The sequence below is a fragment of the Nycticebus coucang genome, chromosome 9, assembly GCF_027406575.1.
Source record: "Nycticebus coucang isolate mNycCou1 chromosome 9, mNycCou1.pri, whole genome shotgun sequence".
NCBI lineage: Eukaryota > Metazoa > Chordata > Mammalia > Primates > Lorisidae > Nycticebus > Nycticebus coucang.
Window position 1 is genome coordinate 25,391,942 of NC_069788.1, and position 72,089 is coordinate 25,464,030.

Below are 72,089 nucleotides of genomic sequence, written 5' to 3' on the forward strand. Positions count from 1 at the left end.
GTGAAAACGACGGCTTTGGCTGCCTGTCCCGGTCACACTCGGAGACACACTTGTTACCGGCAGAGAAGTGCTTCAATACTGAATCCTTTCAGACCAAACTCTTGGATCTTAGTACCAGCAGTGATGAGAGGGCCAGGCCAAAGAGGCTGGACCAGCTATCAAGCGGGATCAGCTCAGGTCTTACAAAGATGGAGGAGAAAACGTGGTTTACAAAAGCGCCCTGTCCTCTGTGTGTGAGATGTCAGGAGTGGCAACATCTCTGTGCTTGAGGGGATCCATGAGAATGTGTCCCCTGGACAAGCATTCTGGGCCCTGAGACACAGGCGCGGTGTTGTGGGCTGGTGGCATGAGCCTTTACAGCGGGGCTTCTGTCTGCTTTGCCTTGGTTGCAGGTCAGCCCTGTGCCTTCTAGACATCTTTGCAGGAAAGTGTGAGCGTCTCTCAGATGATTCCCTGGCTGGTTCTTCTCCTGGGCTGAGCCCAGACCAGTGTAGAATCATCCACCTGCGGCACCCATCTAGAATTCCCCATCATCAGTCTGCCTGTGTGACTGGCAGGATAGGTCACCTTGGTTGTGGGGGATGGTGGACCTTGGCAGCTGGGAGAGACCTTCTCGGGGATCTGCAGCAGCCTTTGGCCTCTGGGATGCTGGTCAGCAACCAGCCAGTCTGTGCTGTGCTCATCGTAGCCACCAGCATCCGTTTGCTGCAGACATCCAGCTGGTAGATGCTCAAACTGACTAGTACCTCGCAGTGGCACAGTATTCCACACTCAACCTCCCCCCAAAAGTGAAAGTGGGGTTTCTCCCTCCTGAAGGGAAGAAGCTATCAGTGTTGTGGGTGCTCCTGGGTGAGCCCTTTCCTGACATCCACCAGGGCATCTGAGTGCTACAGCCACCCCCAGAACAAGAGAACTTGTGGTCTGCTGCCCTTGACTTTGAAGCAATTCTTCTGCAGCCCCGAAGTCCCACCAGATAAGACCCAGGTAGATCCATTCATCTCCTGGATGCTGCTGCCAGCCATATTTGCAAGGTGGGTTCTGCTGTACTAACTGTGAACTAGCACAGATCCATAGACTTTGACCAGGACACCATCCTGTTTCTATCAGGCAATGGAGGCCACCAGGATGTGAATGCCACTATTTATTCATCATTTAGTTTTTTAAGTACTACCTACTTAAAAAAAAAAAATTCGTACAAAAGTTAAAATGATGGGATAAATTAAAAAAAAAATAAATACATGAGACTATTAGGAAATAGACAAAATGAACCTAAGAGAGATAGTATAAAAGCAGAAATAAAGTTGTTGAAGTGGTTTTGCATATGATCTTGCAGGTGATGCATTGCACAATTTTATCTCCGTTTCCAAGAAGCTAATGCAAAGAGAAAGATAACATCAAGTACCCCAGTCACGATATGTAAAGGAGTCAGACACGCTGGTCAGACAGAAATATATGTAGAAACGAGACCGAATGGCCGCCACAGCATCCTTTATACAAATTACTGCTTTAGACTGAGTTTGTGGTGAACGTCTAGTCGTGGCGTGTGATCTGTGCAGTCACGCAGGGCTCTAAACTTGTTAAAAGCTTTGCTGTCACCATCTTGAAATTACTAGTCATTTTTGAATAACAGGCTCAACATTTTCATTTTGCACCAGTACCCACAAATTGTACAGCCAGTCTTCTCTGTAGTACCAGCGCTGGAGTCTTGGATTGAAGCTCTTTTAAATTGCTGGTTAAGTAAAGTGCAAATGCTTCCATAGCTAGTGAATCTTTAGAGCAGTGGTTCTCAACCTTCCTAATGCCATGATGTGTTTTCATTGTTACAAAGGGATTGCGACCCACAGGTTGAGAACCGCTGCTTTAGAGGAATTTCCATGTTCACAGAAAAGTTGCCAGCTTAAGAAGTACTAATACCTGGATTGAGGGCCTTTACAAACACATATGGAATAGGGTTCAGGGCATGACCACAGAGCCAAAAATAAGAACAGAGAAAATGTGATTGCTGGAAATAAAAAATTGGAGGTAGGGATTGAGAGAAGAATGGTCATTACAACTAAATTGCATAGACATACACCTACTTTATAAAATCTTCAATATTTCTATCAGTCCCTAGCCTGAAAGAACTACTTTCAAACCATGGTCTTTTCTTTCCTAGTAGTTTCCATTACTATTTTTAAACATCTTTGACTCTTCATCTGTCTTACTCACAAATTGTTTTTCCTCCTTCAGCTTCTTAACTTGAGGATTTCCGAGTGCCTATATATTAGCCACCTGCTATTTTCTATTATGGACTCTCTGCCTCAGAGAAGTCATTTCTATCGTTTCACTCAGTCATAATAGAAAGTAATCTCCAATAGGAGAAGACTATCTCCTCCTATTTTTCCACTTATTCCCATCGTGTGATACAGTGCCCTTCTTTATGGTAAACATTAAATAAAATTGCTGAATGAATAAATGAGCAAACATTGTTTCCTCTACGTGCATAAATCTTGAAACTAGGTCTCTGGGCCTGATTTTTCTCGAAAGCTTCAGAAATAGGCTTCCGAACACTTATAGGGCATATTCAAATAAATTTCCAATCATCACCCTCAAGCTTAAAATATTCTCAATTAACTTCTGTGATCCCATCAATGATTTTATAGTCCTCCAAAGAAAACCTGTGTTTCTTTTTTTTATTTCTCGCTCTTCCTTGCTGCTCAGAGGGACTAACAGAAAATCTAGGGGGACAGCTATGAATAAAAGTGTTTAAAATACAATGTAGTAAATACAATTCTTGCAGTAGGTCCAGAGCATTACAAAACTAAACGATTTTCTTTTCTGAAGAAATCAGAGAAAACTTCAGAGCCAATGATGTTTGAGCAAAATGATTTTAGCTGGCAGAAAAGGAAGGAAAGTTACCCTTGTAACCTTCATGACTGAAGTCATAGGGTGTGAAACTATTTAAAACATTCCCAGAATATTGAGGGATCAATAGTTAACCAGAAAGAACAGTAAGTGCATGTGGCAAGAATAGGGGTGTGGGTTGGGCAAAGACAGTACTGAAGATGACACTTCTCTTTTGGATTAAAATGCAATTAATATTCATTGGAAAAGTCTCATTATCTGGCATTGGACTCACAGCAGTCACCTTCCTTGTCTCAGTTGCATTTAAACACAATCATCCCCAAGCCATTGTGTATAACATGTTATGATTAATCTGCTACCAGTGACCCTTTATGGTACACTCCTGAGTAATGTTACGGAGAGGGCAGACGCTGTGGGGCCTTAGCTAATGTCTTGATTCACAGCCCTGTTGCTTAGTAGAAACCTCAGTGCCTGCAGACTTTATCTCCGAAGGTTCTGCTGAACTGATCTGAGGTAGGAAGGACCCCGTGTCAATGAAGCTTTGAAAATCTCTCAGGTGATGCTAATATGCAAACAATGAAAATAACTGAATTAATTCATAGTTCTTTTTTGCCTCCCAAACAACTGAGCATGCACATTCAGCTTTAAAACTTCTATCTTCATGAAGCAAGCTGAACTATTTTCAGCCAATTTCATGAAATATTTTCTTATGCAAAGCTCAAATTGGCCTTTCCGTCTTTTCCCCACAGAACTAGTTCTACCCTGTGACACTTCAAAGAATAAGCCTATCTTTTCCTACATCAAAGCCTGTTAATTACTTGAACATTTGCTAACATGGCCTCATTGAGTATTCATTCACCTCCCCAAGCTAAACTTGTAGAATTATTACAAGAAAGAAGAAAAAGGAAGAAAGGAAAGAAGGAAGGAAGGAAAGAGGAAGGGAAGGAGGGAGAGAAGGGAGAGAGAGAGAAGAAAAAAAGGAAAAAGTAAAGAAAGAGAGAGAGAGAAAGAAAACTCAAATGTTTTGGTATTATCTTAGCCCATCCCTGGTCATTGAGCCTGTCACATTCCATAGCATGAAAAGATTTACATCTCTAAATGCCTTGCATTCCTGAAAGACAAGGTTTACAAACTCAGATAGCTTTGGATCATGCTACAAACCAGAAATTTCCCTTTTTCTTATTATCAAACACAGAAACACCACCTGGCCTATGTCAAAATGACTGAAATGTTATCTGATTGGAATTTTTTACTTTAAATAATTAAGTAAAATATACTATAATAGTAAGTGTAAGATATACGAATTATGCTATATACTATGTTATAAGGACTATAAATACTTCTCTCTTTATTGTTGGGTGCCAGTTATTCTGACAGTTGAATTCTTTTGCAATTTTCCGTATGGTCATAAAAGGAAAAAATATCCTTCAGTCAGCTATCAAAAAATGTCTATGAGCTGCTCCTTTGATAATACCCAGCCTTTCCCACGGACCTTTTGACAACAGGTTTTTAATTTCCTAATTAACATGTTCCCTACTTTAAGTGTGATCTACTCAGTGAAGAATAGAATGTGACTCCCAAATCCCTGGCTCTGGAGTCTCTGTTTATGCAGACTTTGACAGGTCTTTGATATAATCCACTGAAAATGTCAGTGCTGAGAACAGCTCTGCAGACTATGACCACACATCTCTTAACGCTGGTTAACACTGGTTTATACGTCTCTTAACACTGGTTAACACTGGTCTATGAATCATAGTGCAACACATTCTCAATTTTCCAAAAACATTTTTAAAAAGCCTCGGGGCTGTGAGATAGTCAGGTTCATCTAATAGGTTGCAACTTACCTTTTCTCCTTTATTTTACCTAAATCTCCCTAAAATTGACTTCTTCTTAGATCGGTATACTCACTGTCTCTTTAAATCCTGGCAGGGAAATTTCCGCCTCCCCACTAACCTTAGCATTTCCCTTTTCAGGGGATGGAGTCTCCTCCCACTCAGAGAACCCTCTCTGCCTATCTAATCTACTCAAGATTCAAACAAGTCCTGCCTCTTCCATAAAACCGTCCCAGGGTCCTAAAGTCCATCTGTACCTTATACTTCCTTTGTGTACCTGTCCCTCTCATGGTCTCTAGTGGCAGCAGGGATAACAACAACAACAACAATAACTGTTTACTAATGGTTGCGATTTTACTGAGGACTCTGCTGGTCCATTCTTATACAGTTTTATCTCTTGTGTAGATCTTATGTTACCTATGTTTCAGATGAGTAAACTGAGGCTCAAATAGGCTAGGCAACTTGCCCAATATGCCAAAGCTGGTAAGGAGTGAAACTAGGATTCAATTCCCAGTCTGCCTGACTCTGTCTCCAGGTCACCTTATCTCTATGACCTGCTTGGTTCTGAATCCATCTACTTTGATCATTATTTAACTTTTTCTGTGGTTGGTATAGTTTCCTTTTAATTTAGAGCAAATTTGCTTCATCTTATTTGTATATTAAATTTAACTATAGAAGACTCCAGACTATATTAATCCTGAAAGCATCCTAAGGATGCTGTGACATTTGCTACCTAAAGTCTATTTGCACCTATTCCTATTCAACTGGTGTCTCCCTGTCTTGGCACTTAACTACATATGTTCTGATTAAGCGATTGTACCAGGGGAGCTCAGCACCCTTTAGATTCTAAATCGGGTTCTCAACCTCTGGAAACACATCCTGAATATCAACTATTTAAATTACGATTCATAACAGTAGCAAATTACAGTTATGAAGTAGCAATGAAAATAATTTCATGGTTGGGGCTCACCACAACATGAGGAACTGTCTTAAAGGGTCGCAGCATTAGGAAGGTTGAGAACCACTGCTTTAGAAGGTGAGAACTTGACATAGATGCATAATTTGTGTGGCCGCAATTGTCCAGTCTACCTTCTAAGGAGTTATCTGTCCAGGGCTTTCTGAGTGGCCTGGCTCTTCCCTACCGTGGTCTCCAAGCTACCTTATCCTTGCTTACCCGTGGCCAGACTTCACTGTGCCTCCCTCAGTCCTGCCTTCCCCAGTGGTGCTGTTAATTACTGTCCATCCAGGCATAGTTCTTCTGTGTTCTGTTCACTCAGGGATCTGCTCGTTTTTCAAAGGTGTGATTAAGGTGTGTGCTAGTAAGTGCTTTTTCTTCAGGCCCCTCATCTTCACCATGGCAACTTGCATACATTTACTAGTAACCAGTTGGAAACGTGTGCTTAATTCAAAGGGGTGACCTGGATGCTGGCATTTCTGGCACTGTAAAGGTATTCCGACAGCAAGGCTTTTCAAGCAACATGTTCAGTCCTTACCTAGCGTCCTACGGCAATGACTCAGACTCCTAGCTTTTGAAAGTAAGCAGAGAAAGGAAAGAGCCTATCTTAGCAATTATTGAAGAAGTGAATAAAGTGAATAAAGCAGTAGAGAAACTCCAGGGATAGAATTGGCTCAAGTGTTAAAATTCTCTCATGCTAATTATGTATGGGGATCAAAGTTTTCTTCTTTAATCTCTTGCCAAGAAAGACAGGGTAGAAAATAGTGATCTTAATAATAATATAATACATGCATTATCATATATCTAATATGATGATAATAACATATATATGTGTGCCTAGTACTTTTTCTATAGTTTCTAAATTATGTGAAGGTCATACTTTTTCTTTATTTAAAAGATCGCATATATTTTAGGCAAGTATTTACCCACTCTTCCAGCATTTCTGTGAGTACCACATTATTAATTTCATTTTACCAAAGACAGACTTCATCGATTTATTATTCAGCTCTACAGAAAGACCATAGAGAAGAGCAGAATGCAATCATGTAGTCATGATGTTTTCCTTAAAAAAAAAATAAGAGATCAAAATCTATCAGTAAACCAAAGTGAGAATATTGTACTTAAATGAGAATTTATTTCACACATACGAAGGCAATGGAACTTATGAATGTAGTATTGCCAGAAGTTCAGTTGGCTATTACAGTTTACTGTAATGATCCATTGACCTTAACTTTGAAAATGATATCTCCAGAATGTAATTGAAGCATTCTAAGAAGATTTATCTTTATGTCTTCTCAGAATGCAAGTTTACTGTTAGTATTATCCACAATTTTAAGGGAGAGGTCTCAATTTTTCTGGGATTAATAATTTTATTATTTTCATTTATTATATGTATTGAAAAGAAAAAAACAGTCCTTCAAATCCAATTAACCATTGATTAATACATATCAAATTCCTTGTAACAACATAGATTTTAAAACAATGAACTAATTAATGTGAACTATGTATAATATGTATGAGATGAATATTCTTCAGAAATATTCAGCAAAGAAGAAAAATATCTTTAGACTACCTGACTCACAGACATCCTGGCTTGCCTGATTCATTATGGATTATTACTATGAGTCATAAGTACCAAAGCTCAGTTACAGGTATGTGACATCATGGTTATCATATGACTATGTTGGCAGATATAGCTGTATAAAGTCTAATTTCATGATTAACATTTTCCAGGTCAGTGGATATAAGGCTTTCAGCCAAAGTCTAGGGATCTATGAAATATGTTGTTGGTGGTATGAATCTGCCCAGTGTAAGTCATGTAAGGTAATAATTCAGCTGAGGAAACTATGATTTTATTCTTAAAACATAAAAATTATTGCAATCGTGTGGTCTTCCCAGCTCTTGAACTATTTTTGTTTCATGGCAGATGACATTCCAACAAAAGTTATACTCTAATAACTTTCCATTTAGAAAATTCAAATACCTCCAGGGATGCCATTGGAAAAAGAGAGTGTCAACATCTTGCCCACGTTGTATATTCTCCACAAATACTTGTCAGTTGGTTGATTGATTGATATGCTTGGGGACTTGGGGATGCAGTATGTTTTCATTGAGTTGACTACAATAGACTAACAGATGAGTCAATTCCTTTGTTTGTAGTATAAGACTTTGGATTTTCTGCAAAGAACGGATATTTTAAATGATGAGTAAATTATTATTTTAATAATTTTAAATTGTAGCTAATAAAAGTTGCCTTTATATATGTTTCTTTCTTTCTCAATCTCTTTGCTCAATTTTCTGCACCAATGGTGAGAAATGATGATATGAATAACCTGAAACAAGAGATAATTTTTTTTTTTGAGATGAGTCTCATCCTGCCCCCAGGCTAGGGTTCTGTGGCATCAACCTAGCTCACAGCAACCTCAAATTCCTAGGTTCAAGTGATCCTCCTGCTTCAGCCTCCTCTGCCACAACACCTGACTAATTTTTCTATTTTTATTAGAGATGGAGGGGTCTCACTCTTTCTCAGGTGAGTCTCCAACTCCTGAGCTCAAGCAATCCTGCCTCAGTCTCCTAGAGTGCTACAGGTGTGAGCCATTGAACCCAGCCCTAAGAGATAATTTTATAAATGTAAATTTATGTATTAGTGCTTAAGTCTGAAACTGAAGAATGCCAGTCTCATATTCTGCTTCATTGTAAAGATTCAAAGGTAGATCCTATCTTATTTGACTATATCTCCAGGATATAGTTCAATGTCTGACATAAAACATATACTTAAAAATATGCTTTGAGCAGGAAAATATTTTCCCCACAGTTGTGAACATTCGTACTAACAAGGCTCATGGTGGCAGAGGAGGAAAGTAGTCCATTTCAAGTTAATCAGCTATTACGGTCTCTGTGGTTTGCTGCATACTAGAAACTGTCTATGAAGCAGTAGCACTTAGTTACTGTTGTCATTTGTATGTTTGAATATATTACTTTTACTTTTACATTTACAATCAGAGATGACAAAAATATCAACAATCTCCTATGTTCTTAGAGCTTCCCCAGTTCACTTCATTTTATAGGACTAATGTTCTAAGCTGTGTGGCAATTTTCACATGATAGGTTTGGTGAATAACTTTTGTCACTTTTATCCAAAAATGTTTTCCATTTTGGATCATCTATTATATATTCCAACTCTCTGTGAACCTGAATATAACACTAGTTCAGTTCCTAAAGATAAAGAGACTTATTGGCTCTAATAATAAACTCCCATTTCCCTGGAACCATGACAATATTCTTTCTTTCTTTTTTTTTTTTCATGTACTTTTGTCTTTGCAGAAGTATACCGAGGGCTCATAAATTAGTTCTAATTCTGTGTTCAAGATACTGTCAGTAAAAAATAGGGAAAAGGGTAATAAAACAATATGATATATATTAGATTGAAATTTTATGAATAAAGACTTACATCCATTGAGAAATCAAACTGCATATGTGGCTAGATGGTTTACTGTGATGTCATCTTTCAGTCACCTCTAGATTTGTTTCTTAGCATCTTATTCATACATGGAGTAAAAGTCCTTTCCTCCAGCCAGCAGAAGAGGGCCACATCCCCAGATAGTCATACCATTTGGCCAGGGCAAGTGATTTTCTCCTCATTAGCAGCCACATTGTTCAGCTAAAAAAAGTTTTCAAGCTTTTAGATACCATTAATGGATTAGTGGACATTTATATATCACCTCTTCTGAGCAAGTGAAATTATGAAGAAGACCTAAGATAAAGAAAAGAAGAAAGAATAAAAATTTTGAACATATTCTCAAAGAATTTACAATCCAGTGGTTGAAACAAAATTAACAAGCATGGGCTGAATGAAGAGTATGTTTAAAATGGTAGCTAGAACAAAGTGCTAGGTGGTTCTGTTTATATTTGAAAAAATTGCAGCTTAGAGATAATAATATTGATGCCCCAGTTCTTAAACTTAGGTCTGTCCAACTTTAGATCTTTGGCACAGGTCCAGTAAGCTCCACTGTCTAGACATGTAAAGAATTTTATAACGAAATAAGATAGTTATCTGGAAAAGACAAGGAAGGGTGCCACTGTTGTTATTAAATTAGGGGAGATTGCTGCATTCTAATGGGAAAGGAATTTTGCTAATGAAAACAAAAGGAGTAATGAGAAAAAGGGTTATCTAAGAAATGAGAGAGGGATAAAATCAATATTATTGCAAGTGAGGTAGCTTTAGACCAAGAAGTGAAATTTTTCTCTGTCCAGACAGGAAAAGGTAAATATATATATAAATAAGATGGATCGATGTCAGAGAAATTTGGGGATTCACCCCTGATGGATTTTAAAGACATTAGCTGAGAGTAAGAGAGGAGACTTGAGAAGGAAGAAGTTTTAAAAAATAAATAAATAAATGAAAGATCACTCTAATGTGAAATTATCAATGATCTATGGATAATTGCCTAGGGTTGGGAGGAACTCCACTGAAAATTGGCCAGCCATTTCTGCATTTGATCTAATACTGCTAAGGAGGCAGAACAGAAGTGGGTGGAAGAAAGTTGGGATGATTCAGGGCTGGGATTGGCAGGAGAGGCAGAGACGTGAACAGGGAGAATCAGGAAACGGCCGCTTTGAGGGCCACCTCTACACTGCTGTGGCTGGCAGTCCAGGGTGCTCCTTCTTCATCAGCGAGACTAATCAATAGCGGCCATTAGAATTTTCTCTCTGTCTTACCATCAAATGAAAAAGGCTTGTCAGAAAATCTCTTCCCTCCTGAGCAAAGAAAACTCCATGTTATTGGGGGCTCATAGCGCTTCCATTTGAACACCAAGTAGTATGATAGTAATAGCTTTTATATGTGTGTACATATGAGTCACAAGAAAAGTAAAGTGACCTTACAGAACCCTAATGAATTATAGCATACAGAAGAAATCTATCATACATCTTTTTAAGCGAGAATAGACAGTCGGTCCCAACATTGATATGATAACACTGTGTAGCACCTAAACAATGTAGCTTTTCCGGTACTAATTCCGGAGAACAGACAATAACACGAAAAATTTAAGGGTTTGAAATACTGTCTGAATGAGGCACATAGTGAAATGCTATCTTTGACATAAAAGAGGCAAATAAAGATTCAGCAAGTTTGAATTTTCAGAAGCTTTTCTGTGTATATAATGGCATCTTCCTAATAATGTGGGGATTTTTACAAAAGGTTGTTGAGTTAATATGATTACAAGATTCCTATGACATGGGAGCATGTTGCTCAAAACCGAATTAATCTTTTCCAATGACATCTACCCTGAGGGCTTCCAATAACAGTACACTTGTAAATGAATATTCAACCGGTTGTAGGACAGTAGCAAATCTTCTGTACAGAATGCCACTGTAACAGATAAATATCCACAAAAAAGATCTGTATGCTTACCACTAAAGCAGAATATGATCTTTTTAAACTTTTACCCAGTTGGGAAAAGAAGAAGAATTTACTCATTCCTGATATTATTTGTAGTCTATTTGAAGGTTTATTAACTAAGAACAATCATAGTGAATGACTGTCAGATGCATGTGAGAACGTTTGCGTAAAAGAGGTAAATAAAAATTATGACGAGCTTCGCTTCCTGTGTTCAAATTTAGCCTACGTAGTTTTCAGTGGTCTTCCAGAATGTGGCAAATACTCTACCTGAAATAAAATTTACCTGGATTTGATTCTGTTAACTACTAACTAGCCTAAACTTGGGCAAGTTATTTAAGGCTGCTCCTCTTTCATTCCCTCATGGGAGTAGGCACAACAGTATTGCACCACTGATTGTACGTGAACCCTGGGAGAATCAAAAAAGGTAACAGAAGAGCTCAGCCTGAGCCTGTGGTCATTGTCTATTACTGTTATTATCAACTTCAAAAAAAAAAAAAACACAATAAATATTTATTTGATAAGTGACTTGACTTAAATATAGTGATTTCCCATATGGGTAAAATGTTCTACTCATGAACTCTTCAGGCATCCAAAGGCTATAAAAATATTGGAAGTTTGCTACATCAAATATTGCTTGAAATAAATGATCTGAAATAAAGATTTTTAAAGGTGACTTTTATTGCAAAATTGATACAAGATTTGTACCAATCCCCACACAACACACACATTAGGAGGAGAAACAGCCTAAAACCCCCTTTTTGCTGTAAGAGTTACTTAATGATCCAAGCAGTTATTGGATGGGCAGTCAATGTCAGCCAGTTCTTCCCTGGTTCTGACACCATGAAGCCATCACGACTTTGGGCTGAAGGAAAAACAACAGATGGAACATGCACAGATTAGGAAATATGACAAAGAGTCCTGCAGCTAGAGATTAGAGAGCTGGCTGATGTATAGCTAAAAATAAAAATAATAACTTTAGGGCAGCGCCTGTGGCTCAACGGATAGGGTGCTGGCCCCATATGCCAGAGGTGGTGGGTTCAAACCCAGCCTGGGCCAAAAGCTGCAAAAAATAAAAAAATAAAAATAATAACTTTAAGGGAGGGTATAAGAATTCTGTGAAGCTCTATCAAAATAATGCATACTTTGAGAATGATCTCCCTGTCTTGGGATTCTGAATCTTGGTAATAAGGACAAATTTAACCCACGCGAGTTTTGGCTCTTGCGCTGGTTCCAGCGCCCTGGTTATACATACACAATAATTTTTTTCCCCTATAATTAGACTTAAATAATATATGCTATGTCAGACATTTATAGTTACATTAAGTTTATTGGTTTGTACAATTTTTTCACAACCCTATAAAATATTTTTGTAGACTTTCTCATAACCAATTTCACACCTTGGTGAGTAAGAACCTACTTATCTGAAATGATATGTGAATGCTACTAGTTTCATTTTATAATTTGTGTTTTAGGGCCTTATTAATAAAATGTTTTAATGTTTGTATATAAATTAATCAGTGTCTATACAAGTAAATTAAAATAAGTCTTAACAACATAGATTTATTTATTTATTTATTTATTTATTTTTTGAGACAGAGTTTCATTTTGTCACTCTGGTAGAGTGCCATGGCATTATAGCTCTCAGCATCCTCAAAGTCTTGGGCTCACACAATCCACTTACTTGCCTCAGCCTCCTAAGTATCTGGGACTACAGGCTCCTGCCACAATGCTCAGCTATTTTTAGAGATAGAGTCTTGCTCTTGTTTAGGCTGGTCTGGAACTCCTGAGCTTAAGCAATCCGCCCACCTCCAACCTGTCCAAGTGCTAGGACTACAGGCTTGAGCCACACCACCAGGCTACAGAGATTTTAAATGCCTGCTTCCCTCTCTGCTATTTTTCTATGGTATATTCTACCGTGAGGGTGTTTGGTTGTTTGCTTTTTTTTTTTTTTTTTGATTGTTTGTATGGTGAATTCTTCTTTTTAAGCCAGACCCTCTTTCAAAACTGAGACCCACCCCCCCAAAACAACAAAACTTAATTCTTTATTTGAGCTGGAGGTAACAGAGAATAAATTACTAGACAGTATATTTAATTGCTATTTTTAAAAAATGTGTTGCCTCAATACATACAATGAACTACTTAAACATTAAGATTATTCCTATATTGGAGAAAGTATTTGGACTTTTGTATACTAATAGTTTTAAAGTTGAAGACATTTTTAAAAATAGGATTAAATCTAAGGCTTCGTGATGTGGGCTATTCTCACTGGGTATAGGTGATATCTCAGAGTGGTTTTGATTTGCATTTCTCTGATAATCAGGGATGATGAGCATTTTTTCAGATGTTTGTTAGCCATTTGTCTGTCTTCATCAGAGAAGTTTCTGTTGCCCAATGATAGATGGGATTATTTACTCTTTTTTTTATTATTAATTTGAGTTCTCTATAGATTCTAGTTGTCGGCCCTTTGTCAGATTCATACCCTGCAAATATCTTTTCCCATTCTGAAGGTTGTCTTTTTGCTTTACTTGTTGTGAAGCTGTGGTACATTTATACCATGGAATACTATTCAGCCATTAAAAAGATGGAGATTTTATATCTTTTGTATTAACCTGGATTGAATTGGAACACATTCTTCTTAGTAAAGCATCATAAGAATGGAGAAGCAAGAATCCAGTGTACTCAATTCTAATATGAAGGCAATAGATGACCTAATACAAGGTGGGGGTTAGGGGAATGAGGGAGTGGGAGAGGGAAGGAGAGAGTTGGATGGGGGGATCACAGTGTGTGCCACACCTGTTGGGGGGTGGGACCCAATTATAAGAGGGACTTTACCTAACACATGCAATCAGTGTAACCTAATTCTTTGTACTGTCAATGAATCCCAAAGAATAAAAAAAATAACATCCAAGGGATTAAAATGCACCAAAAATTGAATGAACAAATTACAGTAAGTTATTTTGTGGATTCTGAAAAACCAATTCTGAAGTTTATATGGAAAGACAGAATATCTGGAGCAAGCAACACAATATTGAAAGAGAAGAACAAAGTCAGAAGACTAACAGCACCAGACCAAGGCTTATTATAAAGCTACAATAATCAAAACAGTGGGTACTGGTGAAATAATAGGCAAATAGATCCAAGGAATAGGATAGAAACCCTATACATAGACCCACAAAAATACAGTTAACTGATCTTTGACAAAAAAAGCACTGAAATTCAGTAGTGAAAGGAGAATCTTTTTAATAAATGGACCCACTGGCTAACAGCACGTGAAAGAAGGAATCTAAACACACATACTGCACCTTTCTCAAAAATGAACTCAAAATGGATCATAGACCTAAAAGTAAATACAAAACTATGTAACCCCTACACAATAATTTGGAGGATCTGTAGATAACTTTGCATTTAGCAATGACTTTTTTTTTTTTTTTTTATTGTTGGGGATTCATTGAGGGTACAATAAGCCAGTTACACTGATTGCAATTGTTAGGTAAAGTAATGACTTTTTAGACACAACACCAAAAGCATAATCAATGAAAGAAAAAACAATATGACATTATGGAAAAGCAAAACTATGGACACAGTACGAAGATTGGTGGATGCTAGGGTTTGGGTGGAGGGAAAGAGGAAATAATAGATGAAACACCAAGGCGCTCTGGGCAGTGAAATTATTCTGTATAATGCCATAACAGTGAATGCGTGTCATACACTTGTCAAAACCCATGAATAAACAACCCAGAGTAAGCTTTAATATAAACTAGTGATTTTAATTATAAGTAACAACCAATTAATAACTAATCATTATTGGCTCATCAGTTATACCAATTACAGCACTTCAGTACAAACTGTTAGTAGTGTGAGGATCCATGTATGACAGGCTAGCTGGGGGGGTGGGCAGGGAGGTTATATGGAAACTCTGTACTTTCCATTCAATTATTCCGCAAACCTAAAACTGATAGAAAAATAAAATCTATAAATAAATAAATAAATAAATATGAAGATAAAGGAAATTTTTTATCTAAAGTTTCTTAAAATTATGGGTGAAGAACTTAATTTAATCACAATTGCCCCCCTAAAATGAAGAGATAATGAGATAGTAACAATTGGGCCTTTGATATTATCGAAAGTGGAAATAAATCTGAATGATGTTCAAATTACTTGCATTATGTCTTCTGGTAATTCTTAACATGTCTTTTATATTCATCTCATGACATAAACATATGTCATGATTAAAATGAAAAGTAACTATGTACTATCTATTTCTCAGTATATTGAAAATAAAATATTTAGAACATCAAGAATGCATGAAATCAGTCTAAGATAAAAGAAATACCTTGAAAGCATATTTTGATAGTTTACACATCCATAATATAACATATTCAGAGTATGAAATATCTTTTATTTATTGACTATTTATTGACTTTTTCTTAACATATAATACATAATTTTGTTCAATGTTATCTTCATATTATATTAAGTGTAAAATAAACCCAAATTCTGACAGATATTTTTAATTTAGACCATTCTGTCTAGTATTAGTGCATGATAAAAATACCTGTAAATATCAAATAATACTAGTAGTTTGTCCAACAGAATGAAAATCAGCTTCCATTTTAGGAGATCTTTTTTGTATAGTCCATGTTGTTGGACTGTAGGTAGTCCTTGGGTAGTAAATGGAAGAATCTATGAATAAAGCAATTGTGCGAAAATTTTTATATGGAAACTCTTTTTATGGGGATGCTATTTATAACTTTCATTCAGTAATGAAGAAGTCTGTACGTTATACAAAAATGTAATAAAGATGTTGTTCTTCTAAGTAGACAACATTATAAATATCTTCTAAGTAATTATGAATTTATTCAACAAATATATATTGACTACCTAGTCTATTGTACCTTACTAACCCTAAAAATAAAAATTACATACAAGAGTGTTACAATCGAGTCAGGATATTGTCAAGTAAATAAATGAATATAGCGATATAATTGTTAAACTTGAGATTTGTACAAAATACTGATCTGACAAAGGAAATTCCATTTAAGCATAGACTCTACACAGAGCTTTACTCTTTAAAGCTTTTAATCATCCCATTAGCAGATGGATGAAAGGCGTGTGCTAGATAGACTAGGTGTGGGAAGCCTTCCAGGCAGAGGAATTAGTAAGTGTCTACGGCTTGGTGTGATTGAGAATGACATGAAATTCTTATTATTGAAGCTCCCAGTGTGACACATAAAATGCAAGAAGTCGTAGCTAGACTTGTAGGAAGAAAACAGATCTGAGAGAGGTTCTCAATGAGGAAGAAAAGAATGAATTTTAATCCGTATCAGAACTTTTGAAAGAGTAAGCAAAATTACAAATATGTTAAGGTATTGATCCCTTCAGTCCTGAGGTGGGCGGGCGAATTGGGGCTTTTGGAGGAGAGCAGCTAGTTGCCTAAGGCTGTCATTCTCCGCATACTCTCATGTGGCACACAAATATAATTTTCTAAGTGTTTTACGATGTGTAAACATGTAAGGAACTGCTGTGTAAACGTTGAACTGGTGGTGACAGGACTGTTATTCTGAGAGAAAGAGTTCTCTCTCCATTAAAAGACATTTTCCTGTATAATTAATTACTTCGATGACTGCATTATTTATTATACATTGCTTATTTTCTTTAAAAAATATGTGGAAAATATGATAGTTATCTTTTTTTGAGGAGGCCACATTCTCAGAATATTTCTCAGAATCATTGTAAAAAGGCAAAAGGGTAATTTTAAATTAAAAGATTATATAGAATTCTATCTACTAAGTAATAGGTGTTCCCTATTTTTCTCTTTTAAAAAATTATTTCAGTTATTTTTCTCTTTAAAAAATTATTTTTATTTTTAATTATTATAGGTACATAGTTGTATATATTCAGAGGGTACATGCGATGTTTTACTATATGTATATAATGTATATTAGTCCAACCAGAATAATTGGGGTATTCAATATGTCTAGTATTTATCACTCCTTTGTGTTAGGAACATTCCAATTTGACTCTTTTAGTTAATTTAAAGCAAACCACAAATTACTGTTGACTATAGTCATGTTGTTGTGTTGTCAAATATTATTCATTTTACCTATCTATATATTTACACCAATTACCTATCTATATATATCCTCTCTTTCCTGTTCCCCTTCCCAGCCTCTAGTGTCCATAATTTTACTTTCTGTCTCCATGAGTTAAATTGTTTAATATTTAGTTCCCACATATGAGTGAAGACATACAAGTTTGTCTTTCTGTGCTGGGCTTACTTCACTTACCATAATGTCTCCAGTTCCATCTATGGTTTTGTAAATGACAGGATTTCGTTTGCCTTTATGGCTGAATAATACTCTATTATGTGTAGAGTATTAATAATAATACTCTATTACATGTATCTGTAGCACATTTGCTTCATTCATTCAACCACTGAGAGACATTTAGGTTGATTCTAAATAGATTTTCTATCTAGCAGCCTTATCCGTTGCTGAGACGGAAATGTGAAGTCCTTCTTATAATTGTGGCGTTCCTAATGTTTTCTTTAGCTCTATTGGCTTTTGCTCTGTATCATTTGAGTCTCTATTTTTTGATACAGGTTTAGGATTTTACTTGCTAGATGTAAATTAGCCCAACCTCTCTTCCCCTCTCCCACCTACTTGATTCCCATTGAGTTTTACTTCCACAAGTACACCTAGGTGTTATTTGACTAGTTCCACTTTTATAGTGAGTCTATGTGGTGTTTTCCCATTCTTGCAATACTTCACTTAGAATAATGGTCTTTTGGTTCCAAGGTCGTTATAAAAGATATCTCCATTTTAATTTTTGTGGCTGAATAGTACCCCATGGTATGCATACACCACATTGTCTTAATCCACTCATGTATTGATGAGCAGTTGGGTTGTTTCTGCATCTTTGCAATTGTGAATTGTGCTGCTATAAACATTCAAGTGCAAATATCTTTATGATGAAATGACCTTTTTTTCCTATGGGTGGATACCTAGTAGTGGAATTTCTGAATTAAATGGTAGGTCTACGTTTAGTTTTTTGCATCCCCATACTACTTTCCATAGAGGTTGTAGTCATTGATATAGGTTCCATACACCAACAGTGTGTAAGTGTTCCTTTCTCTCCACATGGAACACTCCATGCCAACACTTGTTTCACAATGGCATTAGGTGGTATCTAATTGTGGTTTTAATTTGCATTTCCCTGATGATTAGAGATGTTGAGCATTTTTTTCATATTTTTATTGGCTGTTAGACTATCCTTTGAAAAGTTTCTTCTGTTCATGTACTTTTCCCACTTTTTAGTGGGATTATTTGATTTTTTTCTTGATTTTCTTGAGTTATTTGTAAATTCATATTATCAGTCCTTTGTCAATGTACACCAGGCAAGGATTTTCTCCCATTCTATTCTGTTTACTTTATTAAATTTGTACTGGGATGTGCAGAAACTTTTTAATTTGATCAGATTTTATTTGTTAATTTTTGTTGTTGTAATTGTTTTTGAGGTCTCCTTCATAAATTCTTTCCCTAGGATAGTATCTATAAGAGTTTTTATAACATTCCTTCTAGAATTCTTATAGGTGCATGCCTGAGATTTAAGTCTTTATCCAAGATACTGCCAAAAGACTCCTAGAAATGATAAATATATTCAGCATAGTCTCAAACTACAAAATCAATGTACAAAAATCAGTAGCTCTCCCATATGCCAATAACAGTCAAGCTGAGAATCAAATCAAAGACAATTTGAGGATCAAATCAAATTAAATATCACTAGCAGCAAAGAAAATAAAATGCCTAGAAATATATTAACAAAGAAGTGAAAGACTTCTATAGGGAAAACTATGAAACACTGAAGACTGAAATTGCGGAATATGTACATAGACGGCAAAGGAAAAGCATATACTTGTGGATCGGCAGAATCAACACTGTTCAAATGTCTGTACTACCTAAAGTGATGTGCGGAGTCAAGGCAACCTCCAATTAAAATACTAAGGTCATTTTTTACAGATCTAGAAAAAAAGTTTCTACACTTCTTATGGAACCAGAAAAGACCCTCTAGTAGTTAATACAACCTTACATAACAAAATGGGAAGCATCACCTTACTAGACTTCAAGCTATATTACAAGGCTATGGTAACCAAAACAGCATGGTATTGGTACAAAACACAGACATAGACCTATGGATCAGAATAGAGAATGCATAAAAACATACACTAGGGAATAGAATCTCTATTCAATAAATGCTGCTTGGAAAACAGTACAGCCATAGGACCCTTACCTACAAGTCTCTCTTTTCTCTCTATTGCCTCTCTGTTGTGTAAATGATTGTCTTCAAGTTTATTTATTTATTTATTTATTTATTTTAATCCATACAAAGTATAGGTCATTTATTTTCCTCTAACCCTGGATTCAGTACATAGATGGCTTCTCTTTGCCCTTTGGATTGATAATTTTCTCCAGGTTGCTGATGATGATATGATAGAGCTCAGCATAGAAGGCCCTCAGGCCCAGCACCATGGCCCTAAGCTCCGCATACACTGCCTCATCTCACTCGTGCACCAAGGCTCGGTAATCCATTACATGGGTCTCCTTGGAGGCCTTAGCCACAGCATCCCCACATTCTGAGAAGTACTTGGAAATGGTTGTCTGGAAGCCTTCTACTTTGGTCTTGACTGCATTCACCCTCTCCAGCACCTTCTCCTGGTGCTACCCCAAAATCATTTTCATCCTCAATCTTAGGGATCAGGTGCTGGATCACCAAATGCACTTCTCGTTGAGAGTCCAGACTTCTGGCTTAATCAGGGCAAGCAGGAATAAGACTTTCTCATTCCCAGGGAGAAATCCACATTTAGGGACTTCTTTCTTCTCCTGCTTATCTGTTTCCATCTCATCATCCTTGGGTGGGGGGTCTGGAATGGGGATATCCAGTGGGACCCGGAGGGAGGTCAGGTCAGCCACATTGAGGGAGTCATCTTGCAAGAGCTGGTTCAGGTATATGATTTTCTGTGGCAAGAATCTGTAGAGAAACTCCTCAGCCTCCTGGAAAAGATTTTGCCTGAAGACATCCACCTGCTTGAGGGCCTCCCCCCACTCAGGCGCACTCCACAAGACTTGGCCATGCTGCTCCAGTTGCTAGATGGGTCTCCGGCTAGGCGCCCAGGCTTTCGCTTTTACTCCCCAGCTGTCTTCAAGTTTACAAATTCTATCACCTGTCATTTCTACTCAACTATTGAACTCACCAACCAAATTTAAAAAATTTTTATTATTGTATCTTTCAGTTCTGTTATCCATGTTTGGTTCCTTTTTTAATATTTCTTTACTAAGATTGGAAAATTATTCTTTTGTTCTTATGAGATGTATCGTTAGTAAGTACTTTCTCCCAATCTACAGGTGACTTTTTCACTCTGCTCATTGTTTCCTTTGCTGTGAAGAAGGTTTTTAGTTTGATGCAAACCCATTTGTCTATTTTTGCTTTTGTTGACTGTGCTTTATGGGTCATATTTAAAAAAAAAATCAATGTCCAAATTGATAGAGCTTTTCTCTTATGTTTTCTTCTAACAGTTTTACTGTGTTAGCATTTACATTTAGGTGTTTAGTCCATTTTAAGTTGATTTTTATTCCTGCTGAGATTCCCATTTTGTTCTTCTGCATGTGAACATCCAGTTTTCCCAACACTATTAATTAAAGCATATGTCTTTTCCCCCTTGTGTGTTCTTGGCATTTTTATTGAAAATCATTTGAAAATAAAAACATGGTTTATTTCTGGGCCTTCTGTTTGTTCCATTGATCTACGTGTCTCTTTTCTTTTCTTTCTTTTTTTTTTTTTTACATTTCTTTTTTTTGTTTGTTTTTGTTTGTTTTTTGGCATTTTAATTTTTTTTCTTTTTTTTCTTAAATCATAGCTGTGTACGATACGATACCATATAATCATGGGGCATCATTCACTAGCTTCACAGACCGTTTACCAAGTTTCACATATACTCTTGTAAGATGCACCGCTGGTGTAATCCCACCAATCCCCTTCCCTCTACCCACCTCCCCCCTCCCTCCCCTCCCTTTCTCCCTTTCCCCTATTCTTAGGTTGTAACTGGGTTATAGCTTTCATGTGAAAACCCTAAATTAGTCTCATAGTAGGGCTGAGTACATTGGATACTTTCTCTTCCATTCTTGAGATACTTTACTAAGAAGAATATGTTCCAGCTCCATCCATGTAAACATGAAAGAGGTAAAGTCTCTATCTTTCTTTAAGGCTGCATAATATTCCATGGTGTACATATACCACAATTTATTAATCCATTGTGGATCGATGGGCACCTGGGCTTCTTCCATGACTTAGCAATTATGAATTGGGCTGCAATAAACATTCTGGTACAAATATCTTTGTTATGATGTGATTTTTGGTCTTCTGGGTATATGCCCAGTAGAGGGATTACAGGATTGAATGGCAGATCTATTTTTAGATCTCTAAGTGTTCTCCACATCTCTTTCCAAAAGGAATGTATTAATTTGCATTCCCACCAGCAGTGCAAAAGTGTTCCCTTTTCTCCACATCTGCGCCAACATCTCTGGTCTTGGGATTTTGTGACATAGGCTAGTTTCACTGGAGTTAGATGGTATCTCAAAGTAGTTTTGATTTGCATTTCTCTGATGATTAAAGATGATGAGCATTTTTTCATATGGCTGAAGGCCGCACGCCTGTCTTCTTCAGAGAAATTTCTCTTCAAATCCCTTGCCCAGCCTGCAATGGGATCCCTTGTTCTATTCTTGCTAATGCGATTGAGTTCTCTGTGGATTCTGGTTATTAAATCTTTGTCGGAGACATAACCTGCAAATATCTTCTCCCATTCTGAGGGCTGTTTGCTTGCTTTACTTACTGTGTTTTTGGCTGTGCAGAAGCTTTTTAGTTTGACCAAGTCCCAGTAGTGTATTTTTGAAGCTGCTTCAATTGCTCGGGGGGTCCTCCTCATAAAATACTCGCCCATCCCGATCTCTTCAAGGGTTTTCCCTGCACTCTCCTCTAGTATTTTTATAGTTTCATGTCTTAAGTTTAAATCTTTGATCCAGTGAGAGTCTATCTTAGTTAATGGTGAAAGGTGTGGGTCCAGTTTCAGTCTTCTGCAGGTTGTCAGCCAGTTCATTCTGCACCATTTGTTAAATAGGGAATCTTTTCCCCACTGAATGTTTTTAATTGGCTTGTCAAAGATTAAATAATGGTAAGTAGCTGGATTCATCTCTTGATTCTCTATTCTATTCCAGACATCTACTTCTCTGTTTTTGTGCCAATACCATGCTGTTTTGATCGCTATTGATTTGTAGTATAGTCTGAGGTCTGGTAGCGTAATTCCTCCTGCTTTGTTTTTATTTCTGAGTAATGTCTTGGCTATTCAAGGCTTTTTCTGATTCCATACAAAACGAAGTATTGTTTTTTCCAGATCTTTAAAGTATGACAGTGGAGCTCTAATAGGGATTGCATTGAAATTATATATTGCTTTTGGTAGTATAGACATTTTAACTATGTTGATTCTTCCCAGCCATGAGCATGGTATGTTTTTCCATTTGTTAATATTTTCAGCTATTTTTTTCTTAGAGTTTCATAGTTCTCTTTATAGAGATCTTTCACGTCCTTTGTTAGACAAATTTCCAAATATTTCATCTTCTTTGGCACTACTGTGAATGGGATAGAGTCCTTAACTGTTTTTTCAACTTGACTGTTTTTGGTATATATATATAAAGGCTACCGATTTATGAATGTTGATTTTGTAACCTGAGACGCTGCTGTATTCCTTGATCACTTCTAAGAGTTTTGTAGTAGAGTCCCTAGTGTTTTCCAGATATACTATCATATCATCTGCAAAGAGCGAAAGTTTGATCTCTTCTGACCCTATATGGATACCCTTGATCGCCTTTTCTTCCCTAATTACAGTGGCTAAAACTTCCATTACAATGTTGAAAAGCAATGGAGACAATGGGCAGCCTTGTCTGGTTCCTGATCTGAGTGGAAATTATTCCAATTTAACTCCATTCAATATGATATTGGCTGTGGGTTTGCTGTAGATAGCCTCTATCAGTTTAAAAAATGTCCCTTCTATACCGATTTTCTTAAGTGTTCTGATCATGAAGGGATGCTGGATATTATCAAAAGCTTTTTCTGCGTCGATTGAGACAATCATATGGTCTTTATTTTTTAATTTGTTTATGTGCTGGATTACATTTATAGATTTACGTATATTGAACCAGCCTTGAGATCCTGGGATAAAACCGACTTGGTCATGATGTATAATTTATTTGATGTGTTGCTGGATTCTGTTTGTTAGGATCTTGTTGAATATTTTTGCATCTATATTCATTAGTGATATCGGTCTATAATTTTCTTTTCTTGTTGGGTCTTTCCCTGGTTTGGGGATTAGGGTGATGTTTGCTTCATAGAACATGTTGGGTAGTCTTCCTTCTTTTTCTACCTTTTGGAACAGGTTGAGTAACATAGGTACTAATTCCTCTTTAAGGGTTTGGTAGAATTCAGACGTGAAACCATCTGGTCCCGGGCTTTTCTTTTTAGGGAGGTTTTGTATGGTTGATGCTATTTCCGAACTTGATATGGGCCTGTTCAACATTTCCACTTGATTCTGGCTAAGTCTTGGAAGGTGACGTGCTTCCAAGTATTGGTCAATTTCCTTCAGATTTTCATATTTCTGAGAATAAAGTTTCTTGTAATATTCATTAAGGATTTTTTGGATTTCTGAGGAGTCTGTTGTTATTTCGTCTTTGTTGTTTCTGATTGATGAGATTAGAGATTTTACTCTTTTTTTCCTGATTAGGCTGGCCAAAGGTTTATCTATTTTATTGACCATTTTGAAAAACCAGCTTTTTGATTTATTGATCTGTTTTATTATTCTTTTGTTTTCAATTTCATTTACTTCTGCTCTAATTTTGGTTATTTCTTTTCTTCTACTGGGTTTGGGGTTGGAATGATCTTCCTTTTCCAGTTGCTTGAGATGTCCCATTAAGTTGTTAACTTCCTCTCTTTCCGTTCTCTTGAGGAAGGCTTGCAGTGCTATAAATTCCCCTCTTAGAACTGCCTTTGCGGTGTCCCAGAGGTTCTGATAGTTTGTGTCTTCATAGTCGTTTTGTTCCAAAAAATTGGCGATTTCTTTCTTAATCTCATCTCTGACCCAGCTATCATTCAGCATAAGGTTATTTAACTTCCATGTTTTTGTATGAGTATGCAGATTCCTGTTGTTACTCAGCTCAAGTTTTATTCCATGGTGGTCCGAGAAGATGCATGGAATAATTTCTATTCCTTTAAATTTACTGAGGTTAGACTTGTGACCTAAGATGTGATCGATTTTGGAGTAAGTTCCATGGGCTGATGAGAAGTATGTGTATTCAGTTTTGTGGGGATGAAATGTTGTGTAGATGTCTGCTAAATCCAAATGTTGGATGGTTAGGTTTAAATCTAAGATTTCTTTGCTCAGCTTCTTGTTGGAGTATCGATCCAACACTGCCAAAAGAGTGTTGAAATCTCCGACGATGATGGAGCTGGTGGAGATCAAGTTGCTCATGTCTGTTAAAGTTTCTCTTATAAATTGAGGTGCATTATGGTTGGGTGCATAGATATTAATAATTGAGATCTCATCATAGTGAGTATTACCCTTAACAAATATGTAGTGACCATTCTTGTCCTTCCTTACTTTCGTTGGTTTAAAGCCTATTGTATCTGCAAATAAAATTGCAACACCTGCTTTTTTCTGATTACCATTTGCCTGGAATATGGATGACCATCCTTTCACCCTGAGTCTGTATTTGTCTTTTAGGTTAAGATGTGACTCTTGTATGCAACAGGTATCTGGCCTGAGTTTTTGTATCCAGTCAGGTAACCTATGCCTCTTTAGAGGACAGTTTAAGCCGTTCACATTAATGAAGAATATTGATAAGTCTGGTGAAGTTTTGGGTATCGAGTTTTTCAAAAGTCCAGTGGCCATTTTTAATCCTTTCGCTAGTGTGGAAATTGGAGTTTGATCCAAAGTTTCTGAGTGAGTTTACTTTTGTGGTATAGGATTGGGTTGGTCATTATGGTGGATAGGTCTGAAAATATCCTGAAGAGCTGGTTTGGTTATGGCAAATTTCTTCAACATATGAATGTCATTAAAGTATTTAATTTCTCCATAATAAATGAAACTCAGTTTAGCTGGATAGAAGATCTGAGGTTGAAAGTTATTTTGCTTTAGGAGATTAAAAGTCAGTGACCACCCTCTTCTGGCTTGAAAAGTTTCAGCAGAGAGATCTTCAGTCATTCTAATATTCTTCCCTTTGAAGGTAATGGTTTTCTTTCTCTTGGCAGCTTTGAGGATTTTCTCCTTCATATTAACTTTAGTGAAGTTAATTATGATATGCCTTAGGGATGTCTTATTGGGGTTGAGTAGTGCTGGGGTTCTGAAGCTGTCCGCTATCTGAATTTTAGAATCTTTAGGCATGTCTGGAAAATTCTCTTTCATAATTTCATGCAGAAGGGCCTCTGTGCCCAGCGAGGCCACTTCATCTGTTTCTGGAACTCCAATGATTCGCATATTTGTCTTCTTTGAATTATCCCAGAGCTCTCAGAGAGAATGATCCATTTTTGCTCTCCATTTCTCTTCCTCTTTGAGAGTTTGGGAGCGTTCAAAGGCTTTATCTTCAATGTCAGAAATCCTTTCTTCTGCTTGCTCCATTCTGTTACTGAGGGATTCTACTGTATTTTTCATATCTTGGAGGGCTGCAAATTCTTGCTTCAGTGTGTCTAAGTCTTTGGCGGTTTTGTCTTTAAATTCGTTAAATTCTTGAGTCAACTTTTGAATTTCTCCTCGAATTCCTAATTCCACTTTGTTAATCTTGTCTGCAATCCAAATTCTGAATTCGATTTCTGACATCTCAGCCAGTTGTTTATGAATGGGATCTTCAATTGCATCTGCCATATCTTTCCTTGGGGGGGTTGATCTATTCTGGTTATTCATGTTACCAGAGTTTATCTGCTGATTCCGCCCCATGGTTGTTTTACTCCCTCTGATTTTTTCTTCTGGGGCTTTGTTGAGGGCCCGTACAGTGTTGTGGCCTGAGAGACTGGGGCCCTGTCTGGTGTGGTGGGGCTAAATGGTTCTGCCTTCTTTTCAGCTGGTTTCTGTTCCACCCTAGTGAAACAGATATTTTGGATTGAAGTCTCAGCTGTGGAGAAATATCAGCAATTAATTCACCCCGCCCACCACCGGCAAACAATTGGAAAAGAAAAATCAAACCTTCCTAACACCGTGCACCTAGGGCACCACCTGATTTGTCCTCAGGTGATTGATTCAGTTCAAAAATGTCCAAATCAATTGTCTCAGTCTGCACCTGTCTTGGGTGAAAGAGTTTAAGAGGTCTCTGGGAACTGGATCACAGGGGTCTGGTGACTACTCTGGTGTGGCTTGCTCCAGTGCTGTGTGGAGTCAGGAGAAGCCACCCAGCCTATAAATCAGTCTAGGAAGGTTTCTGCCTCCTTCCCCACCTTGCACCACTTCACATCCAGTCACTGATCGCCCTGCAGTTGGCTGACCCAGTTGCCTGTAGTGAATCGGTACTCCAGGAGTTTGTACCTGCCTGAATCACAAGGAAGTCTGCCAGGCTGCTGCGCTCTGCCTCTCTCCAGCAGGAGGAGGTGAGGCCTGACAACCTCGGGCGCTAGATGAAGGTTGAGGGGTTTTCACTCAGGTCCAGTCTCGCCCCTGATTAATGTTACTGACAGAACAGAACAGAACAACTCTGCATTTCCCCTGCAGAAGAGAAGCTGAATTGAGTTCCAAATCAGCTTGTCTTTGCTCTTGTATTGTCTATAGGCTGACGATCCCCTGAGGGCCAGGTGCATCTTAGGTTTAGTAAAGAGGACCTCTGGGTCAGCCCCGCCCTGGGAGTTTCCCTGGTTTGCAAGTTGGAGTTGCCTCAGGCAAACTCAGAGTCTCTGGTTGCCCAGGTAGACAGTGGGTGTGGCTTCAGAATATTCTGTAGTGAGCCGTATTGCTAGCAAAAGAGGGCTCCTGCCCCATGGCTCAGGCAACCGTTGCTCCCGTGTAGCTCCCCTCCGGCCAACCGTCCTCTCTCTGCTCCCGTCTCCCAGAGTCTGCACCGACCGGCTGCAGCCCAGCACCGTCCACACCCCTCGAGCAATTGCCCAAGAGTCTGGACCCCCAGGGGACAGGCCTACAGACCTTGGAGCGAGAGCAGAGGGGAGCACGGGGAGCACTGGAAGCCTGGGGTTGCGGGCAGAGAACACACACAGCTTTACACAGTTTCATGCCTGGCTGTATTGTCACCAAAAGACGGCTGTCACACTGTGCCTCAGGGAACTGCCACTCCAGTGCAGTCCCCTCTCCACCAACTGACCGGGACTGGCCTCCAGACCCCAGTATGAGTGAAGCGGAGCACTGGGAGCTCAGAATTCCAGGTAGAGACTATATACAGTTTATACAGTTTTATGCCTGGCAGGAGGATGCTGTGGCACCCTAGTAGGGGAGGTAAGTTCAGTTTTTAGAGGGTCTGTCCCGTGGAGTGTAGTGGGAGGAACTTTGAACTCTGCCCGGTTGTTTGTGGGGCACTCTGAGCCGTTCTCATGGGGGAGGGGACTCCCGTCCGCTTGATGATGGATTTTGCACCTTTTGTTTGTATCCTTGTGGTCACAGCTTGCCTCAGCGGGGTTGACGTGCGTTCTACAACCTTCTCTCTTAGTGCAGCTCAAATCCACCAGGTTACTTGCTGAATTTTTGTCTTTTAACTCTCCTTCTGAATGGGAGCCTCTGTGGAAAGCTGGCTTCAGTCAGCCATCTTGTCTCCTCCCCCTATGCGTCTCTTTTCATGTCAGTACTCCAGCTATAAAGTATATTTTCAAATCAGGTAGTTTGCTGAAGATTGTTTTGCCTATTCAGAGTCTTTTGTGGTTTCATATGAATTTTAGTATTCTTAGCTGGGTAATTTTAGTAAAAATATTTTAAAATTGAGGATGCTATGATTTAAAGAGGTTAGGAAACATGACCAAGTGAACCAATGTTGCAAGTATGGTGCCTTGACAAGACTCAATTTAAACTCTTTTATTGACTGCATTATATTAAATTAAAACATTCTTGCTTAAATCTAACTTGTTTTTGATTTAAGAGTCAATTTTAAAAACCAAAATAACAAGTAAATGCTTACTAAAATTTTAATTTCTGTTGTTAAGTGTTCAAAGATGTTTAAACCATTTAAATGTAAACCTTTTAAATATTTACAATAAACTGAAATTATAATGCCCATTTTCCAATAAATCAAAATAAAGACATAGTATACACATGAAAAAAATACATTTTTATGCTTTTATCATAGCTCATGTCTCTGACTCTTGCATAACTAAGTATATTATATGGGAGAAGTAAAAAAGATTATACACATATGCCCAGGCAGAAGTCATATTCAATACCGTTTGCTATATAAAGCATTTGGAAAACCTTGAAATAAGTATACTTAGTACTCAGCTTTACTTAAAGAAGGAAGAGAGTTTTCTTATATACATTTTTCAGTTTTAAAATTGGCTTTTCAAGGGCGGCGCCTGTGGCTCAAACGTGTAGGGCGTTGGCAGGTTCGAACCCAGCCCCAGGCAAAAAAAAAAAAGAGTTGGCTTTTTAATATTGTGGAAGACATAAATCCCGCTGTATTTTTAATGATAATGTTTGAATTTTGCCAAATTACCTTATTTATAGATAGCCTCCATGTTAATAATTTAAAATAAACTGTAGCATAAATTAGGAGCTAAAAATGTTCTGTGTGCTTACACTATTTTTTATAGCATAACAAACATCTTTGAGGATTAACATTGATGCAATTAAGTTAACTGATAAGAGAATTAATTGTATATGGCAGGCAAAAATGTGTGAGATTTAAAGCCAAAAGTTAAATAAAATAAACATAGTGGAAGCAATGCAATTTTATCTTTTATATTAAAATGTCCTTGTTTTGTTTGTTTTTTGAAACAGGGTCTCGCTCTGCTACCCAGGTTACAGTGCAGTGGCATGAGCATAGTTCACTGTAACGTCACACTCCCGGTCTTGAGGAATCCTCCCCGCGCAGCCTCCTGAGTAGCTAGACTACTGGGCATGCTGTCATGCCCAGCTGATTTTTTTTAAATTTTATGGAGACAGATTCTCACTTTGTCACCCAGGCTTGTCTCAACCTCCTGGGTTTAAGTGATCCTCTTGTGTCACCCTCCCAAAGTGCTGGGATTACAGATGTGAGCCACCACACACAGAAAACTTTTTAATTTCTATTAATAGTTAGTTTTCTGGCTCCAAATTGATGGGAGCCAAGATTCATATAAAAGGAATTTAGGGCATCTAATCAGAGGAAGTGTTTAAACTAAAAGGTGAACCAGTGAACAAAGCTTCAAATATTTCTCAGCTTTATTTTATTTATTTGACTTCTTTGATGTCTTCTTGTTTCAGCGTGACTGCTAAATGTATTCTACTAACTTTTTTAAAAGACACAAATCTAAGCATGTTATAGGTAACATACATTGTTATTTTTATAGATACTTATCTCATATTATAATATTTTTGCCCAATGAGAATGGCATCATATACCCATTGTGTGTTAAATATACCAAAAATGGGAATGAATAATTATAAATCATCCTGAAACTCTTTCATTGTCTTCTAGTTGAACAACTTCTTATTTCGTGTGCTTTTTAAAAAACCTGTGACTCCTCAAGTACCGAGTCTCAACTTGTTTCAGCGTCCCAAATGCACTGCAGTTCACACCCTTCCCTGAAGCAGGTTGAGATTACAGACTAGTTTTATACGTGAAAGAAATAATAAGGATCTAATTGTTTTATAATCATGAATTTTGAATAAATGTGCATAGGTTGCTTAGTATCATAACAGGAAAGGCAAACTAAAACCCAAACGTCACACATTTTCTTTTTCAAATGTTTCACGACATATATTAAAGTAATGATGTCTATGGGAGGATCATGCCCTGTTGAACTGTCAATAGCAATATACTATTTGAATTTTGTTTCATGAGCATGAATTCTTCTTGAGCACATTTGTGTTAAGGCACTTCTCTTACTCAGAAACCTTAAGAGCGTGCTTTCTCCTTAAATGCCCAGTGACTAAACTCAGCATTTCAGGATCCTTCGTTTTCAGGCTCATCCACTCCTCCAGCTCTGCCCCTGCCTTTTGGTCGGGTCAATCTCCTTAGACTCTTCATTCCCTGCTCCACACAGATGCATGAACCATAGACAAGCACTGTTATTGTCTGTGGCCAGGCGCTCTCGGTCCTGTTTAACTGGGCGTAAGCAGAGGCCTGTCTTTCACCACGTCCATTCTGAACTTGGTGGGAATCTGTTTGGACCATATTGTCCTCCATTCCTTTCTCCTCTTTCTTGATAAGACATTGGGGGTTTTAAATTGGTGTCTATGAACTTAAAACCATTGAATTCTATGTATTTTATTTTATAAATAAATATGACCTTGTGAATAAAGTTTTAAGAGCTCCTAGAGTACTGTTTCTAATTTTCACAGACAGTTAACCTTATCTCTCCAACTGAATGAGAAGACCCCTGTGGGCAGCACCCCATCTTCTCTCCAGTAAATAAAAGTACCTAGGTAATGAGAATTAAAATAAAATGACTCAGCTTCTACCTCAGAGTCTGTTATGATCCAGTGTTTATTATTCAAGCACAAGGTATGTAGGGGCAAGAATGTATCAGCTGATAAGGAAGAGGAAGGTTATTCACCCAGAGGACAAAAGGAAATAGACTGTGTAAAGTTACCAGGACATAAGTGGATTGCACAGATGATAATTCCACAGGAATGAGGGCATTTGCTTATGTGCACAGGGGTGTGTGTATGTGTGTGATGTGTTGTATCTAGAGTTATCTTTGTTATGTGCAATGAGTAATTGTATAGTTTTGCTTCTCAAAATGTGTTCCTTGACCCCCTGGATGAAGATCATTATTACCCCTTTGACATTGTCAGACATGCACATCCCAGACCTACGGAGTCAGAATCCTCATTTTAACAAGATCCCCACTCCCCAGGTCCTCAACCCGGTGATTCATAAGCACATTAACGTCTGACAAGGTTTGATCTATGTACACAGTGTCATGTATGAAGTACAGGTCATGTGGTAGCCACTGCAGATAAATCTAGAAATGTAAATTGGACCAGAATATAAAAACACATATTTGCTCTACTAAATAATTCAATGAGCTGCAGACCCAGATGAAATGCATAACTTCATACAATTTGATGTAAAATTCCAGGGAGCTTCATAACCCTCCTAGAGCCCAGAAGTAGAATGTAAAATTTGGTTGTTACACAGATTAGTGGCAAGATCATACTTATGTTACAGAAAAATAAATAGCAGCCGTATAAAGAAAGGAAAAAGATTAGAGGTAGAGAGAGTAATTGAAGGCTGCTTCTAGGATCTGGATAAGAGAAGTGTCATTTTCCAATATGTACAGAGTATCTTAATATGCCTAATTCAGGAACAGAACAATCCAACTTTAGGAAAATTCCAATTCCATTCTTTTAGTTATCTTCAAATATAACATATTGTTAAGTATAGTCATTTTGTTGTGCTATGAATTATTGTTCCTCCTACCTATCTGACTATACTTTCACATCATTAACCATCTTTCATCCTCATCTCGTTATCCTTCCCAGCCAGCAACCATTCCACGCTCTATTTCTATGAGATCAGTTGTTTAAATCTTTACAACTTAATGTAAAAGCTTAATATTCAAATGATATTTAAGATTCTGAAGGATGTAGCTAATCTGAAAGTAGACATTGGTATATTTAACTGAGTCCCTTTTCTCCTTCCAAATCTGAATGGAAGACTTGCTCCTTGAGTTCATAGATTTTTGTAATGCTTGGGAAACTTGAAGCTTTCCTGGTCCCAAACGCGTCACAGGGATCTATCCCACTATGAAAGTTTCATAGACCGTTCATTTGTAACTCTGTTCAATGCTGGGTCCCTTCGCTCTGGCAGTGTGAGGAAATTACCTTTGCCGTGGACAATGCAGTGGGCTCTGCTCACTGTCCTGAAGGATGAAACCAAATGATTTTCCATTGTCTCCAGAAAGTTTCTAGCTGCTTCTCCTTCACTTACAAAAAATTTAGGTGACCTCTTTCCATCCTTTCCTGTACAGCCATGCAGTCTGATTTTAAAAGCACTTAAAATTAAAATATAAAGTAACTCCTAAAAGTATCATTTGAAGCAAAATCTGGGCGTAAGGGACACTCCCTCCTCTGGCAATTTTACTGCTTGTGGTGCCGCAGTTGTTTGTATTTCCCACATTCACCTTTCTTTACTTCCAAACACAAATTGAGGAATGATTTTCAGGGTCCACTCCTGTTCTTACAGGCTTGGTCTTCACCACTATTCTTCTTAAGTACTCTAAGTGAATCCAGTTATTTATTTCTGACAACTCGGATAGGTGCAATTGCTATCTCCAGTTAATAGGAGACGCAGCTGCACACAGAGATCCTTGATAACTTCTTCCACAGTGCATGCATAGAAAAAGTGGGAGCCCACATTTCAGTGACAGCAGTATGGCTCCAGAACCCACGTGGTAGACATCACACCAATGTATCTCAGCTCCAGAGCCCACGTCGTAAACATCACACCAATGTATCTCAGCTCCAGAGCCCACGTGGTAGACATCACACCAATGTATCTCAGCTCCAGAGCCCACGTGGTAGACATCACACCAATGTATCTCAGCTCCAGAGCCCACGTGGTAGACATCACACCAATGTATCTCAGCTCCAGAGCCCACGTCGTAAACATCACACCAATGTATCTCAGCTCCAGAGCCCACGTGGTAGACATCACACCAATGTATCTCAGCTCCAGAGCCCACGTGGTAGACATCACACCAATGTATCTCAGCTCCAGAGCCCACGTCGTAAACATCACACCAATGTATCTCAGCTCCAGAGCCCACGTCGTAAACATCACACCAATGTATCTCAGCTCCAGAGCCCACGTCGTAAACATCACACCAATGTATCTCAGCTCCAGAGCCCACGTCGTAAACATCACACCAATGTATCTCAGCTCCAGAGCCCACGTCGTAGACATCACACCAATGTATCTCAGCTCCAGAGCCCACGTTGTGGCCATCACACCAATGTATCTCAGCTCCAGAGCCCACGTAGTGGTCATCACACCAATGTACCTCAGCTCCAGAGCCCACGTAGTGGTCATCACACCAATGTACCTCAGCTCCAGAGCCCACGTTGTGGCCATCACACCAATTGTATCTCAGCAGACATGTTTAAATCTGCACTGGTTATTTTACTATCTTCCCACACCACTCCATCCCAAGCCGGTTCTTATTCTTAGGTAATTTGCTTTCTCTTAATAACATCACTATTCACCTGCTTGTCTAAACCAAAAGGCACAGCACCCTCTTCAATGCCTTCTGCTTTGCAACCCCTTTCATCTCACCTCACCAACCTTTACTCATTGTCATTAATAACAAGATCGAAATTCATGCTAATTGCATTAGCCTTTTCATATAAGAACTCTATCATCCAAGGCAAAGAAAATAGTAAAATATTTTATAGTACATTTTAATTTCCTGTCTTCTTAAGAAATTTCTTCATATAAATAGTGGATAAAAAGACAGAAAAATTAAAAAGCTGCAGACTAGATTGTCCATAGCAATGACAAATGAATAAACAAATGTTAGCCACATACTATTTCCTGGAGTCTTCTTAATGGCTAATAAAATATCTCCCAAGGATTTTGACTTCTTCAGATGATGATACTTTCAAGATTTCAAGGTAAGGCAATCAAAGCTCATTCCATTACTTAGGAATTTATGATGCAAGACAATGTGAAGCACTAAAGATTTATTTTATTGAGCAGAACCAGCAAAGTTTGGTAGATCTTAACATTACAGAATGTACTGAATAGGAGACCATACTGCTTCTTGGAGTCATTGGTTTCTAAATTGCAATGTAGCAGCTAAAAAGCATCTGGAAATGAGAACTACACTGTGAATCTTATTTAAAGTTTTAGGTCACTTTTGCAATGATACATTCTTCATCATCTGTCCGGTTGTCAGCATGTGAAAGGTCCCCAGAGGATAAAGAATATTCCATTGGAAACAGTCTCTTCCAATTTTGTCTTTAAAAAATGATATGGGTCAAAATCGTTCTTATCAGGTCACTGCTAAACAATGTTTCTGATATGTCTGACAGGTTACTCTTTATTACATCAAACCAAATTTTGATCATGCTTTATAAAATGTCTGGTGTGTCTAATACAATGGCTTTCTCTCCGTGGGCACTTAAATGTGGTAATTAATTATGTTCAGGGTTATTTCCAATCATTTTAGTTTGCTTTACATTTTCATTTGAGAAAACTTTTCTCTAGATCTTGAAATTACTCCACAATTTACCAGTATCTACAGCAAGTTATTTAATTTCCTCATCCGTAAAATGGGAAGGTAATAGTCTCTGCATTATAGGGCTAGCCTGAGGATTAAATGAGTTAGTAAGTATTAGGTTTATAACAGTAGTATTATTGGAATATGGAATTAAAGTAAATGTGTTTCTCTGCATAGGATAGAAATGCAAACTTAAGGGCAGTAAGTTAAGTTCTTTACATACTTTCACTCACACATTGTGAGGAAAGTCACTCAAGTTAAACAAGATGCACAACTTCATTCATTCATGGGCCAACCTACATACATGAGCGTCTTCCTGGGCTGAAGAATGCACTCCGCTTTCCTGATGTAGTTTTTCTTTATTTATAGAGATTTTTCCTGCTCTTTGTATATTGCTTTCCACTTGCTCACCTTGTATTTTTACTTATATAATAAATATTAAAATATAAAGGTTTTTCTCTTTCAAGCAACCAAGTTTAACGAAGTTTTTATAATATGAAATTTTAATAGGTAAGCAATCAAACATTTGCGAAGAAAGCTGCCTCCCCCCCCAAATCTGTGTTCTTAAACAAGAGAAGTCATCAGCCTGTCTTCTTATCTCATGTTCTGTCTTTCAATGGTGAAGTGTTCTAGATTCCATCAGTTTAGCTTGTTATTTTGATTTCCATCTGGAACAGAATCAATGCTTACTGAATCCCAGATAGATGACATCATAGAGCTAATTTGTAATTAGTCTGACATAGTTTTTCTCTATGCAATCTTTGCATTTGTGGAGGGCGGGGGGGGGCAGTTTTCATTCGTGCACTAATCCAAATCTCCCTCCCTGCCCCCCCCATGTATTATAAAAAGCAGTAAATTGATCCACATGACTTACTGTAAATTATAAAGCTCTCACCCTGCCCTCATTTTCTTTTTGGAGGGGCCTCATTAGATGAAATCACCACACTGCTGGAACTGCTGGAACTGGATTATTTCTAAAAGCCCAATCTGATTAGGTAGCTTGTATGCTTAAAACCCTTCAATGGTTTCCTGCTGTTAAAGTCACAGCTCCTTTACTTGGCAACTCTGGCTTCCCTGACGTGGTATGTTCCTCTCTGTCCAGCTTCATCCCATTTCTGCCTGTCCAGCCTCATCCCATTTCTGCCTGTCCAGCCTCATCCCATTTCTGCCTCACACATATCCTAGGTCATGGTGATTCCATATTCTGGAATGCATCATGTTTTTTCTTCTTATTCATGGTATGTCTTTTTACCTCCCATGTTTTTCTGGAGAAAAAACATAAATACCGTGCCTGTTGGCCCTGCTAAGTAAGGAAACTTCACTACCTTTCAATTAGAGAATCTGGCCATATTTTTGCTCTAGCTTTTTTATCACTATGTGTTATGAAACACGAATCTCTTTCTGCTGCTAACTACAGGCAGGCTCCTGAAGACTTAAGTTTTTTCTCAGTTATTAAAATTGGTAAATTATTTTTCTTTATAAATTGCTTCCAAAAAAGGAGTTATTTTAAAACATTATAAGAAGGTTAAAAAAAGCACGTATGGGTTTTTGTCATATTTTTAACAGGGCAAAGATAAGGACCACCTTTTTAAGGTAACTTAAGCTGGCCTCTACCTGAGGTCAGATAGGTAACCGCATTTATTGAGTACCTCCAACACTGGAGGCATTTAACTGGATTATTTCTATCACTTCACATGATTAGACAGAGTTTTAAGGAATTTAGAAAATAACAATCAAAGCTTAACTGTAAAATCAAAGAAAAGAGAGTTTTAGTAATTGTTATCGCAAATGAGAAAACTGGTAATGCTATCTCTACACTCACTAGAAATTCAAATAAATAAATTATAGATTAAAAAAACAGATTAACACAGTTGCTCTCCTCTTTAATTTACTTTCTCAAACACAGGCCTAATAGCTGAGGATTGTTGATACGGTAAGAGAATAGCAGCTACATTAGTATATATAGAATATGGAATCCTAGATTATTGTAAATTAAGGTATATGATAGTTGGGCTGTCAGTGAATAAATTCATTTGAATGACACCAACATGGGCGGCGCCTGTGGCTCAGTCGGTAAGGCGCCGGCCCCATATACTGAGGGTGGCGGGTTCAAACCTGGCCCCGGCCAAACTGCAACCAAAAATAGCCGGGCGTTGTGGTGGGCACCTGTAGTCCCAGCTACTCGGGAGGCAGAGGCAAGAGAATCGCTTAAGCCTAGGAGTTGGAGGTTGCTGTGAGCTGTGTGAGGCCACGGCACTCTACCGAAGGCCACAAAGTGAGACTCTGTCTCTACAAAAAGAAAAAAAAAAAAAATGACACTAACATTGTCAAGCCTTTTTGTTACATGACATTATGGATTGTATACTAAAAAATCAGTGATCTGCTTTGGGTTCTGTGTCTTTGTGTGTGAACATAAGGAAGCTATAAGCAGTAAATTCTTGACCATAGTACAAATGCTCTTTGATTTAGGATGGGGTTGCACATGGATAAACCTATAGTAAGTTGAAAATGTAATAAGTTAAAAATGCACGTAATACACTACCTAACTTACTGAACATCACAGCTTCACCTAGCCTATCTTAACCGTGCTCAGAAGACTTACATTAGCCTACAATAGAGTAAAACCACCTGTCAGCACAGCACAGGGTAGATTATCAGTTGTTTCCTTCCATAATAGTGGCTGGCTGGGAGCTGTGGCTTGTTACTATCACCCAGGATGGCAAGAGAGCGTCATACCACTTATTACTAGCCGAGGAAAAATCAAAATTCAAAACTCAGAGTATGATTTCTAGTGAATGCATATCACATTCATACCATTGTGAAGTCAAAAAATAACAAGTCCAATCATTGTAAGATAAGGATGCTTCTGTTTTTTAATCCACATTTAATATCATCAACTAATATCTGAATCCAAAATTTATGCTAATTTCACACACATATTACCTGAATATAATTGTGAATATACTTCCATTTTGAAATGATAATCAGGCATAAGTATTTACATAGTATGTATGTAAATACATACAAATGTATCTTTCAGCACATGTGTATGTGCAAAAAAATCTACCTGGCACCTAGCACAGTGGGAGCCATGCGCACTTCCCCAGTAATTTTGCTCAAAAGATTGGACAACTATATGATGAAAGTATTATGATTTACCAAATCAGAATAATAGATATCTGTGTAAATTACCTGTAATGTAATTATAGAATAAAGTTGTATAGGTTTGTTTTAAGCTCTAAAAGAGAACAGTGTGGTTAAGTTACCACCTTCAAATCAGAATCAAGAAGCCTTTGTAAGGTAGAATACATCTGAAAATCAATGGTCTATATGTAGAAACTGAGGAGATTTTATTTCTCCAGTTGCGACCTGGGTTTTTACTATGCTACATAAAGTGTTTATTTGAATGAACAGTTACATAGGAAGGTATCAGAGTGGCTGTCCTATAAAGTTTTCTTGTTTGTTTAGTGCTAACTACACATAACAGAGGTTTTACTTGATAGAGATTAAGCAACTGTCTACAGTACTGTCCTCAAAGACTAAGTTTCTAGCCCCTATATTACACAATAAGAATATATGAAAATTTTGCAAATAATTTTGTCTCCAGCACTATAACAACTATCATACAATAGTTAATGTGTGATATTAGACCCCAGGAGTGAACTATATCATTAACAAGAAGTAAAAATCTTTTTACCTGAAGAAAAAGAGAAGAAATTCATTTTTGAAATGAATTGAATTCTATATGTGGAACGAAATTTAATTAGGTCTCTTTTTGATACATAAAAATACTTGCATTTCAAGCCTAATTATATGTATGAATAGAAGAATCTTATTTATTTATTTAAGACAGAGTCTCACTCTGTCACCCTGGGTAGAGTGCTGTGGTATCATAGCTCACAGCAACCTCAGTCTCTTGGGCTCAAGTGATCCTCTTACTTCAGCCTCTTGCATAGCTGAGACCATGGGCACCTGCCACAAGGCCCAGCTAGTTTTTCTATTTTAGTAGAGACAAGGTCTCAGTCTTGCTCAGGTTGGTCTTGAACTCAATATTCCTTTCAAGTTCTTCCTTGAACTTGAAAAGAAGATTGCTTGAACTCCTGAGCTCAAGCAATCCACTGGCCTCAGCCTCCCAGAGGGCTAGGACTATGGGGGTGAGGCACTGTACCTGAAACAATTGAAGAATTTTATTTTATTTTTTTTTATTAATTCATTTGTACATGCATCATGAATACATTTATGCCATTATGGGATTCAATGTGTTGATTATTTGTACAAATTGGAGTGCTTACATCCTACTAATCAACATAACCTTCACCTCATTTACCCAATTACAGCATTAAGACATTTGTGTTCTATACCTGATAGATCCAACTTGTACTTGCAATTTGCTCCATAGGTGTGGTCCACCTACTAACCCTTCCTCTATTAACCCACTCCCCTCCCTTCCCCTCTCCCTCCCCTTCCACTTGCATATGAAAAATGAAACACTACTATAGCCTACAATTGAATAATTTTAAATGAATTAACATATGTTACCACAGTTTAGCTGACCTGACTCATATCAAATTAGCTTATTTTTTCCACTCTTGTCACATTCTCTAGCTGTTAGTTATGATGTGATTAAATTGTATACAGGTTTGGAATAGACAATACTCTAATGTAGTTATTATTTTAGATCATATTTCTGCAGACACCAGAAAGAAAGAACTTACCATTTTTATTTGATTGTTCCAAGACTGTTGGAAACAAAGAAAACGTATTTGAACAGGACGGTGTGAGTGATGAAGCTCTGCTGAAACTGAGTTGTTAGCAAATTTTGAATGACTTGTATACCAAGGAAAATTTAAAATTTAAAAAATTTAAAAATCTATTAATAAAAAGTGATAATACTGTAAAATGTTAACATCATGTCTACATTTCTAAAGGAATAAATTACTGATATTTTAAATTTACTTTTATAATATTTTTATATGGGTAAAACAACTTATTTCATAACTTTACTATTCTTGATTATTCTATCCAAAAATCTGTTACTACGTCTTCAGTCAACTTGTGGAATTCATGCCTTTTCATGTGGAATTTCTGTTTCTCCCACCTCTATCTGTCATTAGGATGCCTTCTCTGAAGTTTCAAGATAGATGTAATCTCTTTCCTCCCTAATCTTGCAGGAGTGTATGAGAGACTATCTTTTGACATTGACTTCTTTTTGCACTAGCATTAGAAAATATTATGCTTTTATCAATTCCTCTAATGCAGATTGAGGGTCTGTTTTTATGTCTGCGTGAGTGGATGTTTATAGCTGTTTATTTATACATCACTGAATAAAAAAATTGGCAGCAACTTTCAAAGGAACTTTATACTTGTTAATATAGATGTGATTGAGTTAAAATTGAGTTTCTTAGGGAAAACTGATAAATTACATAATCCATTTCAGAAAGGAAGATACAAGAAGTTCTTTGGGTAAATGAATGTTTATTGCATTTAATTTTAGAGGATGTTTAATATAGAATAGCACATAGAATTTTGCAATGGACAATCACATTTGTTTCATAGCAAATGTAGAAGATCATGGACATCGTTCTGAAGTACAAATACCATGGACTTGGATTTGACTTCTAGTTCTGATACTTCCAAACACCATAACTTTGGGAAAAATACTATTTTATTTGCCTCTATTTCATTAATTATAACATAGGGATGTTAATATTTATACAAAGAGATTAGATTTGAATGAGAAGTTATCAGGCATTGATTACATTGAAGGTTTAATTATATCTTAATACATGCACACATAAATTCTCTTCATATAATGATTTTTAATATCAATAAGGTTACTTCTTTGAAAGTAATTTTATAAGTTTCATATTCTTCTGGGAGTTTGTCATAAATCAACGTGACCACATAAGTACCTGGAAGGTGGATGAAAAATACATTTCTTAAAATATCTTATTAAACATTATTCTCTTAGTAATGTTATGCCAAAATACAGATAGCAATGTAAAAGACTTGTGTTGGTTTCCCAGGGATGCTAGAGTAAAATACCAACATTTATTTTCTGATAATTCTCGAATTATTCACTAATAATCACAGCCCATCCTCAATCACTGTAGCTATGTGCCAAATGCTGTTCTTACGTGTATATTATTTAATTCTCATAACTACCCATCATCCTCATAATAAATACAGGAAAACTGAGGCCTAGAGAGACACAACTACTAAGTGTGAAAGTCAGGAATTGAATTCCAGCAAGCTATTGCCAAGTCTCTGCTTATAACCAGATCATTTTACTCTCTCCTGATGAAAGCATGTGCTATTGGAATCTCCTGGAGGGAAGGATTTCTCTTAACATCCTTGCATTTTGTTCATTCTTATATTAATTAATTATCCATTAATTTATCAACGAATACATTGAGTACATACATAAAACTTCTCTATAGCATCCACCTAAAATATATTCCATGCATTATACATTGATGAATAATGGGCATACAAACATATAAACTTTATTCTGACTTACATAGAACCTTATGATATAATAATTCATCTGGACGTCAGCTTCAAGTATTAATTTTGGTGGCAAAAAAAATCAGGTGGGCACTTACTTTTTTCTGTCAGATGATAGAAACATAGTGATAAACCAAAATTGATACCTGATTTCAGAAAGCTTACAATTCAAAGGGAGACATGAACATTAATCGCAAATCACATTAATGCATGAATAATCTCAAACAGTTAAAATTTCTCTGGAAGAGATAAAAAGAATGAGTTATGAGCGCTTCTAACAAATAAATGTGACCTCTTCTTGTGGTTCAGAAGTGCTTTTTCTGACAATGTGTGTCTCATGTTGCTATCAAATAGCAAAATAGCAAAATAGTAGCAGCTAATTCAAGTTCAGGGAGAAGGTAGAAGTACGGGTTCAACATTTTTGTATATAAGGATAAAGCAATAGACACAAAGCCATGTGACACATTGTGGAAATTTAAAGGAATCTAGGGTGGCTAGAGGGATAGAACATGGCAAAATGAGATTGGAGAATTAGTACATTGTATTCCAAGTATTTTTTTTTTTTATCCTGGGAGTAGTGGGATATTTTTGAAGTGTTTCCATGGAGATGACACGATCATAGTTGTCGTTTTCAAGATCACTTTGATTGTAGTGTGTATCTCAGATTGGGAAAGGGCTGAGTGAATGAGAGACGGTCACAAGGCTGCTACAATTGTCCATAAAATGAGATGTGGCAGGTCTTGGTTATGGGTTAGATATGGGTTTTGTGGGAAAAAGGTATTTCAAAGATGCTTAGGTTCCTGGTTTGTATAACTCCATAGGTACCGGTGCCACTCAGGGAGATAGTAAACTTGGAAGAGGACCAGGTCAGAAAAGTGAATGTCATTCATTTTATTTTGAACACCTTGAATTTGATGTGATTTTGGACTAGATGTGATGTGATGTGATATATGGACTAGATGACTTTTCTAGATTATAGCAGTACAATTGTGGTCATGACCGTGTGACTATATATATGACTATACTAAAAATTTATGTGCACTTATACTGCCTGGGGGAAAAAGTATAGAAAAACAGTGGTAAAGAAGAGGGATTTCAGTCAAAGCTTAAAGAACTCATATATTTAATGGCTGAAATAGAATAATAATTTACATAGGAGACTATTTAGAAAGGAATAGAGAAATCAAGAAAAATAGCTGTTATAGACGTCAAGATGAAAGAATACTTCAAGAAGTAGGAAAATTTCCACTGGGAGAAATACAATACATTGTTCAGGGTAAATAGTCCATGGTAAACAGAGCTCTTCCATCTTTGCTAATACAGGACAAATTTAATTATTCTTGAATGCATCAATGAACATACTTACCCTATGTTCCTCTCAGGCTCTTTTTCTGACTATTAAGCCTCAGACTTGCATTCACCCCTGTCTATTTACATCACTATTTCATAGACATCTAAAACTCAGTACCTTTAACTTAAACTAAACCAGGTTTGTTGCATTTCTAAAGGGACATTCCCTTCTTTAAGAATCCTTATCCCAGCACCAGAACACTTGACATTTTGGCCCCATTAAATAAAACTAATTATGAGAACTAGTTTTGTACAAAAAGTGGCATGAACGCAGGGGGAGGAGAGCTGAAAATCATTGGGAGCATGTGGGAATTCTGGTCTTCTTCCTTTTATAAGCCTGAAACTATACTCATCCTCCATGTTTTACTGGTGCCATTTTTTTCATTTGTTTCCTCCTTGAGATGTCCTGTGGTCATTTTTGCTTTTCACTTCCTTGTATTATTTCCATGATCTCTTACCAGCTACTCTTCTCCCATTCCATCCCTAAATCATTAATGCTCTTTTGATCGCCTACCCAGCCTATAGCATCTGCAGAGCTTGGTAAGAAGCCTTCATACCTCTTAGCAAGTTAGGAAACAGTGAGGTCTGACAGTTTGCCTGTCTGCTCAAGTCAAAGAGTTCATGAGCATCAGGATTTTTATCTCTGTTATTGGATGTTTTAGTCAAATTTTACAGAAATTTTCTTCTGGGCCATCATATTTGAAGTACTATTCCATGGACATTAACAAGCCTGTTAATATTGTTTTTTGAACTAGGTTTCCAAAAATCAAGCTAGGGTTAGAAGTGAACAAAACATTTCATATATATTTTACTCCCTCGACAGTTTCTAAGAAAAATAAGCCCAATAAACCATTAAATAAGAGGAGCAGCAGAGCTTTCATCTTCATCCTGCAGGAGTACTTTATTGCTCTTTCATTATAATTTTTTGTTGATCTAAAAAATTATTTTTAAAGATAGAATAAGATGATTATTTTCATTTTGAATGATGCAAAGAAAACGTAAGAGAGAGGGAAAGGCTGCATAATATTCCATGGTGTACATGTACCACAGTTTGTTAATCCATTCATGGGTCGATGGCCACTTGGGCTGCTTCCATGACTAGGCAATTATGAACTGGGCTGCAATAAATATTCTGGTGCAAATATCTTTGTTGTAAAGTGATTTTTTTTGGTCTAAAAAGTATGGATACTTTACCTCTTTTATGTTTACATGGATGGAGCTGGAACATATTCTTCTTAGCAAAGTATATCAAGAGTGAAAGAAAAAGTATCCCATGTACTCAGTACTATTATGAAACCAATATATAATCACCCACACTTTCATATGAAAAATAGAACACAACTATATTCCAGGATGAAGAAGGGAAGGGGTGGGAGGGAAGCAGGTGGGTGGAGGGAGGATAATTGGTGGGACCTCACCTAGGGTGTATATTGCAAGGGTACATGTCAAACTTATTAAGAGTAGAATATAAATGGCATAGCACAATATTTAAGTACGTGAAGGAAAGGCTATGTTAGTTTGGTGTAAGCATTCCAAATTGTATATAAAATCAGCACATTGTACTACATAAATGCACTAATGTATACAATTATGATTTAATTTAAAAAAAGAGAGAGAGAGAGAGAAAGAGCTAGAATAGATGGCACAGGACTTTGTCCCCTGGCAACCACAAGCTGGCACATGCTTTGAGATGAGGTAGAGCATCACAGATGGAATCTAATTTTTCCACAGCAGCACAGCTCCTAGACTAAGGTCATTGTGGCTCATTTTCAAAGCATAGACTAAAGAGAAAACCCTGTGTTATTTTAAATAGGGACCTTTTTATTCTGATCTCTTGGATCTCGTGATACTTTTGTCAGTTATAACACAACTAACCCCACCCCTATACTAACTCTGAAGCTTCAGGAATCCCTTGGAATTGTGAGTAGGGACAGAATAGAAACAGGGAATGCAAGTTTACCAGTCATCTGTGTTAACAATCGTCACATTATGGATCAGTAGGCATGGCACTTGACTTCATGAATGGCGAATGACACAGAATGACTTCCAAGTTAGAAAACTGTCATTTTAGGTATTTCCCTTTGACCCATAAACTACATCCTTCCATTTCATTTCAAGCCATTCTGATAAGTACACTACACCTACAATGTCACCAAAGCAGGTTGAGTGTATATTCTAAATAGCTGTGGCATTTGCCCCTCTTTTTATATACACATCGATACTAACTTTAGGTTGTCATCATTTTTCACCTGAAATGTTTTGAAAGCCTCATAAATGTTCTCTCTTCATTTTATCTTGTCCTTATATAACCCATTCTTTATCCTGCCTCATGAGATTGATCTTTCCAAAATATAAATTGGATCAATCACTCCTCCTCTTAAACATTTCTAATGGCTCTACAATGATTATTGAATAAAATCCAAACTTTATTTCATGGCCCAGACATTCTTGATGTTGTAAGCCACCTTCTCCAAGGTTACTTTTATTACTTTTATTCTCCTCACCCCACACAAAATTGCTTTTAGTTAGCCCAATATATCATGTGATTTTACATACTTAGAACTCTGCTGTTTCTTCTCTTTGAATATCTCTGCCTTCACCTCTTTCTTGCTAGTTTATCTTGCAAATTTATGCTCATCATTTTAGATAAAACTCAAATATTACATTCTCAGTGAAGCACGTGAGACCAGCATAGTTAGTTGGCTTTTTCCTCCTCTGTGCCACTATGGAAGATTGCACATGTTATTAAACACTATAATCATTTGAATTTGATTCTCGTTTTTCACCCCAGAAGTCACTAAGAAAACCTGGGCACAGGGTCAGTTCTTGATACATTATCTCACCATCACTTTCAACTCAATATGTCCAAATCAGAACTCTCTAACATCCACCAACTGTTCCCCCATCTTCTGTACCTGGGAATGGTCTTATCATTCTTTTTACCATTTAGGATTAAAATATTAGAATGTGTTCTGACCCAGCCTTCTTTTTAACTTGGGGTGCCAACTAAAAATACGCTCACTCTAATAAACAGAATGCAGATCCTTCACAGTTTTTGTCTCATAGGAGAGCCTTCTCATGGTGTCGAAAATCACAGGAGTTTTACTTTCCCCTGATTCAGTTACCAGAGACAACAAATCGTCCTTACCTCAGACAGGGATGAACTGTTTTCTTTTACCACTGTGGTTTAAATATTCATTTAAATTCTCCCCTGATTTCATTTAGGGCAGGTAAAATAGATCAGAATTCATGAAAGACTTAACTAGCCGCTAACTGAAAAAGATAAAGCTGGTAATTAGAAAACACATAAACATAGTATATGATTTTCACAGCACAGAGTTTTGAGGCTTCCCCATAAATTTGCTCATTAGAGTTGTGGTTTTTGCCATATTTAGGTTCAATCTTGAAACAGGTGAATCAGTCTCCAAGGGCACATACTGTGCAGACAACTTGCCTGAGTACCCTGCTCCGCGTTCCAGCCGCCTCTGTGTGCAGGACACGACCTTTCCATCCCCGTCTAAGCGCTGCCATTGATTATCTTGACCGAGAAGACTTCTCTACAGTGCATTTTCCTACACACTCCATTTCTTATCAGAGAGATGCCTGTTTTCCAGGTAACACACATGGTAAACGCACTGTATGTGCGATCCCTCTGCTTTCCACGCAACCCTCCTCTCACATGCCATCATCTAAATGGATCACATGTTCTCACACTACTGCAAGAAAGATGGGGTGTCTCATCTCTCTGTGCTCAGGAGGGAGAAAAGATTCAAGTGTGAGTGCACACTACTCATTTTTCCAGTAAACTGCTTCCATTTAGTATGGTTTAAAATATAGCTTCAGAGACCAGTTATTTTTCTAACTGTGTTTCTATGGAGAGAGCACACTTTCCCTCCAAGCAACGGACTTATTAAATTCCCAAAACTCCATCCCTTTGGGGGAAGACATTGAGTGTACCTTTATTTCCAATAAGATTATAAGTCTTTTAGAGGCAAGGACTTTTATTACACTCTCATTATATATTTAGAAGTCCTTATGAAAATGAGATAGATGCTCAATTATTAATTCATTACATAAATCAATACAATCTGAATAAATAAGTGCCTGACCAAATCTGGATGTGAGAATTTCCAGCTTCTTAAATACATTTCCTTTAAAATGCTCTCTATTTGCAAATAATTATAGACAGACATATCATTTCTAATTATAGAAAGTCATTAGGCAATCTATTAAATTGTCAGTGGACTGAGTAATACTTCCATAGAATTATATATTATTCTTCAAATGAGTTTGATAGTGGGATTCTATCCTTTCAATAATTTTTCTTGTGAGTAGTCAATAATTGATCTCACTGTGAGCATGGTTTTAAATTCACATTTTATGAGTAGACATCACTTGAAGAATCAGTACAGAACCAAACCCAACCATGTTGAAGCCGAAAAAAAAAAAGCAAGAAATCAATAATTCTGATCCCACTTTTATTTGTATTTTGATCATCCTAGATTTTTTGCATTACTTTTGATTCTTTAAAACATTCATTGAAATATAATTTTTCTTGGTAACTGAGATACTTGACATTCCCTTAAATTTTGCACCAGACGTGAGGACCTCACCGCAGTCCCAGCCCTGTGGTCGTGCCTAACTCCCAGCCGGTGGGGAAGTACACTTGATCCTCGTATACTGGAGAAAGAGAAATGAGGAAGAATGTGAACAGTAGTAAATGGCTAGTAAATTCAGTTAGAGTACTAAGTTATGATGTGGAATTGGCTGATTAAGGAAAATGATAGAATAAAATTCAGAGGATCATTTTGTTCTTTATCAAATAATAGAATATTCCTCATCAAATAATGAGAAAATTTAATTTTAAGATATATGGTTTATAGTCCCATCATTAACAAACACATCTTTTTTTCTCCCCTAGAAATCTAGTTGGTTTTCTTACTCCAAAAAGTCTGTATTTGAAAGACATGGAGTCACATGTTTTTTCTGAATCAATTGAGATGTAATATTGGAGTTGTTACTACCTAAAATCTCACTGAGAGGTTTTTTTTTTTTTTTTTAATTTGAGACAGAGCCTCAAGCTGTCACCCTGGGTAGAGACCTGTGGCGTCACAGCTCACAGCAACCTCCAACTCCTGGGCTTGGGCAATTCTCTTGCCTCAGCCTCCCAAGCAGTTGAGACTATAGGCACCGGCCACAACACCCAGCTATATTTTGGTTGTAGTTGTCATTGTTTGGCAGGTCTGGGCTGGATTTGAACCTGCCAGCTCTGGTGTATGTATCTGGTGCATTAGCTGCTTGAGCTACAGGCGCCACCCTGAGAGTTTTTAATGTTAGTAATTCTTGGATTTGACCTCTCAAGTATTTTAAAATGCTTACCTTAACTCAGTTTGTTTAGTGTTTTTAGCATATTTTGTTTAGGTATTCTTAGCTTACCATTTTTTAACTAAAAAAAGTCAATAGCTAATGAGCAGCAAAATGCACTGAATTTTTAAAGTGTCATAGTTTTAAGAAACATGAAATTATATAAATAATGATCATTCAATTTCTTCTAAAATTACATAGTAAAATGCTTCAGAAAAAATCTATTCCATAATATGCATGTAGTTTATTTTTTTTATTTTTATTTTTAATTTCAGTGTGCTTGTTCATGTTTGTTTGAAGTACTCCTTTTTTGTTGATTTTCTTCTTTCTCCTGCAGTGCTGGCTGTTTTTGATGTTGTTGGTAGAGACGGGGTCTTACTCTGGCTGACTGCTGCTCATATGGGTTTTGAACCTCTGAGCTCAGGCAATCCACCCGCCTCGGCCTCCCACAGCGCTGCGACTATAGGCGTGAGCCACCACGCCCGGCCGTAGTTTATTTTTTTTTAAGAAACATTTTGGGTGTGAGTAATAAAACTTTTTTTTTTGACAGTGTTGGTTCTTAGTTGGTTCTTGGTTAGCAACAAATCAACATTAAAAAAAAAAAATTTACCTAATACAGCACTTACACATTTCATTGGTTTTACTAACATGACTATTTTACATAAAACTTTATGGCCTGATCTAGCTTTAATGACAGAAAAGAATAAAAATCCCTTTCAAATAAAAGCCAATTTTATCCCTGCAGAGAGTCCTAATTCTCAGAACACGTTTTTCCATTTTTTTCCTTTGTATCTAACTGTGACTCGTGGGTCTGTATGTTTGCCATATTGCTACCTTTCCTTCAGGAGTAGCTGTTCTCACCAAAGGGCTTGAAAATCTTCATTTCATTCTAGAATTCTTTTATTCTTTGGCTTCCGACTCCAAACTAGAAACACGAATGTTCGACATAACTGTGTGCCCTTTTCCGCTGGCTAGGGGCTGAGAGAGGCGGTATCAAGGGAGATTTAAAAGAAAATTGAGCACTTTGAAATTCCATGTCATGGCGGGCAATAGCCTGAAGTTCAGCCACTCAAGAAACACTCACTCAAAGCAATTTTATTACAACCCAAATGTCTTTTATTTCTTACACAGAACATTTTTTGAGTGATGTTACAAATAGGATTACATCCTGCGACAATTCGGGAGATATGTGAGGCAGCTCTTTATTTTAAATTTATCGGATCCTATGTACATTTATTTTATAAGTAAAAGTTGACATAATTAGTAACTATATAGTCCGAGGACAACATGAAAACCTTTTTATCTGCAATATGTTGTTCTGAAAATCATATTATCTCAGCATAATAAATGCAATATTCTTTATCCTATCTTTTCTAATGGAGTACAAAGACCTTCCATCACAAGATATCCGAAAGCATTTGCTTGACCTGAACGTCCTTGACTGTGGTGTACCAATTTAATGGGATTTTTTTCCTTAATTTATTATATTGACAAGTAATAGGCAAAATATTTTTTATTAATTGGTATAGCCTATTGTCAAAGTAGAAGAATTAAATATTTACTTTTAAATTCAAATGTTATGAATGTGATTTTCATAAAGAAAAACTAAGTTATTATTAAAGGAAATGCTACAACAGTTAGGCCAAAATTTAAAAGTGACTAAGCATGACTTTAATCTTAAGAAGGAGAATAAAATTCTACAATAGTCTTAGTGACTATTTACAGAAAGTTTTTTTTTAATATATGCTTACAGATTTATCCATGAGTATCCAGTAAAAAAATATTTGAGGGCGGCATCTGTGGCTCAGTGAGTAGGGCGCCGGCCCTACATACCAAGGGTGGTGGGTTCGAACCCGGCCCTGGCCAAACTACAACAAAAAAATAGCCGGGCATTGTGGTGGGCGCTGGTAGTCCCAGCTACTCGGGAGGCTGAGGCAAGAGAATTGCCTAAGCCCAGGAGTTGGAGGTTGCTGTGAGCTGTGTAACGCCACGGCACTCTACCCTGGGCGATAAAGTGAGACTCTGTCTCTACGAAAAAAAAAAAACTAAAATAATAAAATAAAATAAAATAATATATATATATATATTTGAGGCCCAGCATATTGGCTTATGCCTGTTATCCTAGCACTCTGGGAGGCTGAGGCAGGAAGATCCCTTGAAGTCAGGAATTCAAGACCACCCTGAACAAGAAGGGAGACTCTTTTTACAAAAATTAGACATTAGCTTGGTGGAAGCTGAGGCAGGACGATAAACAGCCAAGAGGTTGAGATTGCAGTGAGCTATTATGATGCCTTTGTACCCTAGCCCAGGGGCTAGAGTAAGATCTGTTAAAAAAAAAGAAAAATTGCAAACTTAAGATTTTTGTCCTATGAAAGACTCTTTGAAAATTACGTTTCAAGTCATTTTTTAAGTTAAGTTTAGAAAGCACATGATTGAATTACTGTCGAGGGGGAGAGAGAGGAAAAATGAGCAGTTGTTTGCATTGGCATAGATAAAAGAAAATTGTATTGAATTTAATTTATTTTACCTAATTTTTGATCCTACTTTAAAACACACTTTCTGTGAAGTTTTTTTATTCTTGGCACAGCATTAATGTAACACTTGGGCAAAAGGGTTTTACTTAGGTAAAAGTAGAGTTTATGGAAAAGAAAGAATGATGCGAGAGTGTTGCTACAATATCTCGTTCTTGAAACTAAAACTTACTTTTGCTATTTATCTCTTCTTTTCTCCTACCTCTGCCTTTTGAATGTGTTCAGCTACTAGGCGCTAATGATGCCTTATATTTAACTGGTTGTTACAATGTTTTTTACATACATTATTTCCTTTCATCTTTATAACAACCAATGATAGGCATCATTATTTCCATTTTATACATAAAGAAGTGGAAAGCGGTTAATCTTTTTCAAGAACAAAAAAATTAATAAAAGACTCATTTATCTCCCCTTTGGGAGACCCTTGAGCTGAGAGCTAGAACTTGGAGATTCTGGCTTGCATCACACAGCCCCAGACAGAATAGATTTGAAATCTAATAAGGACATTACATCACTTAGGCAACTAACCTCAGTATTTCACAAATTTGGTTATGGAAATAAATTTTCAGACTCCAAAAGTTCTCTAGGGGGATTTTATTTTAGTGACAAAACGAATGAACACTAGTCTCGATTATTTATGTGCTAACCTTACACAGGCACTGCATGACGTTACTGCTGTTGTTTAGGCTGCTAGTTACAACTGCAGTGTTACCAATTGGTCCATTTTAGTGGTCACAGACAAATTAAAGTATAAGTAATATATTACTAAGGGACATCAAGTAGGTCGTACAAAGGGAGGTTTCATAGCAGTGCAAACCTGGAGTAACAGAGGGAGTCCTGAAGCCTTTTCAGACACGTTAAATGCAGACAGAGAAACACTGAAGAACTTGCAGTGGAGCAGCCAGCTCCATATTTAGGTGCTCACAGGGATATACTATCAGAAAACAACATCAACTTTTGCATTCAATCATCAGTATACATTTGAATTTTGCTGGTTAAATTTTTTTTACTTACAAATTTATTTTTATTATGTAACAATACAAGTTTAAACAATTAACGTGTTTATTTTATATATATAAAGGGTATATATACAGAGGGTGCCAAAAACGTATACACATTTTCAGAAAGGAAAACTGTAATAGTCAATATACATATACCAATAACACTTGATATCTCGTGTATTGTATCTTTATCTCTTATAATCGCAGAAGTCAAACAGGACATGAGTATTACAATTTTAATACAGTTTTTTCTTTCTGAAAATGTGCATACATTTTTGGCACCCTGCTTGTATATACAGGGTGAGTAACATAGGTTGAGCTGGGCAGGTTCATGCATAAGCAGATTTTTTTTTTAAACAAACATTCTAGAAAAATTTTGGAGATTTGTCACAATCTGAAAAAAACTCACACAGTGTATACCTTAGAAATAGAAAAAAGAAAATTGCAGTTATGTTACAAATGCATAAAATAAGCATATTAATCAAATAATGTTCTTGGTAAGGATTTTGGTCAACAGTAGGCTATTCATACTTTGAGAGAGTCAAAAGTTGAAGTGTATTTTCAACTGTGAGAGGGGTCTGTAATCCTAATCCTGATGTTGTTCAAGGATCAATTGTATATGAATTTACATATACATGTATACAGGGTGACCATAAAGTTCATGTGCAATTTAAATAATTACATATCGTATATATAGATACATAATAGATGATATGTGCAACAAGAATTGAACAAATATATTCCTTTATTTTCTCTGCATATGGAGAGAATGAATCAGTTAAACGTGTGAGTATTAAGTTATTAACACCAAAATCAATGAAGAAATTGATATCAGAAAGAACACTTGGATGTTAAACAGGAAACATTTTATGTTAATAAAATGAATCAATTTCTGTCAAATGCCATTAAATAAAACATTTCTTAATTTCATTTCCATGTTTATGTAGCAATAAGATAATTATAATCAGGAGTTACTTATTTTTATTTTACATGTATTTTATATATATTTCCTGCTTCATAGACAAGTGTTCTGATATCAACTTTTCCATTTATAGATGATGGGATGTGTATCAAGAGGAACAGAGAGGTTAAGACCATACAGTAAGCTATTAGCAGAGAAATCAAGGTACTTTTGCCCCAATTCTCTGACTCTCAGTTCAGTAATCAATTCCATAAAGCCCTTAGACCTTACATCTATGGAAGCATTGCCAGTGTAGAGGAATTCTAGTATCATGGTGTTCAAAAGTCTCAAATTAGAGCAGAGGTGTTCCGCTATGTGCAACTCAGGAGAGCTTCTCCTAAGCCTTAATAACTTCATCAGGCTAGAGTGTGGGAGGGCAATCAATGAACAGGAATCCAGTCCCCGCTGTTTAATCAGAGCAACTGTACTATATTTGCTTTACATATTGAGTTTATATTAATTCTTGGGATCTCATTTGATTAAAATGTTCTGAAGTTTATTAATGTTTATAAACTACAGCCTTAGGAGAATACATTTGCAGAGATATTTTATGTGAGGTAGAAAATCTTGCCCTATTGGTGACTTCATCATAAAATCTTTGTCATATATTTGAGATATTGAAATTTCAATAGTCTTAGATCTTGTGATGAGCCACAATGAACTAATGAATAAAAAGTAAGGAAAAATTCAGTTTGCATCTATGCATTCCGTGGTGGGAGGAGAGTAACAAAGAGGACTGCTTTGGGTTTTCATTAACTCTTGCACAGATGTACTTCCCTGGGAATCATACTGGACTTTGACTCACCCAATACACTGATAAATATCATTCTTATTAAGTATAGTGGCTTACAGGCAGAATGTCAGCCTCAGAAACTTGTATCTTATTGTTTCTTTGAGGTTCCTAAGACTTTCACGTAAGTAATTCCTAAGTTACCTTGACTGCTGAAGACTCAATTATGTCCCTCCTCAAAATTTATATGTTAAAGCCTTATACTCCAATGTGACTACATTTTGAGACAGGACCTATAATGAGGTAATTAAGGTTAAATGAGGTAAGGGCAGGGCCCTAACCCAATAGGGCTAGGGCCTTTACAAAAGGGGGAAGGGACCGGAGCTTTCCTTCTGGAAATATGATAACACAGAGAGAAGGCATCCCTCCATAAGCCAGGATAAGGTCTCTTACCAGGAACCAAATCAGCCACATCTTTCTCTTGAACTTCCCAGACCCTACAACTGTGAGAAATAAATATCTTTTGTTTAACTCGCCCAGTCTATGATATTTTCTTTCAGTAGCCCAAATAGAGTAGGTCATTAATCAATGACCTCACTGATAGGCCTTAAATAATTTTTATTTAGCTTTGCTTATGTGAGTCAAGTTCTACAATATATGTGATGAGCTAGGTAAAAATTTCAGGTCACATAGAATGCTTTTTACTTTATCAAATTATTTTCTTGTCAGACCAAAAGACATAGATAAATTCAGGCTTACTCAACATAAAAGGGTTCTTAGCTTTCCTATCTCCTTTTAACGACTCTGCACTCCTGACCATCCTGTAAACTTTTGCAAGATTAAATTTTCCTAAAATATTATTTTCATTAGTCATTTCATTTTCTCTAGTAAACCCTTAAGCACAGCATGGATCACATCCAGATTTGTCATTCTGACACTCAAGGTTTGCTCTTAAATGTCCTTGCATAAATAGCTAGCATTTTTTTATGATATTTTTCTCTATATAATTCTTCAATAAAGTTGGTAGAATCATCTTTAAAATAATTATTTATCCTTACAATGTTGATGTGATGATCAAATAAGGTATTGTATATAGAATATTCATTAGGATGTTTGTAATATAAGAAGAATTCAGTGTTTTAATTCATATGACCTCTACACATGTATTACGTTTTACGTTATGATAATAGCAGATATTTCTTGACAATGTAATATATGGTCAAGTTTATTTTCATTTTTGATCCTGAAAGGTCAAAAAAGTAGGTAATTGTGAGATCATCTTGCCCTCCCATTTTATACATCAGGAAACTGAGTGAAGGAAAGGTTATTTAATTTGCCCAAGGCCACAGGAAAGGTACAGCAAAGTAAGAATTTGAGCCCAGAAGTGTGGCCTGGAGGCTGTATGCTTCTTTCTTCTGTGTTTATTTATTCTATATGTCCTTCCATATTTTTTTCAAGAATATTCCTGAATATTCTGCCTTCTTTTTTTATACAACCAAATTTTATATTCATTTTCAAAGTTAGGTCAAAATTCATCTTATTTCACCACATTTTAACACACTGGGTTTCTCTTTTTTGTCCATTTGCCTTCTGCAGCATCTCAACCCTAATGCCTTATACCATTTATGTATGTGTAATACTCTGACAAGTGTATCTTTAAAAATCTCTCAATTTAAACGTAAGCCCCTAGTGGCATGGGCCGTTTCAATGTTTTCACTGAAAACCTTAGTCATTAAAAAAATTCAACTGGAATACATCAAAATGAAGAATTGATATGTATCAAATGGCATTTTATTAAGATAATGGATAAGGATATCCACAGTGTGGAAGAAATATTTGAAAACATAAAATTATAAAAAAGGCTGTGTCTGAAATATGCAAAAATTATTTAAACCAATGAGAAAAAGTAATTAACTTAATAGTAAGTTGGGTAAGAGACTTAAAATAGATACTTCACAAAAGAGGATATATACTGTATTGGTCCCCAAAATATGAAAAACTGATCAACTTCCTTGGTTGCCATGAAATGCAAATTTAACTCCAATGAAGCAGAAATATGTACCCATCAAAATGGCCAAAATTTTAAAAAATTAAATTAAATCTATATTTCTGAGGAAATGGAACAACTAGAACTCTCCATTTCTGCTGGATGAAGTTTTACTTTTAGGGGAGTGTGTGTGTGTGTGTGCGTGCGCGCGTGTATGTATAGGTGTGTGTGTGTAACATCTTCCAATCAAAATAATGCATGCAAACAAATAACAAAAAAATCATATAAAGATATTCTTAGCAGTATTATTCATAAGAGATTCAAATTAAAACCAACCTAAATTTCTGTTAATAGAATAATTAAAAAAAATTGTGGTAGAGTCAAACTACATGCAGGAATGGACACAGGAATGAAAAGAAACAAACTACAACTATATGAAATAAGCAGAATAAATTTTACAAATACAATAAATATATAGTAAATGAAGCCAGACCCAAAAGAATATGTGTGAATGGTTTCACTTATACAAACTAAATTTTAAAGCATGTTACATCAATCTCCTGTATTGAGAGTAAAGATTCTGCTCATTTGGGGGGAGTAAAGTGAATAATTTTGGAATGGGAAACATTGAGGTCTTTGGGGGTACTGGTAGCATATTCTTGACCTGGATGGTATTTATTTGGATGTTTTCTCTGTGAACTGTGTATTTATGCTTTATATGCTTTTATACATGTATATTTCACTTTAAACATCTCAAAACTAGTGCAAAAATAAAATCCAATCCAGCTAATGAAATCTACAACCCTACAATGGTATAATATAATACAAAGAAACTTTATTAAGAAAAGAAGCAAACTAAGTAATTCTTAGAAATATAAATTTATCTGTAAGCATAAATATTGAGAATCCTATCAAAATGGAATAATTTGAGGTTAATAATATAATAATTTAATTATAATTTGGGACTGAAGTTCTAAATCATACCAATCAAAACTTGGAAATTAGTGAAAGGGCATAAATAAAAAATATCCTACATGCAAAATTCCTCCTCCTACATATCATGTGAGTAGGTGAAGTAAGATCAAGGTGACTACTCAATTGTTTAACTTGTTATTATAAACAAAAGGATCTTTCTGGGGAACATGAAGAATACTGTAGCAGAGTTGTATAATTATCCATAATGATCTAATGAGACTCATTGAGATACATGGGAGTACAGATAGACAATTCAGTGAAATCAGGAAAACAATTTATTATCTGAATGAGAAATTTAACAAAGAGATACATGTTATTAAAGAAGACAGGTTTGGGCACGAATTATCCTGAGCTTGGCTCCCCGAAGGGTTTCTGAGAAATTAGTGATCAAGATGCCTGGTAAACCACATGTTTCCAAGAAAAAGTCTCAACAGTTAAAAAGAAATTCAAAAAGGAAAACTGATGATGATGAAGAGTTGTCAGAGGAAAAGGTTAGAAACACAGGAAAAAGAAATAAAAGTCATTCAAACCATCTGTCTTCTGAAGGACAAACAAAGCATACTAATATAAAACAGATAAAGATAGCACCTAACAAAAGGAAAACCTGGCAACCACTTTCAAAGAGTAGCAGAGAGCAGCTGCAAACAATAAGGAATCAGTCATCATAACAATTTGGAGCAATAGTAGTCGAGAAAAAGAAGAAATACAGTATCATCTCAACTTACTGAAAAAAAGATTGCTACAACTCTGTGAAATCCTGAAAGTCCCTCCTGAAAAGCTGAAGGATTTAACTCAGGTGTCAAGTCTACTGGATGTGGAAAGGGCACGGGAGCAAGCTAATAACGAAGGTCTGGCATTATTGCAGGAAGAAATAGAAAAAATGGTAGAGACTGCAGAATTGATGACTGAGGATATTCAGAGCCTAAACAAAAATTGAAATTCTGGAAAGTGAGGCAGAAGAGGAAGAGAAGACACTAAAACAAGTGCTTCAGATGGATAGTAGGAGTGTGCTGTCTCTTCCAGAACTTTCTCAGAAAAGTCTCAAAGCACCCACACTTCAGAAAGAAATTTTGACACTAATTCCAAACCAGAATGCTCTTCTAAAGGACTTGGATGTTCTTCATAATGCCTCCCAGATTAAGAACATGTTAACGCTCTGGGTGGCGCCTGTGGCTCAAGGAGTAGGGTGCCTGTCCCATATGCCGGAGGTGGTGGGTTCAAACCCAGCCCCGGCCAAAAAAAAAAAAGAACATGTTAACGCTCATTGAAGAAGCCTGTAAGAAACTGGATGCCACCTGAACAGTTTTTTCTTGGAGTGTCCTATATTAATGTTTATGATTTGTTTTTTTGTTTTTTTTTGTTTTTTTCAATGTTTATGATTTGTAAAGCTATTAACCTATGATGATATTGCAGAGGCTGAGGCTTCTGTAGGATTTATTATGCCCTGATAGGCACTTTAAAATTAGCCTCTGTAGGTCTATCATTAATATCTAATGTAGTTCTGAAAACTCTTTTTAGCAGTTGTCACATCTAGAAAATTAGCATTTATATTGTTGTATCTGCAATTACTTGCCTAAAGCCATTAAAAAGAATAGTAGGCATGACCTAATAGTTTATAATGGTTAAATGCAACTCATTTATTGGTTAAACGTGGAATTGTGGTGTGTAAATTATGTACAGTACCTAGTATGGAAAAGCATTGGAGTTTGCTAATACTAATTCTGTAGCTGATGGGTTGTATTTTCTGCCTGATTGTTTGGAAGATGGAAAATCCTCACTTTTTTACCTTGCTCCTTAGTCTTTTTGGAAAGTAGTTAAGAATTGCCAGCTATGTTTAACTTAGGAAGTAACATCAATATTTTATTTCTTTGGTAGGTAACTGAATCGATTTATTTTCTACTGTCATGAAAGCATATCTTTACTTAAGAAAATTATTTTCAAAGGAACCATAGCCCATTCATTCCTCCTACAATAAAAAACAACTAAAAGAAAAAAAAAACCCTTTCTTATAAACCTTTCCCAATGTATAATTAGCTTTTATATATATGTGTGTGTGAATAAAATGTCACTTAAATATATAAAAAAAAATAAAGAAGACAACTTGGGGCTGAAGATTTCAATAATCAAAATTAAAAATATAATCGACAGAACAGTAGATCAAACAGAAGAAATAATTTTAAACTTGAAGGCAGGTTTTCCTAAATAGCTTAGTCAGAGGAAAAAACAACAAAGAATGGAAAAGGGTGAAGAAAGTCTCTAAGACATATGAAACCCCATTGAGCAAACACATGTTACATTATGGAGTTCCAGAGGTAGAAGAGATAGGGAAAGGCTAAGAAGACTTACTTAACAAAATAATAGCTAAATATTTTCTGGGTTTTAAGAGAGATGTGAACATCTAGATCCATAAGTACTCTGGAAGACTCCAGTTAGATTCAATCCAAAGAGATACTCTACAAGACATATCAAAATCAAACTGCCAAAAATCAAAGATAAAGAAAGAATTCTAAAAGCAGCAAAGGAAAAGCATGAAAGTATAAACACTGGTATAAGGGAATCCTGGCTATACTATTAGTAGATTTCTCAGCAGAAATCTTATAAGCCAGGAAAGAATGAGATGATATGTTCAAAGTGATGAAAGAAAAACAAAAAAAACTATTCACTAAGAAGTTTATACTAAGCAAAACTACCATTTAAAGGAAATAAAGTCTTTTTCAGACAAACAAAATCTAAGGCAATTCATCACCACTAGACATGCAAGGAATGTTATACTTAGTGCTTTGAAGAAGCACAAGGATAGTAATTAGTACCATGAAATCATATGAAAGTATAAGACTCATTGGCAGAGATCAGTCCAGAAGCATATGCAGAATACTTCATTATTGTAATGGTGATATGTAATATTTCAACTCTCCCTATAAAATTTAAAAGTCAAAATGGTCAAAAATACCCTATCATAGGGTGTTAAGAAATGCAAAATATACAATTGTATAAAATAAGGCAAAAAAGTTATGAATTAAATAACACTGTTAAATTCAAGTAGAAGGCTAAGGGGGGGGGGAGATGGGGGAAGGGAAGGGGTTTGGCAAGGTCTCACTTAACAGGTGTAATGTAGGGGTATATGGCACACCTCTTGGGTAATGGGCTCAATTACAACTTGGACTTTTACCTAACAAACACAAACAATGTAACCTAATCTTTTTGTACCCATATATTAATCTGAATACCAAAAAAAAAAAAAAAAACTACAATTGTTAGGGAGGATAAAAGTTTAGATTTGTATGTGACCAAAGTTAAGTTGTTATCATCTTAAAATAGTCTTCTATAATTATCAGTTTTTAAAATATAAGTCCCAAAGTTACCACAAAGAAAAAAAATGAAAACATATACACAAAAAGAGAAAAGATTAAATCAAGGCCTGTCTCCAGAAAATGATCAAAGGAAAACCACCAGATGGAAAGAAACAAGAGATCTACAAAATAACCTCAAAACAATTGACAGAATTTCAAAAGTTCTTATCTATCAATAATAACTGTGAATGTAAATGAATTAAATTCTCAAATTAAGAGGTATGGAGGCTGGCGCCTGTGGCTCAGTGGGTAGGGCACTGGCCCTATATACTGAAGGTGGCAGGTTCTAACCTGGCTCCTGCCAAACTGCAACAAAATATTAGCCAGCCATGTGGAGGGTGCCTGTAGTTCCAGTTACTCGGGAGGCTGAGGTAAGAGAATTACCTAAGCTCAGAGTTGGAGGTTGCTGTGAGCTATGACGCCACGGCATTCTACCGAGAGTGACAAAGTGAGACTCTGTCTCTTAAAAAAAAAAAAAAAAAAAAGAGCTATGGGATGGCTGAATGGATAAAACAAAAACAGCACAAAAACACAAGAGATTCTTTCTTTTGTGGCATATAACATTCCCACTTCACCTGTGAGGATACACGTAGTCTGAAAATAGGGAGATGAAAAGTAATATTCCATGAAAATGGATAACAAAAGAGAATCGACATAGCCACATTTATGCCAGATAAAGTAGACTTTAAGTCAAAGACTGTGAAAGAGACAAAGGTTGTCATTACATGATGATAAAAGGGTAAATTCAACAAGTGTTTATAATGATGATAAATATATATGCACCCAACAATGGACCACCCAAATACATAAAACAGATATTATTAGATCCAAAGGGGAAAATAGCGTCTAATACATTAATAGTTGTATACACCAACTATTTTGACACCAACTTCATTTTCAGCAATGGACAGATCATCCAGACAAAAGGTCAATAAAAAAATAACAGATTTACACTCTAGATAAAATGGACCAAAAAAACATTTACACAATAGTCTACCCAGTAGTTGCAGAACACACGTTCATCAGCACATGAAACTCTCTCAGGATAGATCACATGTTAGGTCACAATACAAATCTCAAAAATTATGAAAAATTGAAATTGTATAAAGTATCTTATCTGAAAACTAGAAATCAATAACAAGAGGAACTTAAACAACTATATAAATACATGAAAATTAAACAACATACCTCTAAACAGCAAATGGGTCATTAAAAAAATTAGAAAGAATATTTTAAAAATGTCTTGAGACAAAAATGGTAACAGCATACCACAACTTATTGGATACAAGAATAGCAGTTATAAGAGGGGAATTCAAAACAATAAAGGGCTATATAAAAAAGTTAGAAAAATCTTTAATAAGTAACTAAAGGCTGAACATTAATGAGTCATAAAAATAAAACACCCAAAATAACTAACAGGAAAGAAATAACAAAGATCAGAGAATGAATAGATGAAATGTAGACCAAAAAAATACAAAACATGAAGGAAAAGATAAAAATTGACAAATGTTTGGCTAGACTTAGAAAAAAGAGCAGATTCAAATGAACAATGTCAGAAATTAAAGAGGAGATATTAAAACTGATACCACAGAAATACAACAGATCATAACAGACTATTACTAATAACTATGTGGAAAACATAGAAGACATGGATAAACTTCTGGACACATACAACCTAACAAAATCAAGTCAGGTATAAATAGAAACTACGATGATTATCAAAAGTGAGAAATGAGATTGAGTCAGTAATAAAAAGTCCCCATCGAAGAAAATCCCACAATCTGATGGTTTCCTTGCTAAATTCTATAAAACATTGTAAGAAGATCTAATATCAATCCCTTTCAAATTGTGTCAAAAAACTAAATGGAAGTAAATTATTTCAAACTCATTCTATGACACCAGCATCATCCCAATTCTAAAACCAGACAAGGCCACAACAACAACGACAAAACCACTGGCCAATATTCCTGAAGAACATAGAAGTAAACATCCTCTACAAAGTACTGAATCCAATAGCACATTAAACAGGTCACTAGATGATTAAAGCCATGGTTTCAATTATTTTCTGTCTACTGACTCTATGAAAAGGTTTGACTACTTATAAATCCTGCTTAGTTTGCTCTTCTCAATCATAATGTCTTATTTCTTGAGGATGTCAAGTTCACTCTTGCCTCCCTGCTTTTGAACCTGCTGCTCCCTCTTGCTTTTGGCAATTCCTGTGTCTCACTTTCTCACTTTGCTCAGATCCTCTCTAAAATGTCACGCCTCACATATACCTTGATTGCTTAGTTCTCTTACAACATCACCTCCACCACGTCCTTAATCCCTTTGCTTTTCCTTCCAACATGCTTTGTATTTCTTCATGACAGTTTTTCTCTGATTCATATTTAACTATAGATTCATTTGTCTAATATGTAAATCCCACAATGCCAGGAAAATGGTTGCGTATTCACTAATGTTTACCCAGTACATGGCACATAGTAGATGCTCAATAAGTAATTGTTGAATAAATACTTGAAGCACAGTTTAAAAAAAAATGAGAAAAAAGAAAAGAAGCATTCATACCTATACGAGAATCCTAGATCTCTTTCTTCATCCTGAGTTTAATTAGATAAATTCCCAACTTTTATGTTTGGCGTCTGCAACAGTAACTGAGGAATAAATGCAATGACCTTGTGAAAGCACAAAGTAGAAAGCTTAATACAGGGCCGGCACTTAATCATCTTTTTTTTTTCTTCTCACTGAATGTATATTCCACCCTGTCTTCCATTAGCAGTTATTCCAAGAAAGATGAAAATGTTATGGTTCCATAACTAAAGACATCTTAGCTTTGATTAATAATGTACTTAGGGCTCTGCCATCTATACATTTTATTTAATATTCTTCACATGGCTCTTAATGTGGTCAGTCTATGCAACTATGAAAGTGTAAGGAACTCTCTCTGTCTGACATAATCCTTCTTCTCAATTGTCTTGATCCTTCTATATTCAAGCTTTAGACAAGTACTCCGGGATTTATTCTGGCTGCCAACACACGTCTTTAGGTATGTTTTCCTTGTACTTTAAAATTGTTTAGAATTAAACACATATCGTTTTTATCCTTCATTATCTAAAATTCAAGATTTTTTATTGTTTAGTTCTTTTCACTCGTATTTGTCATCTAAAAACTATTTTTTTCTAACTTTGTTGTATCTTTCTAGTGCTGTGAGTGGAGCTGTACCAAGCTTTTCTGACAGAGAAGCATTTGCTTTTACATCATTCATTCTCAAATAAAGGTAGGCTAGAAGTGAGGCTATATCATAAATGGCAGAGGAGGTTTTCCTTTATTTGTATGAATATATCCTCCTCCTCCTTTGCCTCTTCTGCCTTTTACTCTCGAAAGTCCCCAGTTTTTAAATGAGGAATGCTTTTTTTCCTACTGAATTGTCTTCATAGTTCTTGTCTGACAAACATTCATGTATGGCCTTTGCATCCAAGTAGGACATTGGTTTCATTGTCATCAGGTTACTTTCCTCAGATGGCAACAGGGAGCTCAGGGCTTTCATCAAATATATGTGGATTGGATTATGTTTCTCATGCTAAAATGATGTGCTATTTTTCTGCTCACAAACTCATAATACCTTCCCACTGTAGAAGCAGGAATCAGAGACAAGCCTATAGACTATTGTGAAATTAATAGGTCTCCTCTTTGGAGATGCTATAATTTGGTTCTCCCCAAACTATGGTTAAACCATTTCAGTGGCTTTTCATTTTGCTCAAGTTCATATGCAGACTGATAGGCTTACAACAAATTATAAACTCAACTGGCCAGAGTTATGCTCTCTTCCATGTCCCTGTGTGCTCTGACTAAACTGGATTAGTGTTTGTTCAGAAATAACACCATCTCTTCCTCATTTTTTACACCTTCATGTATGTTCCACCAAACATCCGTCCTATTTTTCTTCGTCTTCCCTTTATGAGGTCTTATCTGTTCTTTGAGACCCAATCCAAATTCCACTACCTCTGAAGACTTAAACTTCCTTTAAACTACTTTATTATTTTCTAATTTAATAGTTGTATTCTGTTTTTATGTATCTCTCTGTTCAGTTTTAAGCTTCTTGAGAAAATAGCTGTATAATAGTTACATGGTAGGTATTTGTTGAATGAATAAATAAAACAACACTTAGGGTTAGAATTCATTGTGTCAAAGAAAATAAAAAGAGAAAGAATATAATCAAGAAGTGGCTGGATTATCATTTCTGATTTAGCACTAATATGACATTCTGGCATATGAACACCCTGCTTAAAGCTAGTGGGCACAAGGCAGGGTGCAGAGTTAGCTGGATGGCTAACTATTTTAGGGGAAACCCCTCTCTACATGAACTTCAGGACAGACATTTTTTCTTAAGCACAGTGAATTTAATTATATTCTTTTACTTCCCTGACTGTTCCTTTATTCTCCTTCGATATTATGTTTTTTTTGCAGTATAAGTCCTGCATTAGAAAGAAATTCTGGGCATCTGCAATTTCTCCCACTGCAAAGAATTTATTAAGTAGCCATTCTCAGACACACTTTGGTAACATCACTTGAAGAGCAGCTACAGATTCATATAACCCATTACCCAGCTCTACAGACCTCTCATTTAATTTTTTGTCACCCTTTTGTGGGATAGCCATGGCATTGAACTCTCTTGCCTATAAATAATATATAATAATACATTCTGTGCATTATTTATTGAATGAAATCCAATTGGTTATGACAACCTCAAAGTCTAGAGTTGGAAATATATATTTATTTGTCATCACTTTCATTAAGGTTCTCAGGCTTTTATCTCATCAGTTTTTTCTGAGATTTATTTTTCTGTCTAAAATGAGGAAATTGGCCCTTCCAGTAATTATGGAACTTAGCTTATTTCTGTTTCAGAAACATTATGAGTTATCCATAATGAATCTATGAGGTTAATAAAATTTATTATAAATTGCATTTGACAGAAAACAAAATTACACTCAGAGAGGTTATATGACCATCTAAGGTCATTCAACTAATAAGTTGAGATCCAGGGTCAAATCAGAGGTTTTAATGCATATTTCCAACTTTGAAAATCTCAGATCTCTTCAGCCCTTTAATTTTCCCTCAATGCAATAACATAAAATCCTCTTCAGAAACTTTAGCTAATGAAATGCTACAACCTACAGTTTATTAACAAGATACCGTTCAATGGTTTTCTCACATGGTGGCCTTAGAGGCTATTTTCAATATTATATTCAATTGTCTGGAAGCAAGGAAACAAAACAAGTAAACTATCTTAGAACTGGATTAAAGATTCCAGTAAAGAAGAAGAATGATGCAACTGACTGATCTTGATGTATTTAAGATAAAATTCTAAGCATGCCTTTGCAAATCTTCACTATTAATGCTCATCCAGAAAAAGTACTTACTTACCCTTAAAGGAATGAGCCCACATAATAAGAAACTTCTGGGTCTTACATCCGTCATATAAATACATGTTTAAACAATCTTATAAGTAGGCATTATTTGTTCAGTGTCATGTTATTCTTTCCTGAAGTTACTCTTCACTATGAGAAGCAAGTCGGAATTGTTAACAGACTTACATAAAAATAGCTCACAAATCTTAAAGCTGAGACAGGTTGCAAAACATGTCCTGACTTAGGTCTGGGGGAATCAGTTCGCTGATGTTCTATCAGTAGTTGTCTGGGCAAAATGATGTGGTCCATTGTGTTTGTGTGTTTGAAAGGCAAGTGTCCATAACTGATAAAAATACCTTTTTGACAATCAGGGATATAAGTCTAAAGATTATGTGAATGTCGAAACTTAGGCCTTGCTGAAGGAGATCCCCTATGGATTTGATTTGAGGCACCTCAGTGGGGAAGGGTGATGGAGGCTTAGCCACAGCTATACATGCTGAGTTTGTGTTATTGAAAAAGAACTTTATCATTCAATACATCGATTTAATGTCAGCCACAATCACCCTACTCAGCTTGTGAAAAGAGAGTTTTGATTCAAGAGACGTGAAAAAGATTTTGAAGGAGTTTAATGTGGTTGCTGTTTTCTATTTGTGTGCCAAGTTCAATTTTAAATTCAGAGGGAAAAGGAGAAAGCAAAACTACCGTGGTTTGGTAACCTGCTATGGTTTTATTTACTTATGAAAGAAGTAGTAACAAGACACTTACCCATTCATAGAATTGGGAGTGTTGAGAAGTCTGCCATAAAAATATCTGACAAATGTTAATTCGAGGCAAAGTTACAAAAACAAAAAAAAAGAACTGCCTACAGGAGATAGTATTTTTCTTCAAAAAAATTTTAGAAGAACTGACTCTAACCTCTAACTGACCCTAAAGTTTTGTCCTTTAAAGATATTCAATTCTAGATGTTCATAACATTTCCAAAAAAGTAAGTTTAGTTTCCCCAAATTTATGAAATTACTGATATTAGCGTGATAGCATATTCCACAAATGATGTTCTTTTTTTTTTTTTTAAGGCAGACATTTATAAAGTATTGTTTTGAAAGAATCCTTGGACTTAATTGCAATGCAATTAGCACCTCTGTCTCTCTCATTCCTTTATACCTTCATAAGCAGGCAAGAAAGCCGAGCTGCAGTCCTACACCTCTCCCTATCTTGGCTCCACACTTCAGAAATAATCATCAAAACCACACCTAGATCACCTGTTCAGTCATGTAGAGAAGAACTTGAAAAGGGAAAATAAAATCTTGGCTCTCGTGTTGTGCTCAAGAGTGCAATTTCAAATTTCCACTTGAGTATATGTATTGATAGCTGCGTATGAACTTCAAGCATCCCAGGTCAGGTGGGGGCAGATCTTCCCAAGACTGGATTTAAGTCCTGATCCTTCCTCCTAACAACAAAAGACAAGGGTGTGTGTGTGTGTGTGTGTGTGTGTGTGTGTTTGTGTATGTTTTGCAATAATGCCAAGAAATCCCTGGTAAAGTATGGCAATTCAGATGATGACTACTCTGAGAAATTTATTCACCTTCAGAGATCCTTTCTAATTATAGCCATATTTTCCATACCTTCACACTTAAGTAATGCCTTGTTAAATTTATGAAAATAGCTTTCAATTAATTACCATCAAGTGGGTCCTGTTGAAACATTCTCATTCCTATAAAACACAATGTTCTGACATTCTGGATTTACCTTTGGGGGAGAACTGGGAAAGAGAAAGTACTTTCTCTCTTCCCTTCTGATTTTTTCTCAAGTTTGTGCCAGGAATGATAGCAAATTTTATTCTACTGGTGTCTTCAACCATGTGGACATTAGGGTAAGGAATAAGACAAAAGTCATCATATTAGAGGGGAGTAAAGGTAGCAGTGTGATTTAGTAATAAAACTATGAACATTGGGGTAAATATTGCTCCTTATATGTTGCACTTCAACTTACTACTAGCTCTATGACTTTCAGTAATTTAATCCATTAAGCTTCCATTTTTTTTTCGCCTGAATGATGGAATCAATATAATTACATTTCTGTATTGTTGTGAGAATTAGAAATAATATATATTGAGTGTCTTACAGTTGTCAGATTCAGGACACTCAGTAGATAATAATTACTTTCTACTTTAGCCTCAGATTACTTGTAATAACATACTCAGAGTTTACTTACATTGATGTTTACTGAATGCTTTCTATAAGAAGAAAAATATGAAAAAACATAATTTTTTCTCATTTAATTCTTAACATATTGCCTGAATATTTGATATTGTTATTACAGTCTTATAGATGTAAAATGTTAAGACCTGTTCAGGGTAAGTGACCTGCTCAAGGTCAAATAGCAAAATCGGATAAGAGGAAGTTCAAACTCAAATGTGGCTCTTAATCCTGCATTATCAACGGGACACCCTACAAGATCTTTGTGGTTAAGTGCAACCTAGAATATTTGCTAAATTTTAACTACTTAACATCACAAAAGATATAATAGAACAAAGCTTTCAGTGTATATTTATTGATGGTGATTGTCACTTGTGCTGAGATGAGGATTTACAAAGACAAAACACGTACAGGTGGGAGACGATAGAATAAGAGTCTGGCAGGGTACTCATGCCTACGTTAGAGAACTTTTGCCCTATCTGATGTCCTTCTCTGCTGACCCCCAAAGGCCAAGTTTGTCCTATTTCTACCTTTGCTCCAATCTAGAGTTTTCTTACATTTCATCCCATGCCCCCAGAAAGTCATTTTATTGGTTCTCTTAAGACTTGTATATGTTTGTAAATGTTCCTGCCTCCATATAATTACCAATATCTACCACTTAGCAAGACAGAACAATTATCTGAGCCACTTTTGACCCAAACAGTAGGCAGGGATTGTTGACTTAGAGGCATCACTCCCCAAGACAACTTTGCAACTCAAGACCCAGGCTTATATCTGCCTAGTAAATACTTTTTTTTCTTTTGTTAAGACAGAGTATTATCCTGTTACCCTGGAAGGGTGCGGTGGTATCATCACAGCAACCTTAAATTCTTGAGCTCAAGCAATCCTCCTACATCTGCCTCCCAAGGAACTTGGACTACCAGCACCCACCAGATGCCCAGCTAGTTTCTTCTATTTTTTTTTGGTAGAGATGAGGTCTCACTGTTGCTCAGGCTGGCCTTGAACAGCTGAGCTCAAGCAACTTACCTGCTTTGGCCTCCAAGAGTAGCTAGGACTATAGGTGTGAGCCATTGCTCCCAGCTCTGCTTACTAAGCCTTGAGCACATGAATTTCCACTGAAATTCAGTTTCCTCAAAAACACATCTAATCATTCATATCACCATTTCTATTATCCATATTTAGATTTTTCCATTGTCACTGTCACCATTTCCCTATCTCCAGTGTGGATTTTTTTCTAAGTATAAGAGCAACATTTATCAAGGCACAGCTATGATCTTGTTATGATTCAGAATCCTGGGTCCCCATATAATCGGAATTTCTGAGGGTGACATTCAGGAATCTGAATTTAAGCAAATACATTAGGTAATTTGTATTTATACTGGAGTTCAAGAAACATTTTTTTATAATCACAATTCCTTTGTCTAATGTTAAGTATCACTACTGTCTAGGATCCATCTGCTAGGATCCATCAGCACTGATCCCTTGGATTCTGTATCTGGACTCTCATTGGAGTCAATCCCAAATTAGCTGTGCTCCTCTGTATGATCTCTCATCTAGCTGTTGACCCACTGTCCCTCCTGGGCCAGCCCGGTCTTCTCCCTCCTACTCATTATTCCATGTCGTTAAAGCCTCTGTTAGCCTAAGTTCAAAACTCCCTTGTCATGGCCTTTTTCTCAACCCTCTTCTCTCTTTTATTTTAATTCTCCTGTCTCTTTTGCCATGCTAAAACGTGGGTTCCCTCTGCCTTTTTTGAGCTTATTTTTTAGCTACCAGCAGTCAAGCTTTCATTGGTTTTCCGCTGCCCATCACCAACAGGAATGAAAGATGACATTTCTACATTGTCACAGGAAAACTCACATCCATTTAAGAAATACTGTAATGGAAAACACAACTACAGTGCATTTTACAAGGGTACATGTTAAATTTACTAAGTATAGGGGTGGCGCCTGTGACTCAAAGGAGTAGGGCGCCGGCCCCATATACCAGAGGTGGCAGGTTCAAACCCAGCCCTGGCCAGAAACTGCAAAAAAATAAAAAAGAATAAAAATAAATAAATTTACTAAATGTAGAGTATAAAAGTCTTAACACAATAACTAAGAAAATGAGGTGAAGGCTATGTAAACCAGTTTGATGAATATATTTTAAATGGTATATAAAACCAGCACATTGTACCCCATAATAGCATTAATATACACAGCTATCATTTAATAAAATAAAATTTAAAAATCATAAGCAGAAGATATCGAATAGTGTGGTAAAATGTAATGTGGCTCTTAACACTTATTTGGATCTTGATGTTATCGCCCTTTTGCTGCACAAACTAGCTTGTTTTCCAAAATGCAGGTTATAACTCATTGATGTTTTATGGAATCTTTTCAAATATCAGATACTATCATTGTTGCAAGAGTAAGTATTAATATCTGAGAAATTTTTATGAATATGTGTCTATTTATATGACTGGTCATGATGGACAGTGTTTTAATTTTTGTCATGATGCATAGTTATAAAAAATCAAAGACATTTCTTTACATTTCAAAGAATTAAAATGGTCTTCTACATGCTGTGAGGTCAGAGTGTCTGTTTATGTGAGACCTGTCTCTCCAGGGAATCATCCTTCTCTATTTTCTTTCTCAAGTAAAGCATTTATTCTCTACAAATCAACCAGAACTTTACCTCTCCATCCTGTGGGTGTTTAATCTCACTTAACAGAAATATAAAATGTTGCCACAAACCATATTTAGTTCACTATTTATTCAACTATCTTGGTCTCAATTTTTTCTCTGTAAAAATAGACATCATAATATCAGGGTTTTATAGAGACTAAATGAGGTAACTTACAAAGTGCTGAGAATAAGAGTTTAACAAATAGGAAGTCATTAATAAATGCCGGACATCAATATTATTATCATATTCAATGACATAAACCAGACATAATTTTTAGCATGAATCAATGCACTTGGGAAAAAAGACAGAATTTATTTGGCTCCAAGATCTTGGAGCCTAAAACTGCTGTAAATTTTTCCAAAAATTTTGCAAAGTCCATGTCTTATGAAGCCTTAGGGGGAATTTCAAGGAAAGAAGGTCTCTGTTCAAGATTTTATAAGATTGTTTAAGGCTAATTAGCAATTGAGTTTCAGCCAAAACAGATATGACTTTTCTCTGAGATGTAAGAGCACTCTATTTTAGAAATTGAATATTTGAAGTTATTCTTCTGACAAGCATAGAATGGAAAAAGAGGTGGAAAAAGTAAAAAACACTAAGAAAAAGAGAAAGAATCTAGTTACCTTTAACTGATTTTACTACATTGCTCTAGTGTTGTTTATACACCTGTTTCCTGCACTCAACCTGTGTAGAAGGGGTGAGCCAGTCCTCACATGAAGAAACAAGTCAATATGTGTCTTTAGCTACTACCATTGGAGCTTATTTGCTGTCTCTTAACTCTTAACTTCCAAATGCTTATAAATACTCATGCAGTGAAATTAAGTTTTTGTATATGGTAGTGAGTACGAGTTTAAAGCCACCTCTGCCCCACTGCTCCCTGTTCCCTGCTACATGTCTGCTGGGTGTGTGGGACCTGGGAAAGTCTGATGTTACTCCCATGGCCTGGCTTCTGAGAGACATTATTTTAAAATAGGTCATTCATCTTAGTTAATGTTTAGAGAGTTTTATAGAACTAGATTTCAATATTATCTATGAAAGCTAAGTTGACTGACAGCTTTTGATTGCCTGGTGGTAAGGCTTACTAAACAATTATCCCATTGTGTTCTCAGTAAAGACGTTAAACTGCCCAGGCTTGTTTTAGTCGGTTGGGAATCTTGCTCAAAAGCTCCTACTGTTTGGACCATTCAGGTATAGAAAGGGGAAAGTAACAATTGTTTTATAATCAGTTTGGTTCACCTTAGTTAATGGTTGAAGGTAGAGGGAGGAGGCAGAGTTGTAAGAAAAAAGAGCTGAGAAAAATGTGCTAACACAAAGTGGCAGAAGACAACTACATTGTATTAGTATAAAAATATTTCTAGCTGTGTTCCTAACAAGTTTATGTGGGGACACACTGGGAAACATAGCAGAAAGACACAGAGAGAGGTAGAAATCTAAAGAAAGGGAAATATGGATGATATGAGTAGATGACATAAACCATAGAAGAATTCATGTGATAATATAATTTGTTAAAAAACTAAAGTTAGGGAAAAGTGATTATTATCCCATGGTACTTTATATGAATAGATACTTTTTGATTGATTTTCTGAATTTATTAAAAGTACCTGTCAAGACCTAAGACTGACCAGCTCTAAATCACCAATAGTGCCACCTGGTGTGGGAATGCTTACACTGCAGCTATCTATGGGATCTACCAGGATGGACAATTAAGTTCATGAACTCATCACCAGTGCCATTATGTTGGCAGCACTGGTCAAATAACTCAGTAAGGCTTCCTAACCTTGATATATCAGGATCTCACAGTTGTGTTCATGTTGACGTGTGGCAGTGCCTTGCTGAATGGCCTTCATTATTGTTGCTGTGCATTTTTGTGTGCCTTCACAAGAATGTTGGAACTTGAATTAGCCCAATAAACAAGCCTTACATTTCTTGTTAAACTTGGCAAGAGTGGAAGTGAAATCAGGGAGATGTTAGTTAAAGTTTATGGAGATAATGCCATGAAGAAAATGGCAGTGTACAAATGGATTAAATGTTTTTCTGAGGGAAGAGAAAGCATCACTGATGAAGAGAGGTCAGGACAGCCAGTAATGAGCAGAACTAATAAAAACATTGCAAAAGTTCATTAAATTGTGCATTAAAATCATGAGCTGACTGGGAGAAGCCCAGAAGACCAAGTAAACATCAGTAGAAAAAGTTTCAAAAATCTTAACTGAAAATCTTGGCATGAGAAAGTTGTCTGCAAAAATGGTCCTGAAGGAGCTCACCAATGAATAAAAACAAAGGAGAAGTGAAGTTTGCTAAGACCTCTGGAAAGGCATGACAATGTTTCAGCTCATGTTATTTCTGATGACAAAACATGGGTGTACCAAAGAGACCCTGAAACAAAGTGTCAAAGTACACAATGAAAGTCAGCCAATTCTCCATGACCAAAAATGTTCCATCAGTCCAAATCATGAGTCAAATCAATATTGCTAATGTTTTTTGATATCAGAGAGATTGCTCATTATGAATTTGTGCCAACTGGACAGTTAACCAGGTGTACTATTTAGAAGTGCTGAAGAGGTTGCATAAAATATTTAGACAAAATGACTTGAACAT

General features: G+C 36.4%; 2 pseudogenes; one reads left to right on the plus strand and one right to left on the minus strand.

Annotated features, from left to right (window-relative positions):
* Positions 1-19,452: 19,452 nt before the first annotated feature.
* Positions 19,453-20,218, minus strand: LOC128594220 (proteasome activator complex subunit 2-like; annotated as a pseudogene).
* A 36,057-nt stretch (positions 20,219-56,275) lies between these two features.
* Positions 56,276-57,182, plus strand: LOC128594944 (centromere protein Q-like; annotated as a pseudogene).
* The last annotated feature ends 14,907 nt before the right edge of the window (positions 57,183-72,089 follow it).